Genomic DNA, 62,368 nt, shown 5'->3' with positions numbered 1-62,368 from the left:
CTGCACTCACACCTAGAGATTCTAACTTACTGTGCTTGGGGTGGGGCATGGACATTTATTTTTCAACAACACCTCTAATGCTCTCATTGTCCCTGATGCTCCCAGTTCTTTCTCTCCAGCAGGGCTACTCAACGTCAGGCATTCTGGACTGGAGGGTTCTTGATTGTCAAGGGCTGTCCTGTGCATTGTAGGATGTTTAGCAGCATCTCTGGCTTCTACTCGCTAGATGCCAGTAGGACCCCAGACCCCTGTTGTGGCAACCAAACATGTCTCCAAACATTGTCAAATATCCCCTGGGACGGGGAGGGAGGGCAGGGTGGGTGAAATCAGTGGAAGCACAGCTCTATAATACTGTCTGAAGAATTAGCACGGTCCCTTATTAGTAGCTAGAGATGCTAAGGGTCTGGTTAGCTGAATTGAGCTCAGATGGGTTCAACGAAGGATCCCCAGGATGTCAACAACACTGACCCACACCTGTGATTATACTGGGGCTGGGGGTGCGGGTTCCCGGACTCTACTGCAGAAACCATGTCTTTCCTCAAATCGTCTGAGTCTTTCATTTCAGTCTCAGAGGGGACACCTCCTAGCCACCTGCTAGGGTATTCTGAGCCCTGGGATCTAATTTATTCCAGAGGAGCATTTTCTAAGGGAAACTCTTGAGGAACTACAGGCTTTTGCCATCTATCACATAGCAGTAACTAGTTTATCGAATGGACTGGATGGAGTCAGTAGAGATGGCTTAATATTTCCCAACCATTGCCTTCAAACACCATCTGTTGTATGCCTCACCCCACCCCTGGATGGCATTTCAATTATTAAAAGATGCACTGAGTCTAAATCAAAATTTGAGTCTTACATCCCATTCCCAAGTAGAGAAAGGCTAGAGACCCCCGCCTGTCCTCCCTCCCCATGGGGATGGCCTTAGGCACCGGGTCAAGCCTGAGCTGGAAGATGGGGAAAGGTTTGGCTTGAGAGAAGGCCAGTATGCCTTTCATCTCCTAAGAATGACTTTGAAGCTCTACAGTTTAAGCAGCAGCTACCTACTTGTGACATTGCCTTGCTCTTTTCTTTTCTCTAAATAGAAGAATGTTTAAAATCACACGGAGCTACTATATAGCAACTCTGGGTCCCTTGCTATTGGAATGGTTAGTGTAATGGTGCAGGTATTTAACAGTTACAGAAATGTCTAAAAATGTTTTTAAGGCAAAACTCACTACATGGCCTGGGCTTGATGGCATTAAGAGGCAGGAGAAGTCTTGGGAAAGACTGGATGGTTACTGTTCTCACAGTGCTGGGCTTGTGTGACCTCCTCACGGGGAGGTTCCCTCACTCTACCCTGTCCCCCTGCCTCAGAGCCCCAGGCAGTGGGGTGCAAAGAGGACTGTCCAGGCAAAACCAGGTCCAATCATCATGGTGCACATCCCTGCCCAGCCAGGCGAGGCCAACCTGCTTTCCCTCCTCCTCCTCGGCACACCACCCATCTCCCCTCTGCTCCCCCTACCATGTTTCCCTAATTCCGTGCCCCACCCCAACTCTTACAGGCTAACTCTCCCCTTCTCTAAAGTTTGTCTGACCTGACTAAACCTGCTTCGGCTCCCTCTGCATCTTCACGCAACCATCCTTTTTGTAAAAGAGGAAAACCAGAAGTGTAATGTCCCGGAAAACAAAGAGGGTAGTGTGCTTTAGAGGGTGGAGTGAGACGTCTCCTTGGGTTATTGCATCAAAGAGGATGTGGAAGATCTTGGTGCTTTCTCTTTATGGATGTCTGGATAAATGATTCCTGGGGCAGTCTCTTGGGTTTTAAGATTCGCGTCTGTGTGCAGGTTGTTGGGTGTAGTCCCATGAGAGAGAGACAGAGAGACGAAGACAGAGACCTAACTCAGCTTATGGCCACGAGCGAGCTGTAATTCAGATTATTACCACAAGAGGACACCGAAGACCATAACCTGGGGCTTAAGCCGTCCACAGTTCAGTGAGTTTCAATCTGGCCCCGAACTCAGCCAAGAAGACTTTTCACCGAGACTCGTGAAGAGACAGACCTCCATGCAATTTTGCTTTTCCATATCCTGCCTCACAATGCTTCTTCTGAAATCCAAGCAGAGCGCTTTGGCAGCGGCCGGCAGCTGTGCGCCAGGACGGTGGGATGAGGAAGCCTTAACTCGCTCCCGCCGGAGGAGACCTGGTGAGCCCTGCTGCAAAGTCTCCTTTGGCTTTGCTGCTGGTGGCTCCAGCCGGTCTGTGCCCCACGTCTCCAGGCCTCTGCTTCTCGCTGCTCGGTGAACGTTCCTCCTCATCAGCCGGCGGGGGTGGCGGCCGGGGGCGCGGAGCAGTAAGCAAGCGCTCTGGTGGCCACCGCTGAGCCCTCCCTCTCCTCCACACATTCAGATCTCGTTTCCTTTCTCCGTCCCCGCTGCCCATACCTCACCCAGTCAGCGGGACCTCGCCCCTGGCTGGCTGTCCCCAGTCTGGGCCACCTTCCCGCCCGTTGTCCACACTGAATCAGAGGGCTCTTTGACAACGCCAACTGTCACTCCCTCGTTGAAGCCCTTTGTGGTCCCCTGTTGCTCTCAGTTCAGGATCCAAACTGCCCAGCATGTGTCCCAGGTTCCTTGTGATCTGATGCCTGCTTACCTGCCCAGTGCCCTCTTTCTCCAGATCTCCCCTTCCCATATTCCCTCCCTATCCCAACAACGGCTTCATCTCACCACCCGCCCACCATGCGGCAATCCTGCCAGAACGCTTGCATGTCCGTAATTATACCACTTTCTCTTTCGCTTGGGCCTTGGCACTTGGGAAGTGCACCGTGCCCTTCCTTCTTGCGTCCCCCACGACCCTAGCCTGGATAACTACTCTTTCCTTTAGGATTAAAGCTTAGACATCACCTCCTCTGAGAAATCTTCAGAGAGCCCGCTCCAAGGCAGGTTAGCCACCCTCTTCTGATTTGCGGTGGCTGAGTAGTGGGTTGCTCTCCCCCCACCTCCTCTGGAAACACTGTGTTTCTTATTCCTTCTTCCCCAGTCTAACCCGGTGACCCGCTCTAAACTAAGCCCTTAATAAACATTTGCTGAAGTGCGCAGATGCGGTGCCAACACCAGGTGGCGCTGCGGCCACGTGCCTGGGGAGGGCATCCTCTTTCTGACCCTGCTCTGGCCGGGCTGGACCGCCTCTGCTGTCATCATCGGGCGGGCTCCTAGAGGCTCAGGGAGGGCCTTCTGCAGTCAAGGGACGCTTTATGCCGTGCAGTGATGTCGGTGACTCACGTTTGGGGACAGACTCTTGCCCACGTGCCTGGAGACTTAATGCACACTCCAGAAGCCCAGGGTGTCACCCTTCTTCACCCAAACCCTTCCCTGCCGTGCTTTCTTTGAAACCCCCAGTTCTTACCAAACTTTGTTTCCTGTCCTGCTTAACATGGGACTTCAGTGGTTAATCTTAAATCAAATTTAAGATTCTACGCTATTCAAGGGCTTGCTTCTCAGAGTCATCCTTCCTCTCTGACACTCGTGACTTGAAAACAGCACACAGAACATATTAGCTGTTTGTCCATGAACTGGGTAACTAGTGATGAAAGCGAATGGTCAGCATGGGCGTTTCAAGAATCATGACAGGAGAGGATGGACTTCTTCTTCCTGAATATACCAAAGTCACCTCCAGAGGTCACCACGTGCGTGGTCACTGTGTAGGGTCGGCCACGGGGGCTAGAACCCGCAGGATGCTTTCCTGGACTCTGCCCTGCTCTCCTGTGGGTGGATCCTATCTAACTGTGCTTTGAGATTCTTTCGTCTTATTTCACAAACGTGGTGAAGTACAAAGAGCTCTGCTTGAACGTCAGAAGGTCTACGTTTGGGTGTCAGCGAAGACTTTGGAGCAAGTTGCTTTCCCAGCGCATGCCTTAGTTCCCCAGTCTGCTGGGGGAGGAGGGGCTTGGCCATCTCACTGTCCTGATGGGGGGTGTGAATTCCTGGGAGCCACATCGATGGCGCCCCAGTTGCTTTATCTGTGAAATAGAAATCATAGCTGTAACTACCCATAGGGCTTTTTTTTTTCTTAAATTGAGATGGAATTTACATAACATGAAATTAGTCATTTAAAAATATACCGTACAAATATACGTTTGTAATGTTGTGGAACCACCACCTGCTAGTGAAATCTGGGCTCCTGAGGAACAGGGACAGACCTTAGTCCATCTTTGGGTTCCTAGCACCTAGCAGAATCTGACCAACAGTATCTACCCAACAGATAGCTGTTGAGTTAGTGAATGAGTCGATTCTTCTCACATGGGTCATGTTTACACTTATTACACAGAAGGACCAGGCAGGAGCATGGGAACAGTAGAGGATAACGCAGTGTTAATATGATCCCAAACCTGGGTCCACATGGAAGTAGTGCATCTGAACACTTGGTGGCCTTGGACAAACGGAACCACGGTCTGTCCATCTGTTCATCTGTGGATGGACGTTTGGGTTGTTTCTGCCTTTTGGCTACTGTGAGGAATGCTGTTGCGAACATGATGCACGTGTATTTGTTTGAGTTTCTGTTGTCAATTCCGCTCCTAAGGTGTTTGTGAGGACGGGGCACGTGCTTACCACGTAGAGGGGGCACAATAAACATTGATGATTGATGTTCTTAATTTTATCTTGAAGGTGTGTAAAAAGAGCCCCACATGGGTTCTTTCTCATGCTGTGTCTGACACACATGGGAGCCGGATTTCACCGGCTCCCCATTACTGGTTTTTAGCCTGTGTGTCTCTCCGTTCCCCGCCTGCCTATAGGCTGGTGTGGGAAACCAGAGTGGGGACGGCGGGGTGTGAAAGGCCGGGGACAAGCAGTGGACATGAGAATGTGGAGGTGAATGGCGGGGGACGACCACTGGGCAGGTAGTGCTGAGTGCGGGGGAGGGGCAGGAAGGAGCAGACCCTGAGGGGGGTTTAAGAATGAGGAGGGCACACAATTGCTGATTGCTTCCGTTCCAGCTCCCGTGGTGAGAGGGCGGGCGGGGTGAGGCCAGGGCCCACGCCGCTAGCAGCCCAAGGCCAGGGCTAGGAAGTGCTTGTATTGGAGAGAGTTCCGACTGTGGCTGAAGCCTTCCATGGGGGTGGCGTTAGGGCTGGAAGCTGGGATCAACCTCCAGGAGTTGTCACCTTGACATCAGGTGACAAAATAGTAACGGGAAAACGCAGGTTTTTTTTAAGATTTATTTATTTATTTATTTATTTGAGAGAGAGAGAATGAGAGAGAGCACATGAGAGAGGGGAGGGTCAAAGGGAGAAGCAGACTCCCCGCCAAGCAGGGAGCCCGATGCGGGACTTGATCCAGGGACTCCGGAATCATGACCTGAGCCGAAGGCAGTCGCTTAACCAACTGAGCCACCCAGGCGCCCGAAAACGCAGGTTTTAAGAAAGCTAATGCTGCCAGGAAGACAGGTGATTTTGGGCCATGGGTGAGATTGTTGGATGAGTTTGAACACTGTCTGTACAGGCCCACTAGGAGCAGAGAGGGAGGTCTCCAAAAGTGTGGTGGGTGGCCATCTGGAATTCTGGTAAACCTGTGCGGTCGGTGCTGGAGGAAGCAAGGGAGGATCCACCCAGCTTTGGGCAGAGCAGTTTCTTCTTGTGCAATAAAGCAGCCAGGACCTAACAGACAAAGGCCTCCTTCTTGCCCTGGTGTCCAAGAGAACTGAGAAGAATTACTCCCACTTGCATTCATGTCGTGGGAATCAGAATGCAGATCAAGAAGGAGGGAACCTATAAGTTGGCTCTTAGGAGGTGCGGTAGGAAATGAGGCAGTTGAGCATTCGCATCCCTGACTTATCTATTCTGGTCTCAGGTTTCAGTCTGAGATTCCCTCTCTCTAAAGTTAAATAATGACATCTTTGTGGGGAGAACTCACAGCTTGTATTGGAGAGGAATAGCCTTAGAGAGCATGAATCTGAGGGTTGTTATCCCCGCTGAAAAGAATCTGCTCCTGGTGTGGCCCTCAGGAGAAGTGCCAGCACTTGGCCAGGGAGGAGGGGCCCTTGAGCCAAGGGCAGGTCCATTCCAACACCATCTTTTCTGCATTTGAATGCTGTGTCTGCCTACCCCTCAACTGTCTTGCTCCTTCATTCACAACTCACATTAAGAAAAGTAATTTCTAGAATCCCTCATTTACTGGGTCAGTGAGCTCATAGGAGGATTAGTTGTTTTTGGAACAGGGAGGAAGTGTAAGATCGTTTAATCCAGTCCTTCCACTTGACAGAGGAAGAGAAACCAGAGGCCCAGAGACTTACTCAGATGTCACAGGGAGTGGGTTGGAGCCTGGACTAGAACTTGGGTCTCCAGGCCCCCAGCCCAGAGAGCTTTCCACTGTCCTGCACATTCTGAAAACCCAAGTTCACTGCAAGAGTTTGTATCTGGCTCAGGGACCTCTCAGGAGGGAGCTTCCCTTTACCTATCCTCTCCTATTTCTGAATATTTAAAACACAAAAGCCAAACTGTAGACAAAAAAAGATATTATATCTATTTGTCAGGAGATAGTGTCTATTTACCATTTTCTGTCTTAAGAATCCAGGTATCAACGAACACTAACCTGTTAAAACCTGCTAGTTATGGGCAGGAATTATGAAGGCCCAGCATGGAGAATCTCAGTCAAGACAGAAACAATAAAAATTAATGTTTAGACCAAAGAAGAGAATACTAAATGTGGTGTCAAAGGGAATGTGTAGAATGCTAAATATAAGAATAAAGCCTAGAAGGGTGGCTCAAAAAGGAGAGTATAGGGAAGTGGGACTTTTCATTTTATGGCAGGAGGAGGGTTTCGGCAAGATGAAAGTGTATCTGGGAAAGGCTGTTTATTTATAACTGTTTTCCAGGCTGGAGAAGTCAGATGTCCGCAGGACTAGATAAGTAAGCAAGAAATACACCAGGCACATAGTTGGTCTAGCTAAAAGTTGGAAATTCTGGAAGGTTCGAGGCTTTTCCCGGGGAAATGGATGAGAGTGTTTTCCTTCTGGGAGAAGCTGCTGACCCTTTGCCCAGCCAGAAGCAGGTGATGAGGCCCAAGCTCTGCTAAGGTGCTGTGAATTCTCTCAGATGGCAGGGACAGCACGCCACGATCGGGAGATGGCGATCCAGGCCAAGAAAAAGCTCACCACGGCCACCGACCCCATTGAAAGACTCCGACTGCAGTGCCTGGCCAGGGGCTCTGCAGGCATCAAAGGACTTGGCAGGTAAGATCCAGGCCAGGGGGTGGCAGGGGGATGAAGTAAAGAGGCAGGACACAGGCGGGTGAGGCTATTACCAGCTCTATGACCTTGAGCAAGTCTTGGCCTCCTAGGGTCTCCGTTCCCTAGTTATAAAATGCAGTTTGGAAGAAGTGATCTCTGAAGTCCCTTGTGACAATTTTTAGGTCTTCGTCGCAGATTCAGCAAGGCTGTGTCTGCGACAAGAGAATACAGATACCGGGACAACTGGAAGTGAAGGGAGAGGCATGTGCAGGTCCAGGAGGCCCCCAGCAGGACATGGAGAGAGACACTCCCAGCAGCTGTGACCATAGCGGCGGGCGTGGAAGAGGGAGGAGGTTGTTCTCAGGCAGTCCGGTCTTGCTCACCTCCGGGGGGCCACGGGAGAGAATCCCACTGCAGTGAACATCCCCTTGGCTTGGTAGGGCCTGTCCTCGGACCCTCTGATAGTGTGAGAAGTCCTCAAGACCAGGAAATTTAAGGAGAAAGAGATTGTTAGCCTCCAGTGGTCAGATCCTGTGCCTTATCTCTCTCTCCTTTTTTAAAAGATTTTATTTATTTATTTATTTATTTATTTATTTATTTATTTATTTATTTACTCGAGAGAGTCCAAGCGGTGGGAGGGTGGTGAGGGAGGGAAAGGGACAAGCAGACTCTGCACTGAGTGCAGAGCCCAATGCAGGGCTCGATCATCCCACCACCCTGAGATCATGACTGAGCCAAAATCAAGAGTCAGACACCTAACTAGCTTATCTAAATTCCCATTTCAACCGTGATACACCTAGCTTCCACTATCTGCCATCTATTTACTTAATTGTTCAATTCCAGTATACCTTATAGCATATCAGAATTAACTCAAATCTCCATGGGAAATATCTTTATCAACTAGAGTTCAGTGCTTATGTGTGGTTCCTTGTCCCTTTAGTCCTACAGACTCTACTCATTTCACAGTTACTTAAGTCAGCATACCCCACCCCCACCTTCAGTGAGATTGTTTCAAACTTTTGTAATACAGTTAGGTTCTCTTGTCACTGTCTGCTTAAGTTAAATTCCCCTGACCTCCTAAATAATTTTTTGAAAATTTGTACACATTAAGGTTTACTCTTTGTACTATAAAGTTCTGTGGGCATTAGCAAGTGCATAGGGTCATGTATCCACCATTATAAAATTGTACAGAATAGTTTAACTGCCCTAAAAATCCCCTGTGTTCTGCCTGTTCTCTTCTCCCCTTCCCCTTGTCTTTTTACTGTCTCTATAACTTTGCCTTTTTCAGAATGTCATAGAATTAGAATCACATAGTACATTTTATTTTATGAGATGCTGGGAAGAGGCTCTCTAATTTTGGAAGGAGGGTACAGAACAAAATCTAGGGCTTCTGTATTTTACTTTGAAAAACCTTGAGAGTGGTTCATTTTTATTTTTATTTTTTATTTTTTTTTTAAAGATTTTTTATTTATTTATTTGAGACAGAGAGAATGAGAGACAGAGAGCATGAGAGAGAGGAGGGTCAGAGGGAGAAGCAGACTCCCTGCCGAGCAGGGAGCCCGATGCGGGACTCGATCCCGGGACTCCAGGATCATGACCTGAGCCGAAGGCAGTCGCTTAACCAACTGAGCCACCCAGGCGCCCGAGAGTGGTTCATTTTTAAATCTTCATCCTTACACCTTGTTCTCTGTTTTGTTTTTTTTTTTTCTTTCTCTCTTTGTGTGTATGTGTGTGTGGATTTTCTTTAGAGTGTTTCGAATTATGGATGACAATAATAACCGAACCCTTGACTTCAAAGAATTTGTGAAAGGGCTAAATGATTATGCCGTGGTCATGGAAAAGGAAGAGGCAGAAGAGCTCTTCCGGAGGTTTGATAAAGATGGAAATGGAACAATAGACTTCAATGAATTTCTTCTTACATTAAGAGTAAGTGGCCTCATGAATCAGTGTATCTGCTAAGTTTGGCTTTCACATGGTTTGGGTTGGCTATTTGAGGTTTTGTTTTCAGAAGTTGTCAGTGTACTGTAGAGGAGATGGGAAGGAGATTGATAACAGGTTGAGGGTCTTTTTGGAGTAATTGTCATGAATGTTGTTTAACAAACATTTTGTTTGTTAACAAACAAACATGCAAACCATTTCATACAACACTGAGAGGAAGCAGCGATTTCATGATGTATGATACAAAACAAGCTCATTTTCTTGTGTTGTCTGTGTATGTGTTTTTTTCTATTTATCTAGCCTCCAATGTCTAGAGCCAGAAAAGAGGTAGTTATGCAAGCTTTTAGGAAGTTAGACAAGACTGGAGATGGAGTTATAACAATTGAAGATCTTCGGGAGGTATATAACGCAAAACACCACCCTAAGTATCAAAATGGAGAATGGACCGAGGAACAAGTGTTCAGGAAATTTCTGGATAACTTTGATTCACCCTATGATAAAGATGGACTGGTAAGTACAGGAGCTTAAGTGGAATTTCTTTTGTCAAATTTGTAATTGTAATTAGGAAATAGGACCAAAGCCTTAAGAAATACGTATAACATATTCTTTATAAATAGAAGTAAAATATTTCCTCAGAGACTATCTAGAAAATTGGGAGAGAAAGTGATAAGATATATGTGTGTGCAATATATTGGTAAGGGATCCACATACAGCTAAATACCCATCATCTGGAGAATGTGATATTTTGATTTAACACTCCGTTTCATGGTTATCATACTTAGCCAGCCACGTTCCAATGAACTAGACTACAACAAAGCCTATTGAACTTCAAAATGAAACCATAACTTAATTTTTTGGAATATGATTCACAAGGTGTTTCAGGAGGTGGCAGTGCTTTTCACACTCATCCTCACAACATTGTTTATGATCACATTTTGCTATGTAGGAATGCCGTCTAAGGGAGGCTTTCAGTAAAGGGAATGCCAGATAACAGAATTTACTTTGATTTCCTCTATAGCGGGCTTTGAGATTAACTTGCATTTCGAAACTACAGTGAACTTAAGAACAAAAGCCACAACCCCACCTCCATTAACTGGTATCTTCAAGTTACAAATGCATAGCTGGGTAGGGTAAGGCATTGTATCTCTGCGACCGTGTCCAGGCTGAGATGACTTTTATCAACAGCCGTGATTGGACTTCTGAACTCGGCCCCAGTTCAGCTGTTAAGTGTCTTGGAGGCTCTGATGATGGGGAAGGGAGTGTTCTCCTTGGCTGACAGTCAGAGCCACAGAACCCTGGGGACGGTTCTTCCTCACCCCCCTGTGTCACACAGCAAGGAACAAAAGATGGCAATGATAGGAATAGGAAACAAGGCTTCCCCTTCTGAAGGGAATTTCCCCCAACTTTTCTATGAAACTTCATGGTAAGTCTTATTAGCAAGGGGTTAGGGGCCTAGGAAGGCAAACTTTATTTCCTTCCTGCTGACATTTTCCTGCTGGGGATGGAGAAATACCCTTCTTTTTAGTTGAGGGGATTACAGAGGTGGATTAAAAGAAAGGGGGGCTGGTGCTCTAGATTCTGTAGGGCAGCCTAATGCTTAGGGACAGAAATAACAGAACTGAACCATATGTTTTCTTCCAACATTGCTGGCCCTTGATCTCTGAAATGGCAGTGGAAAAATAGTCAACTGCCATTTCCCCCAAATTAGCCCACCTCTACATGAGATCCCAGGGTGTACTTGCCTCCTCTCTGCAGGTGGTTCCTTCTCCTCATTGCCAGGGGAAACCTCAGCTGCCCTTTGCTCTAACCCAAGTCAAAGTGGCTGGTTGTTATGATTCAGCTGATTTAAAGTTCCCACCCCTGTCCCTTTGACATTTATTTTAACAAGCCATCTTAAGTTCTCAAATACTCATAAAGGTCAATGGGGTTTTTAGCAGTTATAGCGTTTGGTATCACCTGAATATCACAGACCCTGTATTAATACCCAGCTGACAGTGCATGATCATCATCTGGGGGTATGTTTTAATAATGTACCTTGCGGGGTGCACCACGGAACTACAGAATCTGATCATTTTTGGGTGGAGATCAAGGATTTGCAATTTTAGTAAGTGCCCCAGATGACTCTTATTCACATTCATATTTGAGATCCTTGTCTCTAAAAGATTCAGAAGTGCCTCTTTTTAATTACTACATATAATACGCACATGAACCTCATTTGCATAATTATGGATCTGGATCATTTATTGACTACTTATCTACTGGGTATTGTGCTAAGGGTTTTACAGGGAGATCTCACCAAAAGACATAATGAAAATGTTTCTGAAAAGTGATGTGTGATTCAGACTTTTGTACATTGAATCATATTTTAAATGTGCAAGGAACTGTTGGTGTAAAGAAACTCCATGGTAAATTCTTTTATAAACAGAATAATGAGTTCTTAACTTATCTTTTCCAAATTGAGTTGTTTTACACATTAAGATTTCTTATGGTGAAGCCAGTGCACTCATTTATGGTTAAAAAATATAGCTGAGGGGCGCCTGGGTGGCTCAGTCGTTAAGCGTCTGCCTTCGGCTCAGGTCATGATCTCAGGGTCCTGGGATCGAGCCCCACGTCGGGCTCCCTGCTCCGCGGGAAGCCTGCTTCTCACTCTCCCCACTGCTTGTGTTCCCTCTCTCGCTGTCTCTCTCTGCCAAATAAATAAATAAAATCTTTAAAAAAATATATAGCTGATATCCAAGTAAGACAGAATTTAAAATAAGGCAAGAAATTTAGTAGACTCCTCAACTAAGTATTATGCTCAAATTTGTGAACTTTTAGTAGTCTGGGCTAAGCTCTCAAGTAGTCGTGAAGGCTCCTGGGGTTTACAGTAGTCATGGATTTTGACATAATGGATCCTGTATTAATAATCCCCACATCCTACCCTCAGAGCACCCTGTGTCCCAGAAACCATGCGGATGGAGGTATGAAAGCAACCAAATAATGTATGAAGTGAACCTTCTTCACTCTGATTTTTTTTTTTTAAAGATTCATCTATTTATTTGAGAGAGAGAGAGGGAGAGAGAGCGTGTAGGCAGGGGGGAGGGGCACAGGCAGAGGGAGAGAGAGAATCTCAAGCAGACTCCCTGCTGAGCATGGAGCCCAAGGTAGGGCTCAATCTCATGATCCTGAGATCAAGACCTGAGCCAAAATCAAGAGTCAGACGCTTAACCGACTGAGCCACTCAGGCGCCACCCTCTCTCCTATTCTATCTCTAAACCCTACCCTAGTTGGGTGAAACTTTCACTTCTTATTTTTTTAATATCTAGGTATGGAAGTTTTCATTTTATATGTTATTTTACAATTACAAATATTTTTAAAGAATCTCTCAGAAGTAGATTAGCCTTTGAGAGAATATGGGTCTTGTTGTCTAGTCTATATCATATAAGATATTTTTTAATAATTAAAATTATTTTAAATATATTACTGAGTGTATATAAATAACCTAAACTTATTTGATGATTTTTAAAAATCAATCTTAAGCAGAGAAAAAGGTACTGTATTCTGTATCATGACTCAAATTTTCCATTGCTCCCATGTGGGACTTTCTCCATTATATGATAAATATTCTATCCACTAAAGGTAGCATAGTCAAGAGGCTAGCCAAGGGCAGGGGTGTCCACTTTCTTACTTTTTACTAATGTCCAACAAAATAATTAAGTAGTCATTATTACTGAAAAGTGATTTACTACGATGAGGGCAAACTTGGGGACATCATAGGATTTGTGATTCAGGCTATCCTCAGTATAAGTTGAGTCTCAGGAAACAAGCAGAACCCTCACTAAGAATAACTGATGGCCTTTTCTGAAGTGATCAAATGTCTTAGCTCTGATGTCCAGTTTTATGTAACCTGACTCTCAGATGGGGTTTAATGCTAGATAAAGGGGGAATGCAAAGGAGGACGTAAGTAAAGAGATTGAAGAAAGGAGAACATTAATGGTATTCTAATTTTAGTAAAAGTTATGCACATATTTACTTCTACTTCTAGGCCACTGAAAAGCCCGGCTTAACTATTAGTTCAGTCCAATGACTTCCTTCCTTCTGCATTTTACTATTTTGGGGTTGTGTGAGGGGTAGGTACAGGGAGAGAAATATGGATCCTGTGACTTTTTTTCTCTGTTCACTTCTGATTGCAGCAAAAAAAGGTAAGTGAGTTAATCAGCTCCTATGATTCTTAGAAGATATAGGTGGGCACTCTGTGGAAGAGGGGTTTTGAATTATTTCTGGGTTTCACTTTTTGTGATGTTTTTAATCCCTTGTGACACTTAAAATTGAGGACTAACTAGAGAACAATACGTTTCTTAAACAGCCATCATTATTGTCTCTGTGTCCTCCCATGTAAGCCGGGCTGTACTTTGGGCTAAATTGATTGGTTAGAGAGCTCAGCCAAACAGGAAGACAGTTCTTTTCCTGAGTCACCTAATCACTTCAGCCAGTATGGTTGAACTACAGCGTATATATTGCCTACACCTAGTCAAAAATAAGATGGATAACTATTGTTTCTTCTTTCTAAAACGAAAGTAATATAAAATTCTAGCCTAGGTAAACACATTAATTGATATTCCAAAGAGACCGTTATAGGCACAGGATGGAGAGAGCACCCACCCCCGGTGAGGTGGAGATGCATGGAGCAGCGGGTGCCTTTTTTTTTTTACTCACTTTGTGCCTTGAAATGAGTAAGTTCTATCTTAAAAAAGCGTGAAGCCGTGGAGTATTTCACTAGAAATCTATTTCTTTATCCACAGGACAGAATCCCACTTTCTGAAAGGTGAAACGTTATTTGCCCTGACCCAGAACCTGAGGCGCTATTTCTGACGTGTCACAGAAAGCCCATACTAACTACCGCTAAAGAAACTTGTTTCTTATTCTGAGTTTCAGTCGCACTTATCCAAACAGATGGGCTCCTGCTCTTAAAGAAAGGCGAGAACCTGTATCTCACTTTCCATTTAGGTTGGTCTGGAAATTTTCAAGACTTTCTACCCATCTTCCCCTCTGTACCCCTCACGGTCATCCTCAACTTGACTGCTTCCTCTTGTCTGAGATCTCTTCTTGATCTGTGTCACTAAAAAGCCTTGACCAAAGTTTCCCTCCCATTTACAGGTACTGGAGATGGGCCTCCACTGAAGTGGTGGGAGGCAAAGTTTTGTTTTTGTTTCTGACTTTTCCCCTGCAGGTGACCCCCGAGGAGTTTATGAACTACTATGCAGGGGTGAGCGCATCCATTGACACCGATGTGTATTTCATTGTCGTGATGAGAACTGCCTGGAAGCTCTAAATGTAGGACCCCGGGGACAGGGCCTTGGGTAAAGCCACGTAGCTCCAAATGGTTAAACATCAGCCCCAAACAAGAATCACATTTGATTTCATGTTCATCCCAGTGTTTCTTTCATGTCGACACACTACATTTTCTAGGGCAGAAATGGCAGTATGTACTTCACTTCTCTGAAGTTGTTTCCTTAGCTCTACTAGAGGAATTAAAGAAAATAAGATTCAAAAAGCTACTAGAGCCAGGTCTAGGATGCATACACATGTCTAATAAACATAGGTGCCCTCCTTGGCCGTGAATAAAATTTTGACTATTTTAATTACAATCCCCACCCACACACCCACAGTCTTTCTCCACTTCCTTTATAGATGGTCCATTTCTCGGTGGGAGAATTCACCTGTTTTTATAACTGACTTTAAATCTTTAAGTGCTTCGGTTCCAAATTGGGGACTGGAAGAAAACCACACATTAGCCTCAATTTTTATACCTGAATCTTGAGTTTCTCTGCCAGTGGTTTAGGGAAGCCTCAGTTTGGTGAATAGATTTAGAATGACATTTTTGGGTCATCTAAAGTGTCTGTGGGAGGGGAGGCCATTTCCTTGAGCAGTAGGGCTAGGACCATCCATGTGGTTAAAGTTTGAGGCTGGGCTGTGCTCTCAGATTTTATGTGGGACCTCTTGCCCTGTGAGTGGGCAGACCATATAAGCAAACCTTTGTCCAGCAGAATGTTCATCTTCCCCCTCCCTGCCATGGGCCTATAATGTTGATATTCCCACCAGTACAAGGGGGTGGGGTATGACATAGACAAGGATAGCAGGCCTACCCCAAAGAGGGTTTTCCATCTTGACAAAACTTCATGGCCCAAAGTGTTCTCTTTCCAGCTCTAAGCTTTGGCTTCATATTGTCAATGTGTGAGACTCTCCCCATGAAAGGCTTCCAAGCAAAGGCAGCCCCAGCTGCTAGCAAATAGATATTGAAAACACCACTGTCCCTTTGTGTGTTCTGTGTCTGGGGCCAGAGGTGAAAGCACAGTGACCAGCCCTTTGGCTATGGTGTTGGAGATAATGACCACCTGCCTTGTTACTCAAGGACAGTCCTTTTTGTCACCGCTGTCCCTGGCTGCATTCATCCCCTGGTTCGGGGACATGGATTGGGATAATAGTCCCCTTTAAGATCCCATGTATTTAAGTAGCTCTGGGCTTAGGGTCAATCAAACACAGTTGCTGTATTTTGTACCATTCACTTGTTTACTTTTTATATTGCCGAGTTGGAAGTGGAGATCAAGATACACATTGATTTAAAATTTGTGAAAGCAGGTGTTTCCAGATGAGAATCATAGCAATTTGTTTGTTGTCAAGAAGCTAATCTCCCACTTACTCTGACGACAGGCTGGACAAGTGATCTTTTTCTTGAGGATGGGAGCATTCCCAAATTATGGGAAGCTGGTTTTTCAGAAATTAATTGTACAACTCTGGCTTTCCACTGGCTTTATATTATTTAGGTTTATATGGAGATTGACAAGCCAAAAGATGCCAAGTGTTATGAAGAAATATGTAGAAATGAGGTAGAAATCTAGAAGAGATTATGATGGAGTGTATAGGAAAAAAATCCATGTTTTCTGTAACCTGCACCTTGCAGATTATGGCTAAGGAGAGGTCTCTGGTTTCCTGGCCATGATTTCAAGCTTACTGCTCTAGATAGATTTGTGTCTTTGATTTTGGGAATGACTCATGCCTCTGCTTAACTGGGGCCATAGAGTTAGCATGTGATTCCGAACAAGGACTAGGTTGTAGCTATCAGCTTCGTCTTCCCCAGTCGTACTCTTGCTTCCTGTCTAATTGGGGCACAGCTCTCAGATTTCAGATAACCTGTACCTCAGAGTGTATTTGGCCACATTCAGTTGTCTCCCTTCTAGCAGGTCAGGTCCTGGGCCCACAAGCGAGGATTCCACCAAGGTCCTCTTGTCCCCCATAAACAAGATCTAACAACCTGATGGTTAAGGATCACTCCACTCCCATTCTGAGTCTTCTAGGCCAGTGATTTCTGGTCTAGTCAGGACTAACTCATTATTTAACTCTTACTCCTTCTGGTAGCAGTGGGAGAAACAAAGAGTCATTTAAGAAAAATCATTTGCTAACAACACTTTTCTGGATATATTTTCTGTTTATTTAACTTACACAATTTAAATATTACTCCATTTGCAGTTTAAAAAGTAAATACCGAGGTCAGAAGATAAAACACAATAAAATATCCCCAACCCTTAGGAGCACCTTACCTGTGGGGTCTGGACCCCAGATGAGAAGTAACAAGCCAAAGAGAAGAGGATGAGCTTGGCAGCTTTCACAAAACAGAACAGTGTATGTAAAAATTCTGAGAATCAGGATTGGCCAGAAGAAGCCATCAATATCAGTACTGAATCTGAGTTCTAACTCCCCCCAAAAGGCAAACCTAGGCAAGGATGGAGGGCTGGTTTCTTCTTTAACCTCTTTAAGGGCTTCTTTAAGGGCTGGTTCCCATCCTGCCTGAATTCCATTCAGAGTGCAAGTGAGTAATCCCACAGCATTGGTATTGTAGCCTGAGGCAGAATTCTTCCAGCCCATCGGCACGGCTATTTTTCCTAGACATTCAAACCTTGATAGGATTTTGTCCCAGACCCATATGGCACTCTGGAGGATGATGCCTGGCTCTTTGTGGTTTGGTGGCAGCATGGAGCAACACTTCATACTAAGAACAGCTTCAAAGCTAAGAGCATTTTTTTTTAAAGATTTTTTATTTATTCATTTGAGACACAGAGATACAGAGAGAGAGAGAGAGGGAGAGAGAGCATGAGCAGGGAGAGAGGGAGTGGGAGAAGCAGGCTCCCTGCCGAGCAGGAAGCCGGATGCGGGGCTCGATCCCAGGACGCCGGGATCATGACCTGAGCCGAAGGCAGACGCTTAACCATCTGAGCCACCCAGGCGCCCCAGCTAAGAGCAGCTTTTTAAAGTAGAGTTGGGTCCCCACCAAGTAGGCTGTAGATTGGCTTTGTCACATTACAGTTTTAGGCTGAATACATCCCATTAGTAAATATTTATTGAGTCACTCCTATGTGCCCTGTTCTACCCTAGGCTGTGGGGATAGAGGAAGGGGCTAGGATAAATGCAAACCAAACCACTGGCTTTGAAACCAAACTAAAAGCCCCCAGTTAAGAGATCAGAGAGGAGGGGAAGCATAGGCACTGAAGCCAGGACAGTTGGGGCCCTTTATATAGCAGTGTGCTGTAGGACCATGTAGTAAATTTAATGAATGTAGGCAATCTATCAAGACACTGCCAGGAAAATACCCCTCTATTCTTGGAGGCAGATCATCGTGTCAGCCCTTCACTTCTCTTGGCCAGTGTGGATAGCCTCACTGAGCCATGAGAGTACAAGTAGGTAATGATTCAACCTTCTTTAGGCAACCTACAGATGCAGTTCGTTCTGCTGATGTTTAATCAAGTGGAGAGATGAAATTAACCAAATATGTATTCTTGACTGGTGTGTGGGTGCCCTTCTGCTCCTTCTTTATGAAATTCTACTAATACCCTCTGAGTGGTATACCTTTTTGGATTTATACACAACACTCTGGGGCATAGAATGAAAACCCCCACAAATTCCAATTTCTCAGATCGGTCAACAAACATGCTTTCCTGGAAATTATAGGCTGTTCTTGTAAATTAAAAGCTTGTTGAAAGAAGCAGCGAAGTTTTAAATTTTAGAAATGCTTATGATTCAAGGAAAAACAAAGGTGCCAAAGGACCTGATAGGTTGTCATATAATGTTATCTTCATGCAATTGATCCTTTGGAAGCCAATGTTTCTAAGTGTAGTTCTACTCCAAGTTGCTGATGTGGAAGCTACATAACTTTGATAGAGATAACTAGTTTTTTCCTTGTCATAAAAAAAAAAACCTCACTAAGTGAATCCCCTAAAATTATGTCTTGTAAAACAGATGACGGGTGAAATCTGTTGAAAGAAACATAAACAAATGATTGATGGGGGTTCTGAGAACACTGCTGTGTGAGAAGAGTTCTTTTGCCACCTCAGTTGGTGCGGTGAGAAGCTTGTGGTGAAGCAGTTCTTCCTCTCTCAGAATAGCATGACCTTCTTGTTTTATTTTCACACCTGCTTCGCCAAAGCCAGTATCTTCCTTCAGCAGAATAGAGTGAAAGGTGCTCTTTAGGAGTGAACCCACCAAAAATATGAGCCACCGACCTGTAACTGAGGTTTTGATAATGGACCTTGCAAGAACCAGAAAGGTATATCGTATCAGGGAAAGAAAAATCACAAAATGTACTGGCCTATTTTCTTTTGTTCTAGATTCTTCTTACTCTTCATAAATGGAATTTATTTGTTTATGATTTCTCTGGAGTATGATACAAATTCTAATAGCCACTGAACATGGTTGAAGCAATCTCTGTTTCACTGAAGTTCTTGTAAGCACCATGAGTTTCCTGTTCCCACTCTTGCTCCCAACATGGAGACACGTGGCACGCAGCTCAGATGTTTCATTCTGCACGAGAGCCCATAATAAATTTAAGAGGGACTCTGTGACTTAGAGCTCAAGCAACTGAAATTTTGAAGCAACATCTGAGTTTGTAGTTTGTAATTCTGTCATGAAAGACTTGAGCAACTTTTCTTTATAAGCCTTAGCACTTGGCACTCAGACACTGGTATTGATTCTGGAAACATCTTGCTCTTAAACTTGAAAGGTTTGAGTTGCTGGTCTCCTAGAAACACTCAGGCTACATGCAGAGCTGATGACTGTCAGTGCTCTGGGAGAGACTTAGAACAGAAAGGGAACCTGTAATTGAGAGAAAATGACAGATGGCAGAGCAGTTTGCTCTTGCTGGGGTTATAGTGAGCCTCCGAGTGCTTCCACCTTGATGGGATAAAGTGCAACACAAACTCAGGGCATTACCAAATGCTAGGCATTACCTTCTGAAACCCAGATCATTCTTTTAGTTTCCAAGGGGACTGTGGAATAAACTCTGTTCCACAGATTTCATCCTTAGTCATGCCTAAAATCTCATTTAGCAATATCATTCCACATCCATTTATTTAAGATTATCTTTGAAGCTGTACAGTAAATATAGTAAATCACCATTAATTTAAGCTTCTCTAATTGAGCTCACTTAGATAGGGTTTGAGTGAAAATTTACTTCTGTTTCATCTATACTAAAAAGAATGGCTTGTTAAGCAAGTCAGTATATAAAGATTATAAGAGCTGTGCCTGCCTATGTGCACATATGTTTTACAGGTACTTGGAGATATCTATTTGCACATAAATGTAATTAACATGCTAGTCATAAAAAGTTCCCACATATCTGAAAACTGCCCTAGACCAATTGTTCATTGGTAATACTTTATTTACCTGTGACATAAACTATTTTCTAGATAGTGAGGAGTTCCTATATGTAAATCTTATCTAGATAGTATCTTTAATAGAAATTGAAGCCGAAAAACAATGTTTTATAAAGCAGAATTTCCATGACATTTATGATATAAATTTTCAAATATTCTGTTTAAAAAGCTATACATGCTTGTAGTGGTAAGCTATGTATGCATTGAAAGCAAGAATTTGTCATAATGGCATCAGTTAGGGTATTGCTTTGAGGAACCAGAAATTGAGAAGATTTTGAGCTACAAAGTTAGATATGGTTTAATATCTAATACCAACTTTGTCAATTTATCATATTATCATATTGTGCTTTGCCATTCACATGATTTTCTAATGTAATAGAATTTCCTCAACTGAAGGCTTGAAACATTAACAACTCTCGTGCCAAAAGAATTCATCTAGCTTTTGTTTCTGTTTTAAAGTCTTTCCAAAATATTTTTCTTCTTAATAGCTAACGTGTTACATATCATGCTTCTCTAAAAGTTTGCTTCCCGGGGGGTGCTTTTGGATCATTTAAAAATGTTACTTGTGTGATATTTCAGTTGAAGGGGATGAAGTTTCTTCTTTGAAAATGATAAGGCCCTGTTCAAATTGTACTTGCTCATGTTTTTAAAAGGACAAAATGTAACTCCCCCCGCCCCAATTATTTTGACAGCCAAGAATGAGAGTTTGAAAATTTGATGTCAATATTCCTTTTCCTGCAGGGTTGAACTGCTCCCATCTAGCAAGCCAAGCAAGTTCCCACAATGCCTAGCCTCTGACTGGTACCCCTAAGACTGGGGGGAATAGAATATATTCTGTGTGCTGGTATTAAGGAACAGGGGAGGTTAAGAGGGAAGAAAAAGGAATGGAACCTAGGGGCTGATTTCTGCTCTTTTAATTTAATTGCTCATTATAGAATGCACAGGGCCAACTATGAAACACGAATACACAACCTGACCAAAATGAGAAGTTTGCCTTCTAGCACCTCTCATATGGCTAGTGCCTTGCATCCTGCTGTTGAATCCCAGGCATTGTGGATTCCTGGGCGTCCAAGGATCCTGGGAAGTGCCCCATGCTCTAGTTCTATCCCTTATTTATGTGACTGGTCTGAGCTTTCTTTCTTTAAAGACCTTTTTAATCTGTGTATTTATGCTATAAATTTCTCTATTCTAAAGTAATAATAATCATAAGTATAATCATACAAAGTATGCTCTAGAGTAGTGCTGTCCCATAAGACCTTCTGTGATGATGGAAATATTCTAGATCTGTTCTCTCCAAGATGTCAACCATTAGCCACCTTGGCTATTGAGCAAATTAAATATGGCTATTGAGCAAATGAAATGTGGCTAGTTCAGTTGAGGAATTCAATTTTTCATTATGTTTAATTTTAACAAATTTAAATTTAAAAAGCCATATGTGATTAGTGGCTACTGTATTGGATAGTATAGCTCTAATTATTTTTATCTTAATGCAACAACTGATGGCCAGTGGACAGGTGGGTCTTTAGCATACCTTGCAAATGCCCCACCTCAGAGGGGAGAGGTAAGCCAGGTTCCCTGATCCCCAGTTACCTGACTCTGCTTGATTGCCAGTGGCAAATCAGACTCCCCAGAAAACATTTCAGGGACAATGTAAAATGCTTCACTATGCCTCACATATTTTGACACCATTTCCTTCTTTTTCCCCTGCCTTTTATCCCTCTCAGGTTTCAAAAGAAGAATTTTTGAACTATTATGCTGGTGTTAGTGCTTCTATTGACACCGATGCCTATTTCATTTTAATGATGAGAAAATCCTGGAGATTATGACTTTCTATCTACTAATTCTTTTGGAAATTGGGGACTCTAAGAGAGTGGAATGACTTTGAAAGAAGTCCAATGCTATAGATTTTTGATAAGGTGTAAACTAAAGTTTCTGAAAGATCTAGGATTTTAAAAGCAATAGATCTTCAGTCATCTTACTTAATGATCTGGAACATATCATTTGCTTAAATGCCTGGGGATATACTTTTAAATCAGAAAGAAAGGAAGAACAGATGGAAGGAAGGAAGCTATGAAGTGAGACTAGAAAGTGGTTCTTAGGTGAAATAATGTACCTCTTGTTACAGCTGTTCCTCTTATAGGGATAAATGTAGATGTTTCCCCACATCTTTATTTATTCCCTGTCTTCACAGTCTTTAGCAGGGGGTGATGATAAAAAGATTGGAGGAACATCTGACTTTGTAAAATTTCCTGAGCTTACTTATTTTAATGGGTCTCTTGGTGAATACAAATAAAATCTATTTTATTCGGAAATTTAATGGCCTTTTTTTTTTTTTCTATCATCATATTTTGATCTAGGGATTTAAAGTCAACAAATGCCCACACATGCATGAACAGGGGACATAAGTGATTCTGGTGACAAAAAGAAGGTGAGCTCAGTTGGCCCTCTTGGTAGAAGGCTAGGCTTTCATGGAGTAGGATCACTTCCTGGGCCAGCCTATCAGGACATAAAGCAGTATACAGGGAAATCGAAGTGCCTATGAGAAGCCTTGGAGCTTTAGGGTACATCAATGAGGAAGACTCCGAAACTGTTTTGGGAATTCATCTTTGGAACCCACTTTTAGGCTCCTCCACAAGGCAGATGATACAAGGTTTCCTGACCCATTTGTCTTCCTCTAATATTTACTTCTCAGAAAAGAAAGGTGGCTGGAAGTTGACTACACATATAACCACAGGCCTTCATCTTGGAGAAATGAGGTGGGAGAGGAGATGAAATGCTGGGCTTTTCAAACTTTAATGAGCCCCCAAATCACTGGAAGATCTTGTTAAAATGTTAATTCTGATTCAGAAGGCTGGAGTGGAGTTCGAACTTTAGCCTTTCTAACAAGCTTCCCTGTGATGTTGATGCCTCTGGTCTTCAGGTAACAACACTTCAAGTAGCAGGGGATAGAGATACCAGCTTGTATATTTCCAGTGCTTTTTGTTTATTTGTCCATCTCTAGTTGGCCATCGTAGTTTGTGATTTTTGATTGCTGGGCCATCCTCTTTTTGCCCTTAAAGTCCTGAAAATATGAAGGAAGTACCAAGAAAATGTATGTACCTCCCAGGCATGTGTAGGAGAGAAATAGAACTCCCAAGAGGCCTTGTGTGGAGGCATTTCAATTGGAGCATTTCTCACAGCCTAGGGCTGAGTCCTGCAGCCTTCCAGCCTCAAGGATCTGAATGTGTCAGCGCACTGAGAGTAGGTCCATCTTTTAAGACAGACCTACGTTGAGCAAGCTCATAGCAACTGATGCTAAAACTGGAATGCCAAGTCATTCATCTACTATGAAGAATGCAATTCTCACATCTGCTAAGACCAGATCAGAGGACCTCCCCTGGGCTTGAGGATGAGAGAGAGTAATAATTCAGCTCTCAGTTCAGTCACTGTTAGCAGTTTATTCTCAGAGGCTACTAAACAATGTAGAGGACATACACTTGGCATGTTAGGGTAATGTTTGCTGTGGTAAACAAACCCTAAAATTTATAAAAGCTCATACAATAGATATTTCTTTTTCTTTTTTTTTCTTGTTTGAAAATTAATGTCTTTATTATTCTTTGATGAGTACAGTCTACCAGTTTAATGTAACAAACTGATTATGTGCTAATGATTAAAATAGAGACTAATTGTTGGTTAATACTGTCACCGTGAGGACCACAGAATATATTTTGGGCACTACATATTATTATCCCTTCTTCCTCCCTAATTTAAATTCAGATGTGTTTAATTCTTCATGTCTTGCTTTAAATAGATATTTCTTTTTCATTCATGAAGCAGTGTTACATATCCGCTGTTTGTGGTCAGTGAATAGCTTTTCTCCGGGTGGTGATTCTGGGTTGCAGGATTACTCCGTTTCGTAGTTCTGCTGTTTTTCAGGGCTCTTTAGTCACTGATATCCAGGTGCCTGAAGGAGAAGAGTGTGTAGAGAAGGCTTGAGGAACTTTCTGAAAAGCTATGGTCTGGAAGGGACACACATCCCTTCTGCTTGCATTTTGTTGATGATTAACAGTCACTTGATTATATCTAAGTGCAAGGGAGGCTGGGAAGTGTAGTACTGGTCAGGAAATCTTCCTGCCAGTGCAAATCTATCCAACAGCAGGAGAGTACAAATTTTAGTGGACCACTAGCTATTTCTGCCCCTTAAAATAGCAGTCCCTGTTGCCTTCCATTTTTTTTTAAGAGAGAGAGAATGAACAGGGCAGAGGGAGAGGGAGAAGCAGACTCCCCACTGAGCTAGGAGCCTGATGTGGGGCTCAATCCCAGGACTCTGGGATCATGACCTGAGCCAAAGGCAGATGCTTAACCGACTGAGCCACCCAGGTGCCCCTGCCTTCCATTTTCTTAGGGAGGCATGCTTGGTGGTCTTGCTAACCCATGTGGAGTAAGATATTTGCCAAGTTGGAGGAGTATAGAACTGGGGTCTTTCTTTCCTTAGCCATGTTAGCAACCAAGAAAACAGCTTCTATAACCATATCAGGTAATGATTCCCCACTTAGCCAGCCTTGTCACTGGCCTTATGGCCCTATTCCAGATCTTGAAATTCATGCTACACCAACACTGAGGCAAGTATTCATCCTTTATCTGCCTCTACAGTTTAGGGCTAGGAATTTTCCATTTTTGTCCATGCAGGAGTTTTCTGCGGGGAGTTGTAGCTATTTGCTATCTCGCATACTGGAACTAGGTTATCCATGTTAGTAAATGAGAAAATTTTTGCTCTAGAGGCAGATCTTTGTTGGAAACATAATTATAAGGTTTTTTGGTCACTGGAATAAGAACAAAGGGCATGAAGATTAGAATATTTAATGAAATTAGGCTGACAGTTTATTGCATTCATCTTGCCAGTGAGACCATAAAATTCTTTTACAACAATCCCTGGAGGGAACTAAAAAAGATTCCCTCCCTGACCCCTCTCTTTCTCAGGGCTTCATAGCTCAGCAACTACCCATTGAAGGGACACACTTTTCACTGTAGATATGTCAGTTAGACATGTCAGTGAACTCACTCAGGATCTGGCCTGCCTCAGCCATTTGAGGGTGATGTTAGTCTCTGTAGGTTAATTTATGTACCTCTGTTTTAAATAATTGTATATAAAACATCACGTAAAGATAATATTGCTCTGCGGCGCCTGGGTGGCTCAGTCGTTAAGAGGCTGCCTTCGACTCAGGTGGTGATCCCGGGGACCTGGGATGGAGCCCCGCATCGGGCTCCCTGCTCCGCGGGAAGCCTGCTTCTCCCTCTCCCATTCCCCCTGCTTGTGTTCCCTCTCTCGCTGTCTCTCTCTTTGTGTCAAATAAATAAATAAAATCTTTACAAAAAAAAAGATAACATTGCTTTGAAGGGTATCTTATTTCCATGCTATTTGGAGTGTACCTTACTGAAGCCACAGTGAAGTGACCACAGACATCAGTTACTTTCTTGTTTCATATTGGAGGGGAAAATTAAATCAGAACCATCTTATATGGAAATAATTCAGCAGAATAATTAATCATCCTAGTTTAATAAATCATAGGAAGATTTCAGGGTTTGAAAGAGTTGTATACTGACAAAGTGGACTATTATTACAGATAGAAATTGTAGGGAAAAATTTTAGAATCAAGTAGAGTTAAAAATCAGGGCATCATTAAGATATTAGCTCTAACACATAATGCCAGCTATTAAAAATGGCAGGAAGGGAGACTTTACTTTCTTTGGTTGCAAGAGCCCAGGTAGTAGACATTTGCACATGTTGCTCAGGTTCACTTGAAATCAGCAGATCCAAAATAAAATTCATTACTCCTTTCCCTGCCCTCCATTAATCCCATCCCATCTTCTACTTGCACTGAGCATGCTTTTATCTGTCTGTGTCTTTGGCTACAGGAGCTAGAAACCCAAGGATCTTTGTCCCCTCTCTTGCCAAGAAATGGTTAAGAGTACAAATGCCAGAGTCAGCATGCCTGGTTTAAAATCTGACTGTGTGGCTTACTAGCTTTATAAGTTTAGGCGAACTACTTGACCTTTCACATCTCAGTTCCTCATCTGCTAAGTAGAGATAATAGTAACTATATAATTGGGTGAGTGTTAAATGGGTTAATATATGGAAAGCACTTAGAACTTTAGCTGGTACTAAATAAGCTCTATAGGAGGGTTTGCTATTATTTTACATCACTTTCTAGAGTCAACTGATTTTTTTTTTTTTTGGTGTCCTTTCTCTCCTTTCCCATGGCACATGTTGAGTTCTTCCTACTTCAAATAAAGAAATGGTCCCCAGGTAAGTCTGTGCCTACAGTCTTATACCTTTTCCTCTACCCTTCATGCTAATACCAGGATGATTTATCCTAAGACTCAGGTTCAATCATGTCACTTCATTTCTTAAAGACATTCAGTAACTCCCCAAGCCCATTTAAGAGTTCAGACATATGGCATGGCATTTAAGGCCTCCGTAATTTGTTCTGACCTATATATTTCCAGATGTCTGTTCTGAGTGCAGAGCCTGATGCTGGGCTTGATCCCATGACTCTGAGATCATGACCTGAGCTGAAACCAAGAGTCACATGCTTAACTGACTGAGCCACCCAGGTGCCCCCTGTTCTAAGGTTCTTAGATGTGGCATGCAGGGGAAGGGAAGGGTATAACTTCAGTTCATATAGGATATCCTTGAGACATCTACCATCCTTCTTTTCAGGGTCTCTTAAGTCCATCCAATCATGGTAGCTTCTCTACTATACTTGGGAAATGACAACTTTGAGAAGCTACCAGTGGGGTAGATGAAGAGCTCACTTTTGAGATCTATGGATATCTAGGTGAGAAATCCAATAGGCAGTTGGGTATTCATTCATTCAATCAACAAGCATTTATTGAGCAAATATTCAGTACTACCAGTGAGTACTGTCCTAGGTGCTGGAAATTTAACCTTGAACAAAAGACATATGATATATTTACTCATTGAAGTTCAGCTTAGTAGACATGATTCTAAAGCTCAGGGTGTAGGTCTGGATGGACAAGAAAATCTTGAAGGTAAAGAGCCAATGAATGTAATGAAAATAGCAAAGGTATGGGAGATATCAGATAATTGAAGGGGCAAAGTTCTGGAGTGGGAGGGAAGGGTGGAGTAAAGGACAGTAATGGTTGATTTGGTCTTCTACTGACAGAGGGGCATCTTATCCTTTGACTGGGAGAAGAGATGGTAGGGATTTATGGGAATTTGGGAACTTGTAGATGGAAATAAGAAGAGAGGAAAAAGAGTCGTGACCCAATTTTCTCAAAGTAAAGGCAAAAATACCTGCTGGGAATGAGAAGGGCTGAGGTTTAATGGAGGGACTTGGAGAGGTGAAGGTTTGGCAGGGATCATGGAAGGCATTGGAAGGGAGAGAGTGCTGCCAAGCACCTATAAAGGACAGCAAAAATTTATATGGACACCATTTGGCAGGATTACGAGATTTTCACCAAGACAGTATAGGAGATAGGGTAAAGAAGAAGAGATGTGAACCATAGAGACATGTCATATTGAAACATGAATTTACTTATCTCCATTTTGACCTCAGTCTGTACTTTCTAACTAATTACGTTCTTTTTTCCAACTTATCTCTTAACTCAGGCAAAAGACCTGGCAGGCAAAGTATCCCATGTTGGGAACCGAAACCACCCCCTCAAGCAATAACAATTGCCCTATACTAGCAAGACCCCGCAGGATTGACCCTGGAGCAATGATTGACCTGATCTTTACTGCTCACCTAAACATACCCACCAACTTTTGTCCCACATTTTCCTTATATAAACCTAGAAGTATTTCAGCACTTTGGAGACAGCCTTTGGCCATTAGTCCTCTGTCTTCCTAGTGTTGGCCTCGCTGAAATAAATTCTTTTCTTGTTTCACTACTGGATTTTGTCAGTGGTGAGTGGCTGAACCTGTTCTGTTTGGGACCCCTGGAGCCAGGTGCTCTTGCACCTTTGGGCCCCCGTTACAATTTCATCTTGTTCCATAGCACCTATCCCTGCAATTTGCACACAAGAGGTGCTCAATGAACTGTGGTGGAATTCAGAAATCATTTGGAATTCAGAAATTATTTAAAAGATGGGAGGATAGGGCATCTTGAAGTTCACTGTTGTGTCACCCATAACACAAAGAAGAAATCAGATTATGACTCTAGAACAGCAGAATCTCATTTTTAATCGAATAAGTCAATATCAATGTTATTCTAGAAAAATAAACTTTACAGAAAAAAATAAAAGTTTTAATTCCAAGTAAGAATTATATTGAGAAACATTTTATTATTTTAATTATTTTTATTATAATAATAAAACATATACACTCCCTTCCAAAAGGAAAAGAAAACAAAAACAGTAATTGAAAAGTCTCTTACTTTTATATTTCCATTTATCATTCCATTCTTCTTCTTAATAATAACGACTGAAAACGTTTTGGAGCTTTGCCTTCTAGAGTTTTTTCTAAGCATATTCTAACTCTACTATTCTTTTTTTTTTTTTTTTTTATTAAAGATTTTATTTATTTATTTGAGACAGAGAGAATGAGAGACAGAGAGCATGAGAGGGGGGAGGGTCAGAGGGAGAAGCAGACTCCCTGCCGAGCAGGGAGCCCGATGCGGGACTCGATCCCGGGACTCCAGGATCATGACCTGAGCCGAAGGCAGTCGCTTAACCAACTGAGCCACCCAGGCGCCCCTAACTCTACTATTCTATCTTCTCTCTAAATATACTTTTAAAAAAGATCTTCTGGGGTGCCTGAATAGCTCAGTCAGTTAAGTGTCTGACTCTTGGTTTCAGCTCAGGTCATGATCTCAGGGTCCTGAGATCGAGCCCTGTGTTGGGATCCATCCTCAGCGGGGAGTCCGCTTGAGATTCTCTCTCTACTTCTGCCGCTCCCCCACTTGTGCATTGTTTCTCTCTCTCACTATCTCTCTCTCTCTCTTGCTCTAAAATAAATAAATAAATAATAAATAAAATCTTTAAAAAAATATCTTTTGTAGTAGACACTTTTGTTTGCTTCTCTAACATCCTTTATTTCATTCATCTCATCCCTATTTTGTCTAGGTACCTATCTCATCCCCTGGTCCAGAGAGTGAGCCGTTTCCAACCCAATTAGTGCATGGCATTCTCTAGTAACTGTCATTGGTCCAGGGTTGCACACATGACTTTAGCTGGGTCAATCATACTGAAGGGAAAAAATTAAATTTCATGCTTAGGAAGGAGTGTGAGTGTGTGTGTGTGTGTGTGTTTTCTCCCACTTAAAAATTCATATGAGAAATGTCTACATTTGTTGCTATTAGATTAAGGGATCTATGAATATTGAAATCCTTCCACTGCTCAACCACTTCTCTTTCCCCCAAAATTCCCAGTACAGGTATAGACAAAGCCGTTTCATTAAGGAATGGAAGAAGGTGTCTGTGGCCTGCTGCTTTATGGATGGGACAGGAGGGCTTCCTCAGAAAGGGACAACATCTGTGCTGCCCTGTAAATGTGGCCTTATATCTATCCTCATATTTGACTGAAGGAGGTGCATTACTGTCTCAACTCTTTATCCCTTTCCTATCCACATGCTTTACCTTATGTTTCAGAGTTCCCATACAGGAGAAAGTGTTTCACAATCTAATAGGCAAAAAATTTTTATTATTTCATTTGCACTTTTTATTCTGAATGAGAGTGAGCATACTTCATATTTTTAGAATAAATTTCACTTTTGTGAACCCTCTCCTAATGTGCTTTGTCCATATTCCTCTTAAATTATTCATTTTTGCTTATTGATTTGTAAGACTCTGGATACTAAGGATATTAGCACTTTGCCTGTCTTGTAGTTACTATATTCTTCCAGTTTATTTTTATCTTTTCTTTTTTTGTATGTATTTTTTTTATTCAATAAAGGAATTACCAATATTTTAAATTTTACATACTCAAATGTATCACTCTTTTTCTTTTATGGTTTCTGGGTTTTGTGCCTTTTTTAGAAATGCTTTTCACATCCAAAGAGTATAAAATGATTTGCCCATGTTTTCTAGCATATTTGTTTTCATTTTAAAAATTATTTATATCTTTCATCTATGTTGGATTTATTTTAGAAGTCGGTTAATACTTGCCCCTTTATCTATAAATGGCTAGTGTATTGTTCTAATCTCTATTAAATAATCTACCTTTTCTCCACTAATTAGAAGTAAATGAAATTTTTATAAGTATCTAGATCTGGACACATAGGTTCTCTATGTTTATGTCTATGATTGTCAAAAAACAAAAAACAAAAAATTTTAAAAAAAGGAAAAGAAGAAGAAAAATGGAAAATCTAACCAGGGATATCTATAATTTCTAGGCAAGTAACTTTGTAGCTTTTTGCACTGAAAATTTTTGTCATTTTGTCGAATGTAATTTATATTGTCTTTAAAAAATGAATAAATGTCAAAATCACTCATATAGTTAGTTTCTTTTCAATTCTTTTCTTCTCCAGACTTGTGCAGGCTCTTCTTGAATTTTTCCATATGATATTTAGAACAATAGCATATGTACATATGTATATGATGGGGAAAACTACACATTGCTTATTAAATATGATTATTTCTGAGCAGTGGGATTAGGGAATGAGGTCTTTTACTTGCTTTGTCATATATATCTGTGTTTCTTGAATTTTGAGGAATAAGCAAGTATTAGTTTTTAATAAATATTCAATGAAGATTTAAAGAAATAATTCAACATATGGAAATATAATCAGAGACCTTAATGAAGTCTTTTAGCGTATTTTTTTACTTGATCCCTTTGTGTTTTCCAGATATGCAATCATTTCATCTGCCAATAATAATCATTTAGTTTCCTCCTGTTTAATATTTATGCCTCTTACTTTTTCTCCTTGTCTAATTGCATTTTCTAGCATTTCAAGAATGTTAAATGTGGTGACAGTGGAATTTCTTCTGTTTTATTTCTAAGTTTAGTGGAGTACTTTTAATATTTCACCATTGAGCATGACCCTGGCTTATATTCTATTCTTATTTTACTGAAGTTTTTTTTTTATTAAAAAAATTAATCCTAAGCATCACTCAAATCTGCATTGGCACCCTCACATTTAAATCCATGAAAGTTTATTGATGTGTAAAAAAGGGACTTGATAGTATATCCATCAGTCTCATGGAAGAGCACTTATTGAATTTTTATCAAAACTAATTATTCCTTAAACTATAAAGGAAATATTTCACTGTTACCAATGGATAACAGTGTCTCTAGCTTAATATTAAAATATTTTCTGATTATTTATCCTTTTTGTTTAATGACTAGTCCAATTCATACTTTGCAGCAACTAATTTGTCATAAAAAAAGAAAAAGTCCTTCTCAGCCTCTGTGAGTTCTCTTCTCACTGAGAAATCTTTACCACAGTAGAAAGGAATTGACCCTCATAATTTACAGTTGAGGGGTCCAACTCAAGTGTTTCTGCAGAAGTCAGCATCAAAATTTTATTTTTCAAACCTCAGGGGCTTCATGTGTTGTTTGCTTCACATTTGTTTTCACCAGTTGCTTTGTGAGTGTTAATGTATTCCTCTGACCCACCAAGTTTTATGTATCATACTTTCTTTGCCTGAACAGCTGCCTCATTGCAAGCTATACACAAATCCCATACAAATGCCACAAGCCATTAAGATGTAAAGTTAAATTAGACTGCAATGTGCATCAAAAATAAACCAAATAAGTGAATAAACAAAATTAAATGCAGATATTCACCAGAGAAATGAAGCTTTGGAAAATTCTTTCCCCCACCCTATTGTTTCCCCACATTTGTGGTTACAGTGGTTAAGAGTGCAGCTGGGGAGGTAACTGTGGATGGGGAAGACAACCGACTCCTTACACGTGGCTGCCCAGATGTGCTACTCTCTCAGGGATGCAGTGCCTGCCTCTGAGCATCCTAGCCTGGCATCATTATATCCTGGATGGTGATGAGAAAGCACACTGACTAATACAATATCATTCACTAACATGCTGATTCATTCATTCCATGTTATGATTGAGTGCCTTCTGGATCTTAGGTACTGTGTTTAACAGCACACATCCACCCCTAATAAGTCACAGTTCTCTCTGCCAGAGTACTTAGAAGCCCATAGGGGAGTCAGATTAGGTAATGCCAAATCAATGTGGTGATGATAGAGGTAAGCATAAGGTGTTATAGGATTCCTCCATAAACCCTGATACACACATGAAATTTATTATGCCACATCCCTGATTAAAATCCTCCCAGGTACTCCCACCCCCTGAAGACTAAATCAAAACTTCTGGGACTGGCATGTCAAACGCTTAACCATTGGTCCCCACTAATTCTGCCAAGTGCCATCTTAACCACTGCTCAGCAGACTCTCTGCCTGTGGATGGCTTCCACTGAACCACCTGCCGAATGACCCAGCACTCTTCATTCTCTCTGTGGGATACACTGACACCTACATTGAGACTTGCCCGGTAGCAGGTTATCTCCTAGTGCACTCCGTACCCACCAAGTGAGAAATAAACTCACTCAAGTCAGTCCTGCATTTTCCAGACTTGTTTAGGCCAACTGGACCTGTTACTGTGATCATATTATGAGGCTGATAAAGTATGAGTATGCAAAGAAAGACTGATGTGGATCCATGAGAACTACCTTCAATGGTTTGAAAAAACCTGACAAAGGCATGTTGAAAGAATACCACAGGGTTGAAAACATGATGGCATGACATTGGGCTGGAGAATACCTTTAAAAAGTTAGACATCTACACTTAGATTTTTTTTTTTGTAAGTGTTTGAAAGTCCTTATCCATCTTAAAGAAAGCAAAGCTAGAAAGAGTAGATGATGTGTCGCAGTGTGCTTTACCAAAGAAAGATGATGTGAAGCTATGGTCAACAACTCACAACCCAAAGGAGCAGCTTTGGCCTGGTTACAAATGAGTGGTGAATAGACATACAGTCAGATGTTTTTAATTAAAATAAAGTGTTCCAGTCAGAACTGTATTATGTTTTATAAAAGTGCCCTATGTCTGACTTTGGGGAACAACCAACACCCTACTGGGCAAGGAGACATCACCTATTGTATCTGTAACTCCCCTAACATCCCATGTTCTGTCACAACTCCATGACTTTGAGCAGTTTCCTCTGCCAGGAAATGTCCTCCAGGCTCCTGTATCTGGCACATTCCTGTTTACTCTGCACTGCCACATCAAGTGTGATTTCCTTCACATCGCCTCTCCTGGTTTGTTTGTTACTTTTTCCTTCCTCAGCCAGCAGCAGCAGCTCATTCTTATATTTGGGGACCGCCCCACTCTACAAGATGCAACCTCTTACTGTAGAGGGTGCAAACACCAGCTATTCTCCTCTCTGCTTCCCATTGCTTGAGCCCAGGTACCTGAGCTAGGCATAGTTACACCCAACCGCAGGCTCCAGTGACATGAAGCTGCTGGACACTGCGGCCAAGTCTGCTCTGGGGTGCTGGTGGTGGCAGTGGAGAAGGCTGACTTCAGTTTCTGGGGGTGCCAGTGCTAGAAAGAAAGGGTGGCTTTGTGAACTCCATGTTTGGTTCCTTGATCCTCTCAGATATTCTGGATTCTGGGAGGACTCTCGTAGCCTTTCTTAAATCCCCTTTCTGCTCAAATCAGCCCAAATTGGTTTTGATCGCTTCAACTGAGAACCCTGATGATATTTGCCTTCAAGGCTGTGATATGACATTGTGACTGTTCCTATGTGTATTTGCCCCCCAGTGACTGTGAGCTGGAAACTGTGCATCTCATCTCTGTAACTCCAGTGCCTAGCACAGAACAAAGGAACGCAAAGCAGATACTCAACAAATTGCTGTTAATTCCTTAATTTGTTAATTCATTACTTAATCACTGAGTGAGTTTTCCCTGAAGATCCGTATATAAAATGACAGCAAATGACACCAGAATGTGTTCAGTGGCTGGGGAGAATTGTGGCCCATTCTGCCCCTATTCCTCACAGAAGACAAGCACAGGCACAGAGAGTTCCATAGCATTTAATTAAATATGAGATGGTAACACACACTGGATACTTAGATACTTAGCAGCTCTGCAAAAATGTTTGTAATGCACATGGGAGGTACACGGTCCAATCAGAGACCTTCACTGTAGTGAATGCTAGAGAGTTTTTAGAATAATCCCAAAGAAAAACCACTGAGCTGACACAAATACCATCGGATCTGTCCCATTCCAGTTGTCTTACCACATATTCTCACCACCTTTCCAGTCAGTTTCGTCTTCTAGCCCCTCTAGAAGTGCTATGAAAACACAAGTAGGCGCATCTGAAATAGTCCATCTTTGGCTTTTCTGAAGCCAGTTTCCATGGAAACCAGAAGGACAGGAGAGGCAATGGCTAGTGGAAAATCAGTTGGATAAGCCAAGACTCTCTAGGTCCAGCCAGGATTGTTGAATTGACCAAATGAACTGCCTGTTTAACAGCTCTCATTTCACACTATATAGATCTAGCAGTTTACATCACTGCCTTCTGCGTTGTCTCTCACCAGCTTTTCTTTCTTAATGAAATCCAAAAGAGGGTTGGTCAAAACGGACTTGTAATCTGATATTATTCAATGTTCCTGAGTATAAGATCACACATGAGCAGCAGTTATGATTATAAGAGGATAATACATGGATTTTAAATTCCTCCAGTAACAGACAGACATTCACACACGAAATTCAAATCATAATCTGTGCCCAACAATACTGAAACACGGGATTTTAGAGCTGGAGTGACTTGGATCTTCCTCTAGACTTATCCCCTCATTTCTTTGAGAGATTGTCTACTATGTCAGGGAAACAAACTTCTGGCTTTCAGTCCTGACCTCACACCTAAGGTGGAATAACTTACCTGTCCTTTCTGTGCCCCAATTTTCCCATAAGTCAAAGCTAACGACACACTTCATGGGACTTCTGTGGATAAGGTACAAGAGAACCAGGCTCGCATGAGGTTTTCTGTGATGACCTCCTCTTTGAGACCTGGTTCCCATTTCTACAAAAGGTAAAGAACACATGTCCACCTGGTGGAAAAGGTCTTCTGCTGCTGACACACCAGACAGATTCTGGGCTTTTCCTCCCCGTAGATGTGTATCACTTTTTTGGCATTTTTTCTTGATTGTCTTCAACAGGGTACTTTGAACATGCCTCTATTATAGCACTTTGTGTGATTATAATCATTTGTTTACAAAGCTGCCACTTTCATTAGATTTTTCCACTTTATAAGGCCCCCAACTTTATTTGTCTTAGATACCCTACACCCAACTCTGTGGCTGGCACATAGCAGCCTACCCATAAATACTTGTCAAGGAAATGAAAGGGATAATGCTTATGGAAATGCTTTGAAAATCACAAAAGCACTAAGCAAATCTAAGGGAATGTGAGATTATATTCACCACTACTGATTCAGAGAAAAGGATTTGGAAAGTACAATGTCCAATGGAAGAATAAATGATCTTATTATCATTAGGCCTCTAAGCCAGCAGATAAGATCTGTTCAACAAAATTTAAAACCCCTTCCCAGATATCACAAAACAAAACAAACAAGAAAATCAAAAACAGGTCACCCCCCAACAAACTAAAAACAGAACAAAAAGATACAAAATGTCAACAACAACGACAGCAACAAACCCCTGAACAAAACCAAGCCAAACCCTGGATCTATGCCCTTCATCATTTCCTGTGCCTCAGCTGCCCTGTGTGGTTCTGCATGTACCCAAGGGCTGGAGGCCTGTGGGAGAGGACTCTGCTGTTCTCCCCTGGGTTGCAATTTCTCAGCTGCCTTGACTTGGTTTGAGATAGTCACTAGAAATTCATCTAGACCAAGAAATGCAAGAGGACACATGTCAGATCTTCTTTATCTTCAAGAACAGGGCCAAGTCGGGCTCATTCACTGCATATGCTTATAGTTCTCCCTGAAGCTTGTGGCAAGATACAAGGCCATAAAACTCAGGACAGTCTGTAGACACATTTGGGTTGGGGCAGTCTCTACACAGATATAAAGTTATTCCTGGCTTATTGCTCAAATGCCCCTGTGTCCAGAGCTGGCAACAGATTCTTCTATTATCGGTGGATGCAGCTGAGTGGTGGTAGCAAGAGAATCATGCCCTTGATAACTAACAATAGAAATTCTGGGCTTCTCCTTTTTCAGAAAAAACAAAATCAAATAGAATTCGTGTTTTTTTCTTGCCTTCTTCAGTTTCCGTAGACATGGCTGGTCATGGTAGTTCACATACTATATGACCCTTTCTTTCTCTTAGCCTTTTCTCATTTTGGTGGCCATGTCCCTATGTGTCTAGGAAAATCCTGGCTTATGCTGCTTGTACTGGAATGAGTATTTATAATTTCCCCTTTCACTTTCAAAAGTGACCCAATTTGAACAATAAATTTTATAGTCACCCGTTCGTTATTAGTGAGGTTTGGCACTTGTGAATGGGATAGCCTCCAGTCAAGGGGAAGGCATATGGCTTGGCGGGGGAAACCACAGTTAGACTCCAGCCATCAAACTCCACGCTGAGTGGGGACAAAGTGGACAGGTTACTTAACGCCCCCAAGCCTCAGTTTCATCATCTATTAGAAAAGAGAATAATAATAATAATAATAACAATTGCCCCAGTGCCCAGGATTACCATGAAGATGCAGGGAGACAAGCTGTGTAGAGCACAGGATACACAGTGAGTCCTAGTAATGGTAGCTATCAGCGCTGTTCTCCTTTCCCTCTGTCTTCCCTTGCCCTCCTCCTGCCTTCCATCCCCCTCCCTCCTCTTCCCTTATCCTTTCTTTAATTCTTTCCTGCTTCTTTTTCTTTCTGAAATAATGGACTAATTTGGGTTGCCTGAAGCAGAGTGCTCCTGCCTCAAGCCAAATGCCCTGGAGTGGGGAGGAGTGGTCCAAGCTATGTTTCTGAATCCTGTAGATTATATGGAGGGCTGGCATTAATTTTTTCTTCTTTGTGCTGCAAGGGGAAGTAAGTAGGAGCTTAGTCATCTTTGTGGGTCATCATGGTTCCAGTCCTGTGTTTCTGACAATTCACTGGTTTTGGTAGAAGCTGGACATAGTGACATATGCTTCTTCCTGACTTGATCCCAAGGAAGTGAGCATGGGCTGTCCCTGGGCAGTTGGGTTCAGTGTCAGGATTCCTGACTGGAAAGTAGATGGAGTGGGCACGGTGCTATTTGTAGTTCCAGGGCCAAGCAGCAGGCCCTGGTACACATGAGGCCCATTCTTGCAGCCTTCCCTGCAGTCTGGGGACCTGGAAGAGGGTTGCACAAGGGCCTCACACATACTGATGGTCCCAGCCAGGCATCCAAAGGGTGAATCTCCTCTGAAAGCTTTTGGGGTGATGGCTGCATGCTCCGATGGCCAGATGGGGCCCTGCATACCCCCTCCAAGCCTCTGCTTCTCAGACTCGTCTAGTTGTGAAGGAGAAGTGTGTTGCAGAAAGCTTTCTGCTTCATCTCTAGCTTGAATGCCATCCACCTTATGAATCTGGCAGTCCAGGAAGCTTTCAGGATTGAAACTCACATTCAAATTCTGCACCAGAAAAGAGAAAAGGCATTTAGAGTGCTCCAAAGGGACACACGAGCAAAGGTTCAGTTCATGGGAGGATGTAAAGAACTTTCTGACAGGGGTCTACCAGAGGATGTCAGAAAATTACCCACATGTTCTAGTTGACTCTGCCTCTGGAGACACTCTAACACATCAGAGTCTGAAGTGACTGGCTATGCCCTCCCGCCCTGGGGAAGCCCAGGAGACTTCTGAGACTTGTATCTCATTTTAGTTTCCTACCTCTAGGGAGGTACAGCCCAGATCTCATGAGGGACCCTAGTCCTGGGGTGCACAAAAGACCAAAACTTATGGTTGAACTCTTCCCTATCCTGCAATATCATTCTTGGCTACTGGGATGCCTTCAACATTGTGGTAGAAGCACCAGAAGCACTCACCTTTTTGGGTTTCTTGCACAGTTGTTCCAGAGTCTTCTTATGATCGGGGAGGCTGGGCCACACAATAGGTTTAATTCTGAAATAAGAGGACATTGACAGAGAGGAAATGAATGGTGAGGGAGCACGCACAGTAGGTCTTTCCACTCATTCTGAGCCAGAAATCAGAAGAGCAGGTTTGTAGTCTTGGCTCTGCCACAACTATAGGTGGGTGAGCTTGGACAAGTGACTTGCTTTCCCTGGGCCCCAGTGTCCTATCGATTCACAGAGGGGTTATTGTCAGTGATCGCCGTGAACACCTCTGGGAGAGAGCCCTGGGGAAGAGGAACAGTGAGGGTTTGGCAATGGTGTAGCTATGGAACCAACATTCACCCTGTTCATCTACTCCTAATATAGGTGTTGTCATCTTATTCCTCCTCTCTACTGGCAGCAACTCCTCTGCTCTTATTCTGGTGGAGATGAAGAATATTATCTAAGTCACCCAGGGAAATTGCTTTAGGATGTTCTTTTCAAGTTGGAGTCTCACGAGAATATGTGGCACTGTGCTGTGGGAGTCTTCCTAGACTATTAATAACCTGAAGGTATGTGTCAAAAGGATCATTTTTATAATGAAGCAAACATGGCTCTGTCATGGGGTAGAATGTAAAAGTCCCATGAAGTCATGTGTTGAAATTCAAGCCTTCAAATACATTCTGCACTTTCCCTGGGTACCCCCAGCCACCCAGACATTTTGGAGACATAGTTCCTATTTCTTTAGGAGAAAAAGTTGGGGAGGAGGGTTTGCCCTATGTCTAATTTACATATTTTCAACGCTTTATGAAATTAACTGTTGAAATTCACCAGTTCCCCAGGCTAGGGAGGAGTGTGGGCACTGTAATCCCTGAAATGCCTTATTCCCCTTTGTAGTTTTCTCATCAGTAAATAGGGTTAGAGCTCCAACTGTCTGGGGCTCCATGTAACCATCCTCTTGATTAGTTAAAGTTCACCTTTTTTTCCATAACGCACAGGCCAAGATGACCATCAGAGCCACAGAGAAGAAACTCAGAATGCTAATAGTTAGTAAAACAGGATCCATCCTCCCTGGAATGTAAGGATAGATCTTGGTTAGCAATCATTAACCATGCAGTGGGGGAGGCTTTCAGGGTACTTTGAATTTATTTAGTAACTTAGGACCATTTATTATTTCTTCAAAGTCGCTCTCCAGTGAATAGGATGATACACTAGCTTTATGCACTAGGAATTTTGGCTTCAGTAAGTGGCACTGAATTGGGTGACCAGGTCTAGAACATCTGTCACTTGAAATATAAAAGTGACCAGGCATTTATGGCTGGCAGCAATCTCTCCCCAACTCCTACCACCAAGAGAAGGAAGCCCAATAGGAGAATGATGATGTGGATGCTCTACATTGCAGACTCGGAAATTTCCCGTCTGAGAATGGGAGGCTGGGATGGCAGAACGATTCCCCTCATACCTCAAAGAGAAGGTATGTGTGCAGTGTTTTGGTTCCTCAGGGGCCTGCCTGAGCCATGTTCTTTGTTTTTTCTGGTAATTCTCTCTTCCTAGACCACATGGATATCTTTGTTATTCTGAAAAAGGAGACATGGAAGAGCAGCACTTGCTTGCCCATCTTCCATCACCAAAGGTGTTCCCTAGAGGGCCTTTACAGAGACCAGCCATTGGGATTCCAATCTAAGTTGATAAAATGGAGGTAGTAGGTGGGCATTTTGTTCAGAATTAGTAGCAATTCCCACGGGCACCTAGGTCAATAGAGTCATTGATGGTACCAGTAGAGTCATTTAATCAACGACTAAGGGCCCCGCTCCCACCACTTCCTTGTTCTTCCCCAAAGGGGCAAAGATGGCAGGTCATTCTCTAAAGACAGTAAAAGAATGCCCTCCAGGAGTCCTAACTTGTGGGTTCATTTCCCCTCTCTGGCTCTTACTCTTGCTCACACACTTTGACAGGCAAAGCACTATGCAGGGCACAAAGACTCTTCGGTCACTTCCCACCTGTGATCTCTGGAGTTCTGAAGTGGAAAGTTGGACTCCATTCACTCCAGAAGCCTTGAAAATAGTTGGCATTAGGGATGGACCGGACTTTAATCTCATACATTGCATCAGGTTGTAGCTTTCTCTGTAGGAGGGTCAGCTTTGTACTGGATAAGTTCACACACTAAAGAGCAAAACATGCCATTACATTTTTAGGATTGAAAAAGAAGTGCTGCCCAGATCCCCTGAATCATTTCAAGTTGAGTGCCTTTAGTCACATGGGTACTCTCACTAGGAAAAGGAGCTATGACACGGGGAGGACCATGTGTAAGCTCATAAATGATGCTACCAGTGGTCAAGGAGGGCAACAGTACCATGGGTCTTTGTTCAGGTGAGCTGGGTTCTCCCACTCCAGGAGGATATAAATCACTCCCAGGCTCCCACCTTCCTTTCCACATTCAATTTCTTTCTTTTTTTCTTTTTCTCCTTCTCCCCTTTCATATTCCAAATGGAAATAAAAGGGAATGGTGGGTTAGTGAGCAGGAATAATTTCTCTCTAGAAAGATACCATCCTACATTGCAAATAGCAATACAGAGACAACAGTATCTTCAAAAATATGTATCACCCTTAAGAAAAAAAAAGCATCTTTCAATTTGATCGGTAAAAAGTTAATATTCCATTGCTATTTACATTTATACTTTTTATTATGTTATATTTATACTTCTTCAATTATTAGTTTTCATATATTTATTGAATTTATGTATTTCTAATTTATGAGACATTTCCAAGTTTCTTGCTAATTTTTCTGTTGTTACATTTGTCCTTTTCTTAATGATTTATAAGACCTCTTTAAATATGCTGGATATTAATCATCTGTCAGTTGTATGTGTGACAATTTAATCCTAATTTCTAATTAGCCTTATGACTTTGATTATTGTGTGTGCTGACATTTATAAGCCTTTATTTTTATGTAGTCACATGTATCCATCTTTTGCTTTTTTTTTTACTGCTTTTATGCTTAGAATATTCTTCATTTCAAGATTATATAAACATTTACCTATATTTTTTCTGCCTTGTTTAGAGTTTCACTTTTACATAATTTCCTTAAATCATCTTTTTATTTTATTTTTTAATATGGAGCGTTAGGCATTTAACTTAATTTTTTCCACAAGAAGCGAACTGACTGTCCCAATATCATTTATTCAACATCCTTCCTTTCTCCACTATAGGTGTTTTTCCACTGGTGTAATTTTCAGATGAAGACTCAAAAGGGCAGGATCAACGTAGTCTAGTTTGTGCGGTGGGTGCGTAGAAGGAGGGAGAAGGCTGTTTAGGGCAGACATTACACTTAATATAAGTACTGTACAGCAGCATGCTGCAGACAAAGAAGTCTAATCTTTGCCTGAGAAAAGGGAACAGTATGGATAAGTAGATACTCTTTTCACCTTGAGAAAGAGAAGCCATCATCTGGTTTTTGCTCATGTGATACGAAAAGGACAGAAGTTAAGCCAGTAGGTTCAGAGGAACCTGAAAATCTGGGACTCTCTACTTTTCTCCCATCTTTTCCCCAAGACAGATTTCAGGGACAGCAGACCATTCCAACGACAGTGACTCATGGAGTCTAAATAATCCTCCAGATTATGATACAAATGAAGTTTTTTACTTTGAGGATGAAGAACTCAGGCTTAAAAAAAAAATGAAGAAAAATATTCCACTGCCCTCCTTCCTTCAGGCTGCTTCCATAACTCCTGTGAACTAAACTGTGGCTATGAGTTGGTGATGGTTTTCGCCTGATTTGCCAGTGAGAGTTGTATACTTTTTGAGACCCCCCCCAAATAAAGAGGATTGATTTGGTCTTAATCTATATTGCTAATCAACTGCATAATTTAGAAACATTATAAAAACAAAAAATAGAGCAAGAAAAAAAAATTAGAGCTAGAATGGGATGGCCCAGAGAAGATCTAGGTTTTGTGAAACCTGAAGCTTTTATACTTTGGGGAGCTCCTTTCAGGAAAAAGTATATTTTGAACACAAAATTGCTAGGGGCCCTCCCCAGGTGAATGTACCTCTGGGCCCATAAAATTTATAACATTAAGTTTTTATTTTATAGTTTTATATATTTTATAATTTTGTGTATTTTATGTAAATTTACTTATTAAGTATATTTATATATACATCTTTATGAATGTCATAATAGATAAATGTAGTTAATCTACATACCATCCAGTCATTTTCATTTTTTTCCTGGCGATAGGCTACCTCATGCATTAATTCTTTCACATACTTCTTTTGTGAGTGAGATGTGTTAAATGTCACCAGAAAGTCATTTGCTCCCTCGCGATAGATGACTCTTATGTCAAAAGGAGCCTCAGGTTTAACTGGAAAGGAAAAAAGGAGGTCAGTCTATAGGGCAGTCAAGAAAATAATTACACTTTTTAAAGTTCATCTATTCTGAACATCACATTCTCTTTCTGGGTCAGTAACTGAACAACAGTTCAGAAAACCATTTCTTCTTCTTCCTGGTTCACAGCCTGACTACACTTTTCAGCCTCCCCAGCAGTTGGGTGCGGTCTTGAGCACAATGTGGGGAGAAGTGATGTGCACCACCTCCCATCCTGGCCCAGAAACCTTACATGTATGGCCCTTTGCTTATTGCCTTTCCACCACTTGGAGTCATATGTTGAAGACAGTGGGACCACAGGAGGGAGGAACTCTGAATATTGCTTGGAGGAGCATCACCCACAGATTAGAAATACCCATTTTGGCTCTTATGTGAGCAAGAAATAAAATTCTGGTGTTTGAGATATCATATGTTTTAGGGCTTATTTGTTATAGCAGCTAGTGCTAATTCTACACCAAAACATATTCTCTTTGCCTTTTGAATACTAGAGAACTTGCTACCAACTAGCCCCAAAACAGGAGTATTTAAACTTGGAGTCCTCATTATTCCAATAAAATCAGATTGTAAGCTGGGAGCCTTGTACCTCACCTCAGCTATGTAGAAGTTGAGGGTCTGCATCCTGGCCCTAAGCTCATAACTTCCAGTGTGACTTCAGTCTAGTTTGTATTAGCTCTAAATTCTTTTCCGGTCTCTTCCGTCTGCCTGCCATGCAAAATTCCTCTTAGGATCACACGCACCATGTATGAAATGCTATTGGAGGGAGATAGGTTTTATTCTAGGCAGAACCAACCCAGATAAAGATACTAAATTCCTTGAAAAGCATGTGTGTCATGTGGCCTCCCCACCATTTTCCAGGGGCTTTCCTGTCTTGGGTTCTTAGCTGCTCTATCACCAAAGCCTGGGGTGGTAGTTAGCTGTCTAAAGATGGGACAGCCACTTTTTTGCATAGCTGATCTCAGACAGAGATGGGCAGCATATAGGCTAAAATCTAAGCTAACCCCATTGTTAATGGAAGAGTACGTGTTCATCAAACTCTTCCTCTGTAGACTGAGCTGGATTCTAAGCTATCTGACTTGGGCTTTAAGGCCGACTTGCTGACCCAGTAAAGTGAACTCACGTGGTGGAATTTGGCTCACTTATTGTAGTCACTTGCTCATAGTGGTAACCACCTAAGGTTTCCTTGCATTGCCCCAGAGATCCTGAAAAAGAGGAAGTGTCTCCTTTGCCCTTTGATGTCTTATAAAAGAGGGAGCTTATTCTTTTTTACTCTTAGATGCACTATAGAAAGGGAAGGTGCTCTGGGGAAACAAGGGGAAAGGCGGGTGGGTATAAAGAAACAGACCAACAGAGAATCCTGTCAACCTTTTATACCTGCCAAGCCAGTTCCTACTTTTCATTCAAGGGAATAATTAAGATTCACATTCTCAACGAAACCTCTGACACTGAATTCCTTGCCTCATTCCCATCTCCCAAGGGACTCCCAATCATGGAAGAATTAAGGGAAGAACAGACTGATATTGATTATATACCTATTAAGCACCAAGTGCTTTACTTACACAAGCTTCCACCAACAATCCCTAATTACTGCTATACTGATGAGGAAACTGAGTCTCAGAGAGGTTAATTAAGTTCAGGCTCCTATAAAATGGTTTGATAGTATTTAAATCCAATTCTGTATGATTCTGAGGCTTGCTCTTCTTTATTTTAGCTTTTGTTTCTGTGCTCCATTATCTCACACTGGCTTGTCCAGGTATCCTCCAAATAGGTCTGTCTCTGGCCCAAAGGGTGTCTTTGAGCACATTAGAAAAAGTTGCTCATTCCTCAAGCAAAATTTTTATAAGTTAATTTATTCTGGAAACAATCTGAACCATAATATAGATTTATCCCACCAAGGCAAATGGGAAGGGAGGAAGCTGCCCCTCTAGCCTTATCAGAGGGACCACACCTAAAGAAGGAGAAGTGAGGGCCAGGTGGTTGCAGGGGAACTCTGGTCTAGGGCTCAATCAGGGGCTTCCAGTTTAAATTCAATTAAATGACAGTTCTGCCAATGAAATATCACCTTAAGAACCAGAAGAAGGTACTACTGAGCGACATGCCTCCACTAACTCTCATCCTGCTTGCTTACGGGTGCTTTCCAAAGCCCCACGAGGCTCATAACTCCAAGTTCACAGGGGCCCATGCTACCAGGTGTGAGCACAACTGCTTTTCTCCTTTAGACCCTCAGATGTGGCTTGTTAGGTTTGTTTCTGCTGGGGTATGGAAAATGGGCCTCTGAGAGCACTGGGTATGATTTGGGAATTCAGATGGACAGGGTGCCACCTGGAGTCCTGAGTATTCACATGCTCACTTTCTAAAATGCCAGGATCTGTCAGAAGACTGAGAATCTCTGCACTCTGTACCTGTTCTCGGAAAAGCGAATAAATATTTCCAATTCCAGTGGTAAACTTTAGATATCATGCTCTTGTGCAGTGCACTAACCATCCATCCATAACAGCCTAGTCTACAAATGACAAAACCCAGCTTGCTTGTGTCCCATACTCAGAATTACCTTGTTGTTGTTACCACTTTCTTAGATAGTACTCACATAGGTTGTGGCCTATGTTGCTATGTGGACAACATGCACAACCCTCTGCCTAGTCTCTTTTTCACTATCTCTGCCTTTTTACAGGATAATTATTCACAGGTAGAACTTTTGCTTTTACTCTCTATTTTACCAATTTAGTGAAGCAAAGCTAAGATAGACTCAAAGTTTCTCACCTTCTTGTCTCTAATGAGTATTGCTCTCTTACCTTTGATTTTCTTTTCGAGTGCTGAAGAAAGGGTTGAGAATAAGGAGAGAGAGTGAGTCATAGTATTTAAAACCAGCAAAAGAATGCATCTCTTCAATTACTTTGGCCAATTTCCCCCTGTGTATATTGTTTCATCTATAAATACCCATAGGTAGAATAAATGTGGGTAGTTATTATTCTATTGCACTGATGCATTGTAATTGGCTTAGACATTCTGAGGCTTTGAAAAGAACTTTATTCACCCCAGGGTCATAATCTGTAAGTAGTGGGAAAAAAACTTCTTATGTCTATATTCCCAATCTTTCTGATTACTTTGATTTACTTGCCTGGTAACCAAATGGTGAATTTGTAATTAATATGGACTTACAACCAGGTAATTGAATGGATTTACTAATTCATATTATTATGTATATGGATATTATATAGAGCCAAAGGAAACATGTAGTTGAGTTTACCGATTCAGATTATAATTTTATTTGAAATATAATTATTGTATCTTTTTTGGCAAATTGTAATATGAATATCCTAAGCCACATGCCTCACTTCTCAGTAATAAGTCTCTTAGGAAGATGTGATAGTAATTTCATGTGTCAGCTTGGCTAGGCTGTGGTGCCTTGTTTGGTCAAATACTAGTCCAAAAGTATCATTTTTTTTTAAGACTTGACTAACATTTAACTCAGTACACTTTGAATAAAACAGATTACCCTCCATAATGTGGTGCTCCTCATGCAATCAGATGAAGGCTTTAAAAGCAAAGACTGAGGGTGCCTTGCTGGCTCACTCAGAAGAGCATGCCACTCTTGATCTTGGGTCATGAGTTCAAGACCCATGTTATGTGTAGAGATTACTTAAATAAATAAATAAATAAACCTAAAAAAATAAAACAAAGACTGAGATCTCCCGAAAAGAAGCAATTTTGCTTCAAGATTGCAATATAGAGACCCTGCTTGAGGTTCCAGACCATGACCTTACCCTATGGGATTTGGACTCAAGACTGAAATATCCAATCTTACCTGAGTTCCTAGCATTCTGGCTTTCCCTATAGATTTCAGACTTGCCAGCCCCAACAATCATATGAGCAACTCCTTAAAATAAATCTCTTTCATATCTATTTCTCTATCTACATATTATCTATCCATCTATCTATCATCTATCTATCATCTGTCTATCTATCTATATCTCCTATTGGTTCTGTTTCCTCTGGAGAATTCTAATACAGAAGTCGTATTTACTTTTAAAAATAACTTGATAATTTAACAAAACACACTCAGAATATGGTGGGTATGTGGGAAGAAGACTATAAGGAATTCAAAAGAAGGTAAGATGAGGAAGGAAGGGACATACATTGGTGGATGGCAGAGGCCCAGATCCAGTGAAACTTCACACAGATGAACTCTTTCTGCAGTCACTATCCTTCATAGCTGAGTTTGAAGACCCTCAGAATTCTCTTGTAGTAAGAATTAGTGGCATATGCTTCACAACTTTCATTTCTTTAAAAAATTCCTTCCATTAGGGGATTTGCTATTCTTTATTGAATATAGCTTTCATGATTTGTCTACTTTTAACATAAAGTCCAGAGAGAATCAGTGTCTTCATATATCCCCAAATAGCAATCATACCCCTATATACAACTTCTTACCTATCTTGACTATGTTCAATTTCTTGGAAGTTATGTTCTTTCCTCCAAGCTTCACATGTATTTCGCTGTCTCCAATGAGTAAGAATTTCTTTGTCTTAATGAAATACATCTCTTGCAGTTTATCAAAAGTCAGGCATTTTACATTCAAAAGGGCCCCACTGTAGGAACAAAAAGGGAACCATCTTAAATCAAGTAGGAGTTTCTGTATACAATAGAATAGCATTACACGTACATTTTAGTTGTGTGACTTCAACTCTGTCCATAGGTATGCAGATGGTTAGGTGCTTATGAAAGAGAGAGAGAGGGAATTAAATAATGTGGCTTCTTGCTACCATCAGACCTAGTGATGATATATTCAGGCATTAGATGCAACTGAATCTGAACCATCAAAGCATGTTCATGAAAAAGATGGAAAATTCCTATTTTTTAAGAATCAATCATTGAAAAACAAATACTTTGTTTAGATGAGAAGGTAATTGCGCTTTTTGATGTCCTGCAGAAATAAATTGAGAAAATAAAACCTGTAAAGAAACATTGACCAAAAAAAGTTAAAGGAAAGGATACAATAGTCTAAAGGATTGTATACATAAAACCATAAATACTTAATGGGTAATTTAGGGATTTTCAAAGGTAATTTTGACTGTGCTCCACTTTTACCTCATCAACAGACTTTAAAAGCAACCCTTCTTTCCATATTCCCTACCTTAACAGACAATAGCTATGCTCTAGGAATTGAACTCTGTCACTTCTGTCACTTCCTCTTCCCAATTAGGATCAGACTTTCATGAAAATGAGGAAGAGAGATTGTTACCTACTGTACAACTAACATCAAAGGCTCCTCATTGGGGCACCTGAGGGGCTCAATTGGTTCAGCATCTGCCTTCAGCTTAGATCATGATCCCAGGGTCCTGGGATTGAGCTCCCTGCTCAGCATGGAGTCTGCTTGTCCCTCTCTCTCTACCCCTCCCTCCACTCGTGTGCACTTTCTCTCTCTCTCAAATAAGTAAATAGAATCTTTTTTTAAAAAGTTCCACATTATACTTTTTAAATAAAAATTATAAGTTTGAGTTCCAGTAATAGCAGAACAACTTATATCATACTAGTCCTCTAATATATAATTATATATTATAACCTTGGACAAGCTATTTTTTGGAAATCCTATTTAAAAGCTTTAGAGAGTAACCAAAAATATGCAGAAATGAGAGGGAACTTTCTCCTTTAAAAAAAGGTGGATGAGATCTTTGTTTCTGCTTTTTTCTTTTTCTTTGTTTGATGACACTCCTCAGGTCACACTGTGATAGACATCTAGAATCTAATGGGAAGCCATAATTTTATTGTCTTTAGAAGTCAGAGGACTGCTTGCATGGCTGGATATTTTTATGGGGAAAAGCCTAGAAATGAGGAAGCTGTGGAGATGTAAGTCACCAGATCTGCATATAAACTCTGCTCATATCATTATATGTCCCTTTATTTGTCAAGGATGGAAGAGACTCCAAGGAAACCATGGGCTAACAATAGCTAGATGGCTCTAGAAAGAACTGAGCTGAGATTTTAGGTGCTGTCTCAAAAGAAAAGAGAATTTGAAGATTAATCCAATCCTGTTAACAAACTAACAGAGCTAAAACTAACATTCAGAAGAGGAAGTTAACAGAATCCAGAAAACCTATTACCAATAGTGCCTTCCTACATTCAAAAGCTACTACAAATGACTAAAAAAGGAAAAATGAGACCCATAGTCAAGACAAAAAGCAGTCAATGTAAAGCAGCCACCCTAAAGTGACCAGATGTTGGAATTAGCAGAAAAGGATTTTAAAGTAGCTTTTGTAAATATGTTCAAGGGCTAAACAAAGAATATGGTCATAATGATTGAATAGATGTGTAATGTTAGTGGAGAAGTGGAAACTGTAAAAGAGAACCAGATGAAAATACTGTAACTGACAAGTAAATCTAAAATTTGTAAAAATGCCCTGAGAGCATTGGATGGGCTTAATGGCAGATTGAAGATGGCAGAGGAAAGGATCAGTGAACTTGAAGATAGAGCAATAGCAAATTTTCAGTCTGAAATAACACAAATGCTCAGTGATGTATAGGATGATATCAAGGGGATAAATAAATATGTAATTAGAATTCCAGAACAAGAAAAGATAAAGTACTTGGATGAAAAAAAATAGATAAAAAATAATGGCTCCAAATTTCCCAAATGTAACAAAAATGTCTATTTTTATGTTTAAGACCTCAGCAAATCCAAGCAGGATCAATCCGAAAAAAACTATACCTAGGCTCATCACAGTCAAATGGCTGAAAAACAAAGACAAAGAGAAAATTTTGAAGTATCTAGAGAAAAATATCACTTCTGATCAGAAACTACAGGAACCAAAGACCCTGGAATAATATCTTTAAAACTCTGAAAGAGAGAAAAAAATATGTCCACCTTGAATTCTTACATGCACAAAATATTCTTTAATAATGAAGGCCAAGTGAAGATATTTCCAGATAAATAAAAATTGAGATAATTTGTTTTATTCTTTAGATCAGAGGGCAATAATACTATATGGAATTGCAGATCTATAGGAGGCAACTAGGTATACCAGAAAGGCTATACTTTGGTAAATGTGAAAGACAATATATATTTCTTTCTCTTAAATTATTTAAAGATAAATGATTGCTTAAAACAAATATTATAACATTGTGGTATTTATAATGTATGGTAGATGTAAAAATATATAACAATAGTGCATAGGATAGGACGTGATAAGTGGAACTATATTATTGTATTGTTGTAAGTTTCTTATATTTTATATATGAAATAGTACAATATTAACTCTAAGTAAACTATGATAAGGTTGAATATCATAACTGTTAGAGCAATCACTAAGAAAAAGATATTGCCTAAAAGTACAAATAAGGAAGAAATTGAATATCTAAATAGCTCTATTTCTTTCAGAGGAATTACATTTATTATCAACAAACTTCCCTACTAAGAAAACTCTATGCCAGATAGTTCTATGCTGTTGTATTCTATCAAATATATAAGAAATAGTACCAATTCTACACAAATTACTCTGGAAAATACAATAGAAATAGACCCTATCCAACTTATTTTATGAAGTTAGCACAACCCTGGTACCAAAAGCTGGCAAAAATATTACAGAAAAGAAATTTACGGATAAATGTCTCCCTAGAATGTATATTGAAATTTCCTCAAGAAAATATTAACACATTGATTTACTACTATGAGAAAGTAGGACACATCCCAAGAAATCAAGGTAGGTTCAGCAATCAAAGATGAATCATACAATTTACCATATTATCAGAACAAAAGGCATAAATAATTTGATTATCTCAAGTAATGCAGATAGACATATGACAAAATTCAACATCCACTTATGATAAAAACTCTCAGCAGACAATTAACAGAATACTACCTCAACCTGATAAAGGAAATTTACAGAGTCTACAGTTAATATCATATTTAATGGTGAAATTGTGAACATTTTTCCACTTTGATAAGGACAAAACAGGAATATCCACTTTCACCATTTTTATTTATCAGAGTACTGGAGGTTCTAGCCAGTGCATAAGGCAAGAGAACAAACAAACAAAAAGACACCCAGTTTGGAAAGGAAGAAAAAAAGTCTTTCTTTGCAGACAACATTATACAGATACCCCAACACAATTACAGGAACTAGTAGGGTGAATTCTTCAAGGTCAGATTATAAAAGACAATTATATTTCTATAGGCTAGTATCAAACAATTAGAAAATAAATTTTAAAAACAACAGCCCCATTTATGATAACAATAAACATAAAATGCTTAGAGATAAAATTAATAAAGAATGTTCAAGGCCTTTGCAATGGAAATTATAAAACATTCCTCAGAGCTATTAAAGGAGATCTAAATAAATGGAGAGGCACATTCATGTATTAGCAAATTAGCTGATTCTAAAATTTATGTGGAAATATGAAGAATTCAGAATAGTCAAACCAACATTGAAAAAGTAGAGCAAATATGGGAGAGTCAGAGCAGCTGATTTCAAATTTACTATAGAGCTATGATAATGGGGCCATTTTAGCACTGACATCAGAATAGATAAATTGGGGCACCTGGATGGCTCAGTTGGTTCAGTGTCTGCCTTCTGCTCAGTCATGATCCCAGAGTCCTGGGATTGAGCCCCGAATTGGGCTCCCTGCTCAGCTGGGAGTCTGCTTGTCTCTCTCCCTCAGCCCCTCCCCCCTGCTCATGTGCACACTCTGTCTCTCTGTCTCAAAAATAAATAAATAAAATCTTAAGAAAAAAAAGAATAGATAAGTTGATCAATAGAAAGTATAGAGCTCAGAAATAGACTTGCACATAGAAGCTTAACTGCTTTTCAATACAAGTGCCTTATCAATTTGATGGGAAATAGAAAATCTTTTCGGCAAACTGTCCTGGAACAACTGAATAAATATATGGAAGATATGAACCTTAATCTCATGAAAAATTAATTAGATATGAATTATAGACCTAAATGTAAAGGCTCAAACTATAAAATATCCGGGAGAAAACATATGAAAATATCTTTCTGACTTTGGGAGTAGACAAAAATAGTAATAACACACGCAAAAATTAAACATAAAAGAGAAAAAAAGACATATTGGACTTTGATCAAAATGAAAACTTCTTCCTCATTAAAATACACCATTAAGAAAATGAAATGGCAAGTTACACACTGGCAGAAATAGTTGTAATGCATATATCTGACAAAGGAATTGTATCCAGAACATAAAAAGCATTCATACCCATCAACAATAAAAGGATAAATAACTCCGTAAAAAAGACAAAAGGCTTTAACAGACACCTGCCACAAGGAGACATACAAATGGCCAGCAACTACTCAAAAAGATGGTCAACATTATTTGTTATTTGAGAAAATCACGAGATACTATTTCAACGCCAAATGTCAGAGACGATGTGTAGCTCTCAGACTTTGTTGGTTGGAGAGTAGAATGGTATAACCACTTTGGAAAACTGCTGGGATGTTTCTTATAAAGCTAAACACACACGTACCCTATGATTCAGCAATTCCATCTGAGGTTTTTACTGCAGAGAGATGAAAGTGTGTATTAACAAACAGATCTGTAAAAAAAAAAATCTAATAGCAACTTAAAAAAATATAGTCTCAAATTTGAAAAAACTCCAGTGTCCATCAAGAGGAGAAAGGATTCAAAGCTTGTGATACATTTATTAAGTGGAATTAATAGTCAGCAGTTGAAAAGATGAGCTCTGAGACACACATCAACATGGATAATTCTTAAAAACATTTTGTTGTGTGAGAGAATTCATATAGAAAAGAGTAAACAGTGTGTTATTCCATTTATAAGACCTATTGGAAACTGGCAAAACCAAGGGTGATGGATTGCTCACAGGGGATGAGTGGCTGGAAGGGGACTGGAGGCATCCTTCTAGGGTGAAAGAAATGTTCTGTATTAAAGAAGGAAGCAAAATATGTATTCTCATTGTAAAAATAATTAAACAATGAAGAATAAAAATAGAAGTACTCATTTCTCTTCCTTCCTCAACCATCAATTTAATTTCCCTCTCCTGTGATAAACATGATTACCAATTTGTTTTTCCTACATGCTTTTCTAGCCAAATAGCCCTGAAAAGTGGTATAGTTGGCTCAAATTTGAAGTGGGAATTGTGGCAGAAAAATAAAAGTTTTGTACAGGTTTGTTTACATGGAAAGAATACTTCTCATTAACCAGATATTTTTAAAAAGATCATAGGGAATATGTTCTAAAAAGGTCCTTTACTACCCACAATCCAGAATATGTTGGTTTTCTTTGGTAAACTGGATGTGGGTATACTTTTCTTGGCATGTGCTCAAGTGAGCCCTTTCTGGGATTGTTTCTGGACTCTGAGCAGAAAGAACATGTCTGTGGCTTGAGGTGAGGTGGGCATGGGATTAAAATCTGAGGAGGATGCCTCAGCTTTAGGGGCAGAGTCTCCCAGCTCTGGGCTGCTGTGGTCTTTGAGTGACCGGTTACTCTCCTACATTCAGACAAAGATAGAGATGGGTAAAGAAATTTTAAGTTTATTAATTGTCTAACTATATTTACTATTTGTGGGACCTTCCTTAAAATTGTCCCACCCTCAATTATAGTTTTTTTGTTAACTGTTATATTTTAGGGTATGCAGTTGTTTTGGCTTTAAGTGTGTGTGTGTGTGTGTGTGTGTGTGTTGGAGTTTCTAGAGAGTGTGTCCCTCATTGAAGTTTTCCCCCTCAGAATAGAGTAAATATTAAAAGCAAATTTTTTAAGTTAGGCCAGATGGATACAAGGGGACAAACTTGGGACGAGTGTCACATGGAAAGTGCTGAAGATGGCAACATGTCATAATTGGATGAATAAGGATAGAAGGGGAGAATTGGAGTAGTATCCTATTTCTGAATTTTAGGTAAGACAAATGATGTAGAGAAATTAGAAAGATAATGACTTTTATTTCAGTCATTGAGTTAGAATATATTTGTAAGTAAAGCGTGGTGGAATATTCAATTATAAATCCTTAACAGATAGCAAGTTCTTGGTATTATTGGAAGTTTAAGAAGAACCTAAAATAGTATTCTTGATTCATTTCCACTTTTTGGAGAATGAGATTAATAAGCAATGAAATATAAAGGATCACCATACGGTTGGCTTGTGAGCCTGGGCATCCTTTTAAGGGTCTGAACTCCAGGAGCCACCCTATATGGAGGGGAAGCCATGCCAGGAGCTAAGAAAACCCGGTGGCCTACAGTAGACAACCTTGCTTTGTACCAATGACCCTGGCCTCAGAAGACTGGAGGAAACTTAGGGTCTTCCCCATGAGTATTCAACTCAAGTCAATCCAATTCATTTCAATTAACTTAACTAAGTTAAAACAATTTACTTGGTTGCTAAATATGTATTGCTAAGATTAGAAATATTCTAGAACTATACCATCCAACATGATAGCCATTACCCAGTATGTGGTTATTGAACACTTGAAATATGGCTAAACTGTGATGTACTCCAACTATGAAATATACAAGAGATTTTGAAGACTCAGCATGCAAAAAAGAATGTAAAATATCTCATTAATATTTTTGTTTATATTGTTATATGCTGAAATGATAATATTTTGGATATATTAGGTTAAATAAAATATATTATTAAATTAAATATGTTATTATATTAAATATGTTAATTTAAATTAAATTAATTTCACCTATTTATTTTTTCTTTTTTTAAATGTGGCTACTAGAACATTTAGAATTATGTATATGGCTCACACATTTGTGGATTGCACTGTATTTCTATTGGATAGAGGCATTTTAGGGTATTTTGGGGGGAGAAAAAAAAGCACTGCAAGTATCCAATGTTAAAATTAAACACAGAGACCATACTTGAAAATCCCTGGGCAGACAAAATCAGATAGTCATATAAACAAATGTTTTAGCTTACTTTGCAAGACAAGCAAGATTAACTTAACCTGGGTGACTTCTTGCTTATGCTTCTGAAAATCATAAGCAAAACTTAAATCGTTTGCCAAAATTGATAGGAGGTAACCACTAACCAATTTCCTTTCAGTTAAGAAAATTCTAATATTATAGCCAATCACGGTAAAGAATGAACACTCATCACCTTTAAGCTGCTTTATAACAACATATCTCTAAGCCTCATTCCATATTTTAGTTTAAGCATTCCTGGTTTGCAAACTTTTTGGTACATGCACAATAAATTTTCACAAATTACTACTTCAGTGATTTCTGGCTTTACTTCTGTTTGTGTTTTGTTTTTTCATGTACTTTTTTTTTTTTCATTTAATGTACTTTTGACTGCAAGTGGTCCTATAGGCTAACAAATTTGGGCCTGTAGGACCTTCCCAGGGGACATCAACCCTAAACCATTCACACAAACCCTCTTGCTCTGAAAACAGAGAGAGACTGCTGGGGAGACCATAGTGCCTGCTTCTCTATCCTATCTCCAGCTTCCTAAATCTCCTGAAATCATGTGTGGCTTAGCTTGATAAATGCATTTCTCCTGATGGGGCAGACAGGTATCTACACAGAAATATTAAAAACAAAAACAAACTGTAGCTTTTATTCCTCATTTGGCCTCAAAAAACAGAATCTATCTCAAAAATATCGAACAACTTTGAAAGTTAGTATAGTTTACTGGAGAAGGACTAAATTAATCACCTGACAGATATTGCTAGGTAATTCTAGAACATGAGGTAGATTCGGCAGTGTGCCTGTGACAAGGGTGGCAAATAATGAAACCAAGAATGACATATGTGAAGTGATATCTGTAGGTGGCACATGGGAGTGACTGTGGTACCCCCAAGAATGTGGGAACAAAGGAAATCAGTTGCCTTCTGAGAGCTGACTCTGGAACTTACACAAATACCTAAAAGGCAGGGTTCCCAATTCAAGTGCCTATGGTGTCTATGCAAGTGGGTCTAACTTCAGGTCTGAGATTTAATTGTCCAACCACAGATGCAGCTGGACTTCTGTTCAGGTATTTTTGCTGTATGGGCCCACTATTATCAAATCTGATTTTTAAAGAGATAACCTAGTTGTTTAAGTGCTCGCAGCTAATCCTAAAAAATTAATAAGCACTTTGAGATCTGAACCAAATAATTCTCATCTTAAAATCAACAAACAAACTTCCTTTGTTTTGCTTTGTATTTACTGAACGATGTTTTGATCACATTTTTAATGAAAATTAGTCTACCCTGAGAATTAAGTACCATTTACAGGTACTGACCATATACCAAATACCCCAATGCCAGGTAGTTGTTTTGATTAGAGAGTTTAAGTAACTCCTTGGTCACAGAGCTCCTTAAGTGTTGCTACTGGGAGTCTAACGTAGGTGCCTATTTTCAGTGCCTCTGTTTTGTCATTCCAGTACCTGAGAGCCGGTTAATGTTCTGGGAATAAAAAAATTTCAGATCCCCCAGTAAGAGTGGATTTATATTGATATGCACCCTACTGGCCTGCTGTGTTTCTCTTCTTCCCAAGACCAAGTCTCGTAGGTCCTGAGCCCAGGATGAATATCTGGGTATCTACAGTACTTGTATCTACCAATGTGAAATCATCAGTTGGCATGTTGGTAATCTAATCCTGTGATTTTGGCTAATCCAAATCCATTCCTGAGAGGTGGATCCTCTCACTGAACACTAAGTAATTTGGTTTCTAACCCTGGGAGAATGGTGGCCAGATCAGACAGGTGGTAAACTCATCTAGGAAAATGCCCCTAGTAAGCTGGGAAATAGCACCTGGTTTCTATCAACAATCTGACCTGTGTAAAGACTTCATCAGAAAGCACATTTTTCAGTCATTTCCAATTTCTTCTTTATAAACATGTTAAAGGAACAGAGAGTTCCAATAAAGCTAGTTTCATTGGGAAAGCAACCTAGCCAAAAGCAACCTAGCCTATCCAGCAAATATAGCACAGTAGTGTGACTTTGATTTGAGAAACAATGTCCCCGCTGGGCTAGGATTTGCACGAAAATCCCCCTTGAGGTATACCTTCACAAAAACAGCTGCTCTCCAGGAGCACCTAAACCTCCTCATATTTATTGTTTCACACTGCAAAACATGTCTTAAGACAATCCCTTTCCAACTGAAATATCTAAATCCAATTGAAAATCCCCAACGGAAGTTGCAGATAGATTACAATATGACAGGAAAAATCAAGAGATTTGCAAAAGGAAGTGGGCAAGTTTGTTCAAGTGGGCAAGGAAGTGGTGTGAGCGAAAGTGGCCAGAAAGGTCATCTCAGCCTCCCAAGGAGAAACTATATGAGCACTGCAGTCCACTAAATAGCTGGGTGGAAACCCAAAGTCAAACCTCTGTTGGAGAGGGTTCTGTCCATAAAAATGAGTGCGTGGTTTGAATGAGCTGTTTGGCTGTGTTGGGGTAGTCTAGTTGCAGTATAGATTTTGGACATCGTAGATTCCTGTTCTCCCGACATTTTATTTCTGGAAAGTGTGTTAGAGAAGTGAACTGACAGAAGCAGAATGAGAATGCACTATGGAATTCAAGTCCAAGACCGTCTTTCTCCAATGACTGCATCAGGAAGCACTGCATGAGCACATTCAGGAAAGCTCCTATAATTTAACATAATGCATGCGATATAGGTCTTGTCTAGACTACGTATTAGAGGGGCTTGGCCCAGGATCTACTGAGTTTAAGAAGCCCTCTTTTACAACTGGTGGATCTTGACTCACTTTTCTTAGTAGGAAACTAATTAGGTCATCTGATATGAATTTGGAGATAGCCCTAAGTTAGAATTTCACGTTGGAGTATTTTTTTCAAGTCATCAGAGACAGTAACCCTCAGCAACAAGACATGGTTTGTGGAGGGAGAAGAAAGCTCTCTGAGCTCTTCACCAAACTTTCAAACCAGAGAGAGACTTTCTCTTTTCCTTTGCCTTTTCTCTGAGGCCTCATGAAACTAAGAGCCAGGTTATTCCTGCAGATTTTTGGAAAATTGATACTGAGGGTATCATGTGAAGTCAAACTGTGTCAAGACGGTGGAAGTTAGGTCTATATTCATAGATTTTGTTATTTTAATGCTCCTTTCCCATTACTTATTATATACTGGATGTGTCTTCTAATTAAAGTATTAAATTATTTAATCATCTAAACCTCCTTATGTGTAAGTACATTTCATTTAACAGGTGAGGAAACTGAGGCATAAATGAGTTACATAACTTGCTTTAGGTTAAAAAGCCAAGTCTGTGAAGTATTGGGATTAGAAACCAGGCAACTGTGCTCCAGAGTGCAACAAGGCACTAGATTGTCTCATGTTGGACAAAGAAATCTGGGGGAGGTGTGTCCTAGGAAAGCAAGATTTAAATTCTGCCATGAAGTCAGAAGGGTTGTGAGGTCTCCAAGTTCCATACCATCAGCTTGCTGTAGCAGCAAGGCCCTGGAGATGAACCCATGAGAGTATCTCTGCTGGAATCTTTCGGTGAAGAACAAGGAGTTTCAGGAAGTTTTTGGAATCTATTTGATTTTAGTACTTGAGAATTAGGCCTCATACTCCCTCCTTTGCTGAGCAGCACATGAAAGGAGAGGCAAGATTTCTAGGCACCCATAGGAGCCACTATTCCTCACCATATTTCAAATTCCAGATTGGTGCTGTTGACGTCCGGGTCATCAAAAGCACAGGTCAGCAAGTGCTGGGTTCCATCCACTTCCAACTGACTGTAGCAAGAGAATGAATAGTCATCCAGCTCAGCATCTTCAAACTCTCCTGGGGAAAAACAAACCTGCAGCTGTTAATGAAGCAAATGAGTGCATCCTTTTGAAATCTAGAGTGACATTAATGAAATAGAAGCCTTTTGGGGCAGACATGAAAGAGTGATTATAGGTTTATCTAAAGAAGAAAAGCCCAAGGGAAAAGACAGAAAAACCAATACCAAAACCCAAACCGAAAAGACCCCAAACCCAAACCAAATCGATATCTAATGAGCACAGATTTTTCTAACAGGAAAAAAAAAATCATCACAATTAATAAATAACTTCCAAATATTTCTAAATATTTCTGCCATTGTGTTAGTGCATTAGAGATCTAGAATAAAATACTAAATGCACTCTTTTTTACACTGTTAATTTCTTCTGTTAATTGGTATATTTCAAGTAAGAGATACTTTATCTCCATTATTCAAAAGCTACCTAATCTAACCTTTGACTTTATCACTAATCTTTATTTATTTCCTCCCAAGTATTTCTTTTTTGAATGAAGGAAGATGAGAACTATCTTACAGTCAGAAGTTCACTTTTTAAGGGATAGCTTTTTCTTGCCTAAATAGCCATCCCAACTAAAAGTACAATTGACTATCTCCATTGTGTGAATATTTATTTAAAGCAATTTGTCTTAAGCTGCTAAGGCAAATGTGGTTAGAAAAAATTAGATCTGCCAGGACTCAGATCTAGTGGACCTTTGCAAGAATCCTACAGGAATCCTATAGGTACTGCTTCTACGTGTGTAGATCCTTCATCCATAGAAATTGTATCTTAAAGACATCAGAATTCTCGAAGAATGTAGAGAATCAGATTTTTTTTCCCAGCCTCTTTTGGGAAGTACAATCTGTCACAGATAGTATTCAATTTCTTTCTTTTTTTAAAGATTTTATTTATTTGACAGAGGGAGACAGAGAGAGAGGGAACACAAGCAGGGGGAGTGGGAGAGGGAGAAGCAGGCTTCCCGCTGAGCAGGGAGCCTGATGCAGGACTCGATCCCAGGACCCTGGGATCATGACCTGAGCCGAAGGCAGACGCTTAATGACTGAGCCACCCAGGCACTGCTAGTATTCAATTTCTTAAACTGGATTGAGGCCCCTAAGATTAAATAGACATTTTGTATATATATTTCACAATATTTAATAGAAAAAAATTTGTCAACAAATATACTTGGATTGGGACCTGAGAAAATCCAGCGTAACTGAAGCCATTCTCAGAGTGGTCAAGTGTTAGCCTGTGATGGCTTCCAGGTCCATCAATACTAGAAATTACCTTGACCCATCAATACTAGAAGTTTTAAATAGGATATAGAGTTTTTAAAACTAGGGTTTTAAATAGGATATAGAATGTATTAAAATTAAACCCCAGTTGAGTGTCCTGAAGGCAATGAAATGTAGAAACAGCATCTTCTTTACTTAAATAACTAAGTAGGTCTGTGGGAAAGTTAGTAAAGCTTGTTGTGAGCAGACTAGTTGGGTGACAGTTTGGTTCAGTCAAAGCCACAAATCTTGAAAAGCTAGATCTAGATAAGAGATAAGAGCTGTGGGCACTGCTCTTTCTGACCATTCCTAGAACCCACTAGGTGTACAATTCTGCCACTAGCAAAGACTTCTTATGTAATTTCAGCAGGGTATAGCCCTCTTCCTGATGACAGTTTTAAATAATGAGGGGGAAACCCACAATTTAGGGCTCACATTTTAAAGCATGTTCATTCCTAATCTTATAGGACTAAGATCTTGTCTCCTAAGAACTGGCTCTTTTCTCAGTGGAATGGTTCTAGGTGGCTTTAGCCTGCCCTTACTCAGCAGTCCTCACTCTGTCTTGACATTTTCTCTTCTTTGAATCTTCCACCAATCCTATACAACAGAACCTACATTACTATTTGGATTCAGCCTTCTGTGGATCAGCTTTGTCTCCGAAATTCTTCAACATACAATATAAGCCTGAGAGAGCACAGTCTAGCAGATGCTGAGCACCAGTAGAATAAAGCACTCCCACTGCCCTTAGCCATCCAGTCTGGTGGAGTAAGTCTGATGTGTATTTTCATACAAGATACAAAGCACAATTAAAGTGCTATGTTTTGAGAAGCAGTTCATCGGCTATTTAGCCAATGAAGTTGCTTTGTAACCAAGAAAAGTTCCCCTTGACAACTTGCAAAATTGCAAGGCATTTTACAAAGAGAATATTACACTTGATCTAAGCTGAAAAATTCTTAGGTAAGGGTAATATACACAGTGGTTAAGACCTCTAGCACCAGAGCTGGACAGATGTGGGTTTAAATTCTCGCTATTCTACTTTTTAGCTGTGGTCCCTGTCAGGTTGGTTACTCAACCTCTCTATGCCTTATTGTTTCAACATGGAAATTCACATTATTTTGAGGAATCATTGAACAAAATATATGCAAAGACTTAGCTTAGAACACAGTAAGCACCCAATAAGGGTTAGCTATGACTATTATCTTTTTTTTTTTGACAATAAGTAATGAAAAGGTAAAATGAGAATTCTAATTCTGAAATATACGTGAAAACTGAATTCTATGTCAAAGGTATTATTACTATGGCTTTGAAATTACATAGAACTTTTGTACGGTGAGTTAACCTATTATTCTTTAAATGCTCACTATATAAGCATACTTTTGTATAAAAATTTAATTTTTAGAATATGTATTATAGACAAGGCCATGTGGTTTAGAAATCTTCCTATTGAAAAGAATTAGTTGATTAAAAGTATGAATGGCTTAGATTTTTAAAAAATATCCCTTTCTTCTCGTGCTCATCCTTGTGGTTATCAAAGAACTAATCTTTCAACAAATAACAGCTGATTATTATACACCCCAAACTGAAAAGTATTTTGACGTGATCAATGTGGATGATTGGTTAGATCTCCTAAATCAATCTGAAATTTAAAAAGTTGAAGTGAAAACTCAGCTTTCAGTTAGAATTCTTATTTCTTTGAAAAAAAAAAAAAAAAGAAGTATGGCCACCAGGGAGAAATAGAGGGAATAGATTATACCCTGAAGAGTAAGAATTAGGTGTTACTTGCCAACCAGCTATCTGTGCAAACACAAGGCAACACTTTCGAATAATAATCATCCCCACAAAATGATTCATACATGGTCACGCTGTGAAAAATGTCAGCATTCTGACAATTTCCTTAGTGAAAATATTCTAGGGATTTCCAACCTTAGTAAATACATGGCTTAACATATCTAAGCTGAATCATTGAGTTGATGTGTTTGATAACCTTGATAAGAAAATCCTTTTTAACTCTTAAAATAAAAGGGCTTAATTATCAGGAACAAATGGGTGGTCCAAATTCCCAGATGGCTCCTGTTGTGGCTGTTTTGCCTTTGTCTACAGTTTTGTTGTAATTACAACTTACTTACTAAGAAGGCAGCATCGGCTTCTAGGTGCTAAGTATTTCAAGGATCCCAAAGAGAGTTATTATATGATGATAAATTTGTCAATATGGAGAAAATTAAATATATTTTAATGAGACAACTCATTCAGATCTTTCGCTGTTCAGTTATTGCCTAAGAATCTCACATAAATCTATCAAAACTAAAGTATTTTGAAGAAATTTTCAAATACTCAATTCAAATACTGAATTCAGTTCTAGACACTCATTTAGGTGCTAGAGATATGGGATTGGTGAGTGCAGACAAAGCTGTTGTTTCTGGAAATTATTTTATCATGAAAGTCATGCTTTTGGAACCTCCTAAAAAGCTAAGCAAAACAAATTTAACTTGATTTTTTAACAAGGTAAAACTGCCTTAGAGATTCTCCAATAAGCACAACCATTGTGTCTATATGGGTGTTCTTTTTGTAAGAGCAGAGGCATTGACTGACATTTAAGATCCACATTTAGAGAGCCAAATGCATTCCTTTGTGACAATTCTAAGACTTTATAAACCACCCACAGTATCGTCCGGAGACGCCCTGTCCTGGCGGTTAGAACTTAAAAAATGACTGAGTATGTGGCAAGTTCTCCAACTCCATTTCAACCCAGTGTCCAGATCAGGTCTGTTAGGGATCTGAGTAACCTGAAGCATATACTAGAGATAATCTGAAATCCTAAAGAAAAGTTAGAAATGACTCACCATTCTGTGCATAGCCACTTTCTCCAGAAACGGCTTGAAGTAAATAGAAAACCATACCAAAAGCTGTACCCAGAATTGTCATTCTGAGAGAGAGAAAGAAAGGAGAGAGGAGGTGTGTGAGCCTATGTGTAGGAATGAATGAGAGAGAGAGTGAGCCCCAGCGAGAGAGAGACAGAGACAAATCTACAGCTTTAGCACTTTATACTTATTTAACCACAGACAGGGGGAAGTATAAACATAGCAAAAAAGAAGGCAAGTGCCAGAAACAGGAAGTCTGAGTAAAAGTATTGCTGTTGTAAGCAGAGGTAGAGGAAATGAAGGGATAGAACATTTGAATTATTGTACCTCTTTGGCATTCCTGACAGCCCCCAAACTTACTCTGCTTATTCCAGAGTAAGGTAGTGCATTCAAATCTAGCCCCAAACTACCTGAGACTAGAATGTGAATAA

The 62,368-nt window shown here is 40.5% G+C and overlaps 2 protein-coding genes across 3 annotated transcripts; one reads left to right on the top strand and one right to left on the bottom strand.

Annotated features, from left to right (window-relative positions):
* Nucleotides 1–7,069: 7,069 nt before the first annotated feature.
* On the top strand, nt 7,070–14,452 carry LOC118006522 (calcyphosin-like protein). Its single transcript, XM_034999203.1, has 4 exons — nt 7,070–7,206; nt 8,952–9,129; nt 9,442–9,651; nt 14,351–14,452. The coding sequence occupies exons 1-4, from the start codon at nt 7,070–7,072 to the stop codon at nt 14,450–14,452; spliced, it is 627 nt and encodes a 208-aa protein (XP_034855094.1).
* A 19,331-nt stretch (nt 14,453–33,783) lies between these two features.
* On the bottom strand, nt 33,784–62,150 carry LOC118006490 (interleukin-7 receptor subunit alpha-like). Of its 2 annotated transcripts, XM_034999169.1 has the most exons (9): nt 61,920–62,150; nt 57,692–57,830; nt 46,571–46,728; nt 44,932–44,952; nt 41,962–42,119; nt 39,762–39,924; nt 38,739–38,832; nt 37,756–37,831; nt 33,784–37,345 (listed from the first exon to the last, which is right to left on the bottom strand). In XM_034999169.1, the coding sequence occupies exons 1-9, from the start codon at nt 61,999–62,001 to the stop codon at nt 36,842–36,844; spliced, it is 1,395 nt and encodes a 464-aa protein (XP_034855060.1). In that variant the 5' UTR covers nt 62,002–62,150; the 3' UTR covers nt 33,784–36,841. The 2 variants fall into 2 exon arrangements, with proteins under 2 accessions (XP_034855060.1, XP_034855061.1); XM_034999170.1 differs by lacking the exon at nt 44,932–44,952.
* Nucleotides 62,151–62,368: the final 218 nt, after the last annotated feature.

Source organism: Mirounga leonina, unplaced genomic scaffold (genome assembly GCF_011800145.1).
Source record: "Mirounga leonina isolate KUSES-001 unplaced genomic scaffold, KU_Mleo_1.0 Mir_97, whole genome shotgun sequence".
NCBI lineage: Eukaryota > Metazoa > Chordata > Mammalia > Carnivora > Phocidae > Mirounga > Mirounga leonina.
Note: the sequence above shows the minus strand (reverse complement) of the source record. Positions and strands in the feature narration are given on the sequence as shown.

Excerpts from the sequence above, each read along its gene's own strand:
- LOC118006490 (XM_034999169.1), bottom strand. The coding sequence starts at position 62,001 with ATGACAATTCTGGGTACAGCTTTTGGTATGGTTTTCTATTTACTTCAA. Across the intron at positions 42,120-44,931 it reads ACTCGAAAAGAAAATCAAAG|TTAAACCTGAGGCTCCTTTT; the intron begins GTAAGAGAGCAA and ends TTTCCTTTCCAG. Across the intron at positions 37,832-38,738 it reads TGTGCGTTATGGAAAAAAAG|AATTAAACCTATTGTGTGGC; the intron begins GTGAACTTTAAC and ends CTCTTATTTCAG.
- LOC118006522 (XM_034999203.1), top strand. The coding sequence starts at position 7,070 with ATGGCAGGGACAGCACGCCACGATCGGGAGATGGCGATCCAGGCCAAG. Across the intron at positions 7,207-8,951 it reads GGCATCAAAGGACTTGGCAG|AGTGTTTCGAATTATGGATG; the intron begins GTAAGATCCAGG and ends GATTTTCTTTAG. Across the intron at positions 9,652-14,350 it reads CCTATGATAAAGATGGACTG|GTGACCCCCGAGGAGTTTAT; the intron begins GTAAGTACAGGA and ends TTTCCCCTGCAG.